Source organism: Rattus rattus, chromosome 2 (genome assembly GCF_011064425.1).
Source record: "Rattus rattus isolate New Zealand chromosome 2, Rrattus_CSIRO_v1, whole genome shotgun sequence".
In the NCBI taxonomy this organism is placed as follows: Eukaryota; Metazoa; Chordata; class Mammalia; order Rodentia; family Muridae; genus Rattus; species Rattus rattus.
The window spans coordinates 158,338,359-158,410,071 of NC_046155.1; the positions used below are offsets into that span (position 1 = coordinate 158,338,359).

General features: G+C 46.6%; 1 protein-coding gene and 1 long non-coding RNA gene across 2 annotated transcripts; one reads left to right on the forward strand and one right to left on the reverse strand.

The window, feature by feature from the left end:
• Window positions 1-10,782: 10,782 nt before the first annotated feature.
• On the reverse strand, window positions 10,783-40,333 carry Vstm2b (V-set and transmembrane domain containing 2B). Its single transcript, XM_032893811.1, has 6 exons — window positions 39,965-40,333; window positions 38,940-39,555; window positions 38,198-38,382; window positions 37,082-37,111; window positions 35,497-35,971; window positions 10,783-12,340 (listed from the first exon to the last, which is right to left on the reverse strand). The coding sequence occupies exons 2-6, from the start codon at window positions 39,019-39,021 to the stop codon at window positions 12,252-12,254; spliced, it is 861 nt and encodes a 286-aa protein (XP_032749702.1). The 5' UTR covers window positions 39,022-39,555; window positions 39,965-40,333; the 3' UTR covers window positions 10,783-12,251.
• A 21,716-nt stretch (window positions 40,334-62,049) lies between these two features.
• On the forward strand, window positions 62,050-65,197 carry LOC116892243. The gene is made up of 3 exons (XR_004386933.1): window positions 62,050-62,135; window positions 64,014-64,148; window positions 64,825-65,197. It is a non-coding gene; the product is annotated as an uncharacterized LOC116892243 (long non-coding RNA).
• Window positions 65,198-71,713: the final 6,516 nt, after the last annotated feature.

Consider the following 71,713-nt stretch of genomic DNA (forward strand, 5'->3'; position numbering starts at 1 on the left):
TGTATCATTGAACTAGAGGGTCTTCTAGAAGATTATTCTAGCTATCCCTTGATGTGTATTTTCTTCTTAGACATAAAAGTATTCCTTATTCAATATCTTCAATGTATTTTCTCAATCATGGTTTTAATGGATCATTGGTTTCACTTCATTCAAGAGCAGGAGAGAAGGGAAGCAATAGGGGACACCAGAGTGGAAATCAGGGAAGGGGCTAACATTAACAATGTAAATAAAGAAAACATCCAATTAAAAAAATTAAAAAAAAATAATGATGGCAATGGCAGTGTAGGTAAGTATAGATTTTTTGGCACACTTGGGCTTGCTATTTTAATTCTTTTGTTTGGAATATCCATTTCCACTTCTTTCTCTTTAGTGTTATTTAGGAGGTAAAATCTGGTTTTGTCCATTTTCCTGCGTTCAAATGTCTTTTTGTTGGTATCATTTTTGATTTGATTTTACTTGTTAGATTTTACTTTTTGGTTTTTTGATCTAACATTTTTTCTTAAAATTTGAGATTTTTTTTTTTTTTTCACCTTTTCATTCCTTTCTTTCCTCTCTCAAGAACCACTCTTGCTGTCTAGAATGATATGGGGGATCGTGTCCTTACCTCCTCACAGAAACTCTACATTCCGTCTCAACCTTTCATTGCTGACAAACTCACAAAGTGACATTTCCCTGAATTCACTTATCTTGTTTGTGTTTTATTAAGTCTACATTCTCCTTAAGAAAAAAATGGTGAATTTTATACTTAAATTACAGTGCAATCTGATAATATTTTTCAATTTTATAATTGTTATTACCTTCATTATTGAAAGTCTAAATTACAAATCTTCATCTGTGCCTTTCCCCCTTTGAAAAGCTTCATTTTATTTTTAAATTTGGAGCATAATTATAATAGCAAACACTTTTAAATTGAAAATAGATTCTTTTCTTATACAATACATCTTGATTACAGTTTTCCCATCCTCTCTACTTCTCCAAGTCCATTTCCTTCTCTTCTTTCTCTTCTTAGAAAAGAGCATGATTCTAGAAAATAACAAGCAATCATAGATAGATAACTAGATAGATAGATAGATAGATAGATAGATAGATAGATATAAGGTAAAATTGAAACAGTTTGCAAGGCAAACCCACAGTGAAAAGAACCCATAGAGGAGGCACAAGAAAGACCTAATTTATTCACACACTTAGGAGTCCCAACAAAAATACTTTTACTGAAGGCAATAATATATAGTCAGAGTCTTGGTGCAAGACTTGTATTTGTTCTGGGTTTTTCAATCTTTTGTGAGTTCATAACAACCGTGTCTATTGGATTGACAGCTGTTTGTAATCCTGTTCTTCATCTACTTTTTGCTCTTTTTTCTTCCTCCTCTCCCAGAGTTCCCTGAACTTCAATGTAAGCAATTTGATGGACATAGCCAACTTATAGCTATCTTTGTCTCAAGGTCTCACTCTTGCTCTCTCTAGTGTCTCTCTCTGCTCTCTGTATGTCTGTCTCTATGAATGTCTCTGTATCTGTCTCTCTGCTTCTCTGTCTGCTGTCTCTGTCTCTGTTCCTCTCTCTCTCTCTCTCTCTCTCTCCTTCCATCCATCCCACCCCTACTTACCCCTCTCTCTGAACTCTCCATTTCTCTCTATTATGCCAGCTGTGGGTCTTTTGTTTTTCATTCTATCTGCTTCAGGAGAAAGCTACTCTTATGGTGCCTGAAGAAGGCACTGAACTGTGAGTATAATGAATATCACCACCTGGACATGCATACTAAAAGATGCCCAACATATAACAAGAACACATGCTCCACTATGTTCATAGCAGCCTTATTTATAATAGTCAGAAGTTGAAACAGAAACCTCAGTATGCCCTTCAACAGAGGAATGGATGCAGAAAATGTGGTACATCTACACAATGAAGTACTACTCAGCTATTACAAACAATCACTTACATGAAAATCTTAGGCAAAATGAATGAGACTTAGAGAATATTATCCAGAGAGAGGTAACCCTTGTTCCAAATGAAACAAATGGTGGCACCCCTGATAAGGGAAATGAGTCAAAGCTTGGAATATCTAAGAAAAAACTCACCAATAATATAAAGCTCAAGAAGAAGGAAGAAACAAAATGGATGCTTCCATTCCTTCTAGAAGGAAGGGAAAAAAAATATTCACAGAAGGTAATACAGGGAGAAATAGAGGAACAGGGATCGAAGAAAAGCTCATCCTGAGACTGCCTACCTGGAGATTCTATCCCATAGGGACTCATCAAACCGTTACTAGCAGTTTATTCATGTTCTTGATCTGGTTCTGAGACTCCTACACAGTCTGCCTTTGGCTCAGACAACCCAAGATTTTCTGGGCTTTGTCTCCATATGTCAAGACACCTCAGAAAGCAATCCATACGGCTCCACTTCTGGTGACAAACACTTGTGAAAAAGCATTGGGTTTTGCCCAAGTGACAGCAGCTTTGCTTGTAGGGAAAGCTGGCTGCCTGTGTGTCTACCAGAACTCTCCAAATAGGGAGAGGAAGGTGGCTTGCCATGGCTCATCATATCAAACAACGCTTTTGCTCAGTCTCTGGGTGAGCGCTGCTATTCTTCCTCCCTGGGGACCCCATCACAGTAAATTAATTCTCCTGAGTTCCATTCTAAACTTGTTAACTATGTTGCAGTTCAACTTGAATTCTAGAAACTGTGTTTATTTCTCTTCATAGATCCCCAGCTTCTTTCATCCTGGGGTTGAGGGAGGAGGCTTGGCTCGTAGTCAGCGATGTTTCCTCTTTAGGAAGTCATCATCTGTGTGATAGATGAATGCCCGTCGCTCTGCCCCAGCTCGCCAGGGCTTTTTATGCCCACGTCCCTCATGGCTGCTATCCCTGTCATTCTTGGACAAGATTTTGAATATACAGTATGGTAAATGATCACCCGTCCCAGATAATGCCTCAGCCTTTCCACTTACAAAATTTACATGTTGACACACTGAGCCATCCAGGAGGTGAGATTGAAAGTGCTGTTTCTAGAAAGTGTCTTCCACGGAATAAAAGTGCTTCTGACAGCAGGTGGAGAGGGGTATCGTTACAAGTCATATTTCGGGTGTGTGAAAATGTTTTTAAAGTGATTTTATTGTGTTGATCTTATTACAGAAATAACAAATCTTTTTACAGAATAGGTGAACCTCAACCAGGCATACGATCCCATCTGCCTGCAAAACATAACTTTCTATTTTTCTTCGAAGTGTGGGGTTGGAAGCCAGAGAATTGTGTAAATCAGGCACCCATTCTACCATTAACCAACACTCCAGTCCAAGAAAAAAAATTTTCTCTTTTGGAATTGAGGTCTTATTTAAAATCTGTTGTGGAAGATTGCTATTAAGAACTGTGAAGTGGACCCTTTGAGAGGGGAATCAATCATTCTGTAGATTTATTTGTGCTACTGGTTCAAGTAAGACCTAGAGATCATTAACTATTTGCAAGAGTTGGGGTGTGTTGAGGTTGTCTCACAATCTGAAATTTTTCTGTCTTTATCTCTGTCTTGTAATTTTAATTTTTTAATGGTCCCCTTTAATGATGATTCTTAAATGCTTTAACCTCCCTTTTAGCCCACCACCCACCAGAGAGAGTGAAAAAGAAAGGATATGGGGAAAGTTGTCCTGTTTAGAAAGGTTCTTTGGAGCAACTCCCAACTGTGTTGTCTGGAACTCAGCAGTCCAGTTCATAGGTCAGCAGCAGCAGCTCGATCCACTCACAAACACTTCATGGATACACCAACAGTCTAGTTCAGTAGTGACAGGATAGCCAAGGTGGTAAGACCTAGCAAGAACAGCTAGGAAGAAGGGATTTGGACCAGCAGGGATGTCAGGAGAACTCGGCTCTGTGTCTTTCTAGCTGAAGTGAAGAGCAACAAAGACCTGAGACTAATCATTTAGCTATGTAAACAAGTCAAGCTTAGCCTCCATCATTGTCCCTCAAGAATTTTTTATACTCCCTCCAAATATCACATGTCCTCCACAGATCTTAATTCACCATGTGTCTTGTCTAAGCTCCTGGGTCTGTCCCAGCTGACATCACTCTTCCAATCAGCAAGAAACTGTAGCACAGCAACAGAAGTTTTTCAGTATGTTTCTATCTATGGAGTCCTGACGAACTGAAGTATGCAATGTAGGGCGGACCAATGCATGTGGTCATTAAGCAAAGACTCCTTCATCACCATCATGTCTGCTTTCATGTGATTGCTTTAGCAGCACATCCTTTCTCCTGTGTCTGCTTCATGCAAACGTTCCTTCATAAGTCTGAGTTAGCCTTTCACCTGTGTCCACTTCGGGAAAACACTCCTTCATGTGTCTTCCCCAGTGAAGCATCATCAAACATAACTGACTTTCCAAAGAACCCTTAAGTTCCCACTTCACTGTTCCTTCTTCCACTCACCCACCTAACCATCTATTCACACCAACCCACCCCCACTCATTAATCCAACTACTCACCCCACCTAGCTACCTATTCATCCATCTATCCCTCTACCCATCATCCACTGGTGCACTGTGCATCCAGCCAGCTATGCTCTCCAGCCATCAATTAATTGATCTATCAATCTACCCAAACACCTGTCAATCCATGCATTCATCCATCAGCTATCATTTATTAGCCAATCATGTCTTTCCTAATTGTATATTAAGAGATTGACATGAAAAGCCCATGGGAAAAGGCTTGCTGGTTGATTGAGAGCCTCCTTGGGGAGTCTCCTGAATGTAGTGCTACATATTTATGGCATTCCCCAAGGACGGAATTACATGGTAAAAGATTAACATCCCTGCTGCACAAATTAAAAAATGCTCTATTATTTGCCGCATGGAGCAGACCAGCTGAAGATCAGGCATTTTCTCTCTTTGAAGAGCATAATTGAATACCTCTCAGCCTGAAACCCTTGCTATATTGATTTGAATTAATTATTTGTGCATTTGTACTCTCCTGACTTCCCCCAGCCCAGGAGTGCCCCACCGTGCAACACTGCCCAGCTGCCAACTCTCCATCCACATTCCCTAGTCAGAAAGTGTTGACAGTTCAAAGCACTATCAATCAGTCCAATGGAATCAGATTTTGCTGATCAAGGAGAGACTTGCTTGGAAAATTGGCAACCTATTTAATAGGAATTAGCATTCTGAAACATGAGTCTGGACTTTTATGGTTAAAAGCACCAATTCATTAGCTTGGGGTTTGAAGAAACTGCAGGAGGTGGCAGTGGAAGAAGCTGAGGGCCGGGGAAGCCACAGCAGCTTGGATAGCCATTGCCTAGTCTTTTTGGAATTTAGAGAACAGGAAAAGTTGGACTGCCCACGGGCAGTTCACCAGCTGGGTACCTCAGGAGATTATGTTGTAAACATGCTCACTGCAGACTCTTTTTTTCCTGAAGCCAAACAGGAAAAAATTGTATACTGTAATTTACCCAAAGAATTACACAGTGGAAAAAAATTAAGTCAACATTTTCAACGAGAAAGGAAACCTAGGTCATCTGTCATCCAGATTAACTTTATGGATATCATCTTAAATGCGGAAACAGGACACATATTTTGGTCAATAACCTGGTTCAGACTAGAAGTTAACTTAAGCCTTTAGCCTCCACTTGGAGGAGCACTCTGAGAAGGCTGCTCTGTCCCTTGCACTGGAAAGCTACTAGAGGCCACAGGCAGTAATTGTGCGGGGAAAGGCGAGATGGGAACTGGTCAAACTGCAAGCTCTCATTCTCACAGGTACTGAGACCATGTGTCTTTGTGAGGCAAGTGGGTGGCCACCTGGGTGGCAGGCTTTAAGGGAAGCAGGGAGACAGTCTCTGTCACCAAGTAGGAATATAGATCCCATGTCCTTATGTATTATGAGGTAGAGTTGGGATTCTATGTGAGAGTGCCTGGTATGGTAAGACAGTTATAAAACTCCTCACAGCAAGCCAAACAAATTGTTCTGTGAACCAGACATGGAGTGAGAATGTCCAGTTAGCAGGAATAGGTGGGAGATGAAATTGGAGGTGAATTTGTCTTGGTTGTGCAGGCTTATTACTATGTGTGACTCATGGGGCAACATAGAGGTTATTTTCTTTATTTGTTTCATGTTTGTTTATAGAGACAAGATGGATCACTAGCTGCCATGTTTGTGATCTGCTGATGCTGTTGTTCTGCCTATGATCCTATTCATTCACTTTATAATTTTTGATAATTCAGTAAGTAACCCCTCTCAGTCTAAAACCTAAGGTCTTGATTTTCACCTTTATCCACCCCTGGGCCTTACATCACCCTCACTCTCTCAGGCCCAGGCGGCTGTCATCACCACTTGCTTATTGAGACAGTCTTATCTTAGTCACATGTTTTCTTGAAAAATATTTTATTATATTTAACTTGTGTGTGTGGCACACATTTATTGATCGAAGGACAACTTTTGTGAGTTTTTTTTTTCTTCTACCATGGAACTCTGGTCATCAGGCCTGGTGACAAATAACTTTATCCACTGAGCCATATAGCCAGTCCATCACCCCTCTCTTTATCTGTATCTTTCTCTATCATCCATCACTCTCTCACACACATCTATTAATTATGGACCTATCCACCCATCTTTAAATGCCTATTTTTCTATCCTTTATCTATCTATCATCTCAGTATCTGGCTTATCGATCAATTATCTATCTACTATCACTAATATATGTAGCATTATTTAACATGTATGTATGCATGTATGTATGTATATGTATGTAGTGTGTATGTGTGTGTGTGTGTTTGTGTGTGTGTGTGTGTATCATCTGTATCCATCAATCTTTTCCTTTCTTCCATTCATCACATGTCAAGTGTCTATCATCTTTGGCTCAGTTTTGACTTTTTTCCTAAGGGCATTGCACTATATGCAGTGTTTGGACTTTTCCCCTTTTTTCATGTTAACAGATGCTTGGGCTCACGGTTTGAAACCTTGTTGTTTGTGGCTTCTTCACTCTGGCCTATGTGATATTCCATCATGAGAATATTTTATAACACCTGTCCACTGTCCTGCTTACAGGAAGTTCTTTCCAGATTATATGAAGAAAGCTCTCCAAGATTCCGGTGGACATAGGCAAAGTTTGACACTCAGACATGGAATCTGGGTTAGAGTGTATCTAAACATTCAATTTTAATAATCCAAATCCACGTTCTCTCCATTATGATTGTACCAAGTCATGCCACAGTGGATCCTTGAGTGATCTTGTGGATCCATGTGCACTCTAGCAATTGGCACGGTCACAATTTTAAAATTTAGGTAAATAAATGAGCATAGACTTTGTGGTTTTGGCTTTTCAAAATCACTATTCAGAGTGAGTACTTTTATATGTTTACTGTGCATAGTTTTACTTCCATGACATGGTGGTTCATATGTTTTATCTATTTTCCCATTGGTTTTTATATTCCTTACTAAGAGTATGGTGTGGTGTGGTGTGTGTGCGCGCATGCGTGCATGCGTGCGCGCATGCGTGTGAATACAGTAGAAGAGGACAACTTGCAGGAGTATGTTTTCTCCTTTTACCATGTGGGTCCTGAGGATTGAACTTTGGCTGTTGAGTTTGGTGGAAAATACAGATAATTACTAAGCCACCTCAATGTCCTGTCCCTCCTTTTCTTCCTTATTAACTTCTAGGAATTCATTATACCTAATCCTAGTTTTTGATGGAGATGTTTACAAATCTCTTCTGAGTTTTAAAAAATTAGGTATGTTGAGACAGTATATCACAGTACAGCCTCAGCTAGAATAGAACTCTCTAGGTACATCTGATTGGTCAGGAATTGATGTTGATCATCTTGTCTCTGCCTCTGAAGTGATGAGATTACAACTATGTTCCACAGGTCCCAGCTACTCTTAACTTTCTTTGTTGTGGCTTTGGATAAACAATTTTTGATCTCATGGAGTCAAACTCTCCTTTAGCTGGACATGTAAATTCAAACCTATAATCCCAATACTCAGGAAGCTGAGTCAGAAGGACCATTTCAAGTTTGAGGCCAGCTTAGTTCTCTTTCAAAACGACAAACATCATCATCATCAACAACAACAACAACAACAAAAACAAAAACAACAACAACAACAACAACAACAAAACTATTCACTCACAAGCAAGCCCTCCTAACTCCAAAATTCTTTCTTTTCTCTTTTATGTTTCTGATGCAGGCAGAGCCCTATTATATGCCTTAGCCTTACCTAAAAATTTAGATGCCCTGCCTCACTCTCCTGAACGCCATGTGTGTTTGCTGCTAAGAGTTGTTTTTTTTTATCCAATCCTTTGAATGCGATGAGTACAGGCAACATTGAACTCATTGAGTTTTGTTGATTTGTTTGCATGTTTTTCAATAGTTGCTGGTAGATTAGTCTAGGTGCAAAGTCATGTTTTCTTTTACCTGAAGTGGTTTTGGTGCGAGCGGGACTCTGTCATTTGAAAGAGCTCACTACTACCAGTGTTTCAGTATTTTGTTTCCTGTTGTTTTTGCAGGAGCAAAATGGGCAGGTCTCTCATAAAGGTTTTATGATAAGGGAAAGAGCATTCATTCTTTTATGCTTGGTTGGATTGTCTGGACATCTAGGCTGTCTGGAATTTCCCTGTGTATATGTGTACATGAGCACAAAGTAGATACTTGCATGAACTATGTGGGTATGCTGAACCTCTTGCCATATCTTGTCCAGGTAAAGCAGTTTGTAACCAAAAATGCTGGTGGGATGCCCAGTGCTCACTGTCAGTAAATGTGATGTTCAGAGGGTTCCTAGTAAAGTCACAGGGCCTGGGCTTCATCCAGAAGCATCAGAATCTCCTTAACCCCTGAGCACAGCCAGCCCCAAGTGGCCCTGCTCATTGTACTCAAACCAAGGTCCATCTTGGGTGGATTAGGCAGATGCTGCATCCTCCTGGGGCAGAGCTGTCATGAGGAGCATGGACTTAGGATAAGATTAGAATTCAGAGTGTTACTGTATTTGATCATATCACATCTTGTGAAATGCCAAGAATATCTGTCTGTCCCCATCAAGGATATGCTGTTAAAGACTGATTACTGCCTAAGAATAGGAGTAAGTTTGCCCTTTGGAAGATACCAGCATGCCATCTTCATCAGGACTGCAGAGTTCAGGGCTTCCCCTAGGTCTGAGGCATAGAGACCTCCCCATCCGTCTCTTGTTTTCTTTCCCTCAGTGGATTATCCTGTGGCTCTCTTTCTTCCTCCAGCTCTTACTGTGAAGTAATTGTCACACTGACCTACAGAGCTCCAGTCCCATAAGCAGATTGGGTGCTGCTTACAGACTGGAACCACAGCACCCCATAACCCAGTGTGTGGTTGTTGTATAGAAATGTCCTCTTGTCCTTGAATCCTGCTGACGCCTGTCTTTGTCAAAAATCAAATATGAAAAGGAAAGGGAGTTTGGGTCGTAACTGTTACGGTTTTCCAATTTGGGTATATGCTCCCTTTCCGGGTTTGTGTGCAGAATGTCTGTTTCAGTACAGGCTGTGCTTCTGTCTTCCTGGAGAGCTACAAGAACGACACAGCCCACAGTCTGCATTGTGAATCTGCAGGTGCACACTTCTCCCTCTGTGCTCACAGTGATCCAGCAGGCATGTTACTAACCAATGCACAGGGCCCTCCTCCAGGGGCTTTACTCTTGCTTCCTGCTTGGTTCAGAGCTTCTGTGTGAGCTCCATTTGTCCTGTTGTTGGAGTAGAGTACATGCCAAGGGGTTAGACATTCACTTCCTTGATGTTCTTGCTAGTTTTTGGAACACCTGGCAATTGCTTCTGTTTTCTCCACTATAGCCTTGGCCAAGTGTCCAGTCTGTCCTCCATGCAAGGAGATGAAGTATCTGTCCCTCTGTGTTCCAGGTGCCATTTTTAGCTTTTGGGTTTGTTTGGGTTTTTGTTAGTTTGGTTGGTTGGTTGGTTGGTTTTTTGTTTTGTTTGAAACAGGGTCTCACAGGGAGATTCTGACTGGCCCAATACTCTCTATGCAGACAGACTAAGCTTGTCTTGAGCTCAGAGAGATTCTCCTTCCTCATGCCTCTTGAATTAAAATATGTGCACCACCACATACACCTGAGGTCCAGCAGAGTCTCTACAGGTCACCTACATTTCCTTCTCATTCCCATTACACAAAAGTGGAACAAGCCTACTTCACCTGTGCAGCAGGATCTGGCTTTGTTGATGGGGCAGATTTTTAGCACTTGTAGCCCCTACACTGGTCACCTGACATACCAGCCTTTCTCTAAAACGTGTCTCCCCTCAACCAGGCATCTGGGAAGTGCCTTTTGAGCAGAGTACTAAGATATATAGTAGTAGTAGCCCAGCATTTTTCTGTACAGAATCACCATTCACCAGGAAAAATGATTAAATTTACAGCTCAATTGGTACTGATCAGTAGAAATGAAACATGGAATACCCTTATGCATTCAACAGAAACAGTGGTCCTAAGAATTTTTTCATATACAACCAAGGGCATCAGCTTCATGCCGAGATCTTTGCACATGTGGGATTTTTCCAAACGTAAGATTTACTTTTTTTTTTTCTTAGCTGAGCAATTGATCATCTAACTACTGAACTAGTCAAGATGGGTAGGGTTGTGCTATTGTAACAAGCAGTCCCCCCAAAAATCACTGCATGGAGATAAGTAAGGTTCATTCCCCCTCAAGGATTGTGTCAATCAGTCCTATGAGTCACTAGTGTCCTGTAGCTGGGGGGGGGGTGGAGAGGAGCAGAAGGCTCTTGCTATTTTAAATGTTCCTTTTGTCATACTGAAGGAGAGTGATTCAGAAAGCCTTGCATCAGCAACCAAGTGTCTTTAACCTGTTCTTCCAGTGGGCCCACCAGCCCTTAGATGATAGAAAGCGTAGTCATAACACATACTTAGTCAGAGAAGAAAGGAAGCATTTGGTGAGCAGCGCTGACAACCACCCATCCTGGAAACATAGGTTAAGTCAGACACAGTGCCTCACGCTCATCCTCCCAGAATTTAGGAGACTGAGGCGGCAGAAGAGGCTTATAAATTCAGGAATGCCCTGTGCTACGTAGGAATTTCAGGGGAGCCTAGGTTATTGCATTCGATCTCATTAAAGAAAAACATGGCATTCAAATAAACCAATCCAAAACTAAAACAGAATCCCTTAAACAAACAATAGTTATAAGAGTCTGGCTATATTTTAAACAAACCACAAGTCTGGGTATTTAATGGAGTTGTCATGAAATGAAGAATAACTAGCTACTAGGGCCTATTAGTATCTCTGATATAGGCAGCCTATCCCAAACTCACATATCAGAGGCTAGAAGCCATCTGTAGGTTCAAGGTAAGAGAGTACAGGAGACTAGCCATCTATCCAAACTCCCTTTTTGAGGATCAGTAAAGGTAGGAGCAGTACAGGGTGGTCTATAAGCTCACAGCAGATAAGTGCGTGGCAGATCTACTGAAGGCCAGAGGGGAAGGCTCGCTCTTGACTCAGACAGTAGCTTTGACTGCAGTAGCAGTATTCATCCCTGCCTCTAGAAAGCCTACTATCCCTTGACAGGCTGGGCAGATGCTCTCCATGGCCCAGTCAGGTGTCCTGAGCTGCCCTCCATGCCAGGGGCCAATCAGATGCTGTCTGAGAAAAGGAGGTCACAGTGTCTGGCTGCAACAGGCACTGAAGCTCAGTCCGTCATACATGGCTGTAGAAAGTCTATTGAAAAGTTTTCTCTTTTAATCCAACTATTATTCAGCAATATACAATACAGTTTATAAACAACTGTATATCCTTGTTTCCAATTTTTATTTAAAAATAAATATTATTGACAGTGAATTTGAACTATGATGTTTCTTTTTAATCAAAGTGTCTCCAAAGAAATAATTTAATAAAAAAGGAAAAATCCCCCAAAGAAAATGTAAATTCAAAAAAAAATTTTTTTTCTAAACACAATAATCTCCTAAAAATATTTTACTTTGTCAGAAAGGCTTTGACCCAACATTTTTTACATACTATCCTCAGTACCTGCTTAACAGTTCGTGCAAAATGAAGATTCGGAGGGAATGTGGAGGAAAGAAAAATACATTGCCGTGAAGAACTTGGCGCCCCATGCACACCGCACGGCCTGCACCCCATCCTATTTGGAAACTTGATGCATAATTTTAAGTCTTCTAGATCTGTGTTACTTCCCCAAAAATATGATTTATTTAGTTTTGCATGGACTTCTTCATGCTTCCCTTAGTCCCTGTGTCCATGTGGCAAGGTGTCCTCCCAGGTTGCCTGCTGAGGTGTTACGGCTGTCAGTGCCCCAGGAGAGGGTGCAGGAACTTATGTAGTGCTAACAAGAGCAGAGAGAGCAGAGGGTCTGCACTGTAGCCTGGGCCGGTACCTGCAGGTGAAGAAAAAACAGACAGTCAACCTGAATCCTAAGAACCTGGATCCCGAAGGCAGTCCAGGACAGAGAGAGGCTTTCCTGGGCTTCTGAAAACACAGTAGGAAGCTAGAGGTTGCTTTTTTTCTGTTTCGGTTTAAAAGATGGAACAGATTGTTGTCAGACGTAAGTGCCTTTGCCCTGAGGCAGATGTGCTAAACTGTAGTTCAAAAGTCCAAGTCACAGTGCCCTATTTTACTAAAGAGAACCCGCTTCTTTGGTCCCCAGCACAATTGTTCAAAGTACCCTTGACACAAAGGCTCGCCTCCCTACTTCTTCTATGACGATGCCACATCTACACACCGTTCCAGCCTCCATGTCTCCTCTCCAACCTCCTTGCCTAAATGGCCCAGCTCAGCATCCACACAAGTCCTGTCTTAAATGGTTTGAGGCTTCCTTCCATAACCACGCTGTCAAGCCACTCCTTAAAGTATGGAGCTCAGGAATCACAGCCTGGAATGGGTTAATACTCAAGATCCTACAAACATGGCCCCATGTCCACATCTTTCTTCAATACCTAGGTCTTCCTCTGGACAATAACTCCATGCAGGTCTTCATCATTTCTCCTCTGGGCCACTTCTTGGCTCCTCACCTGTTCTCAAAGTGTCCAGATGTTGCAAAATCCTCCCTCTGTAGCCAGGGAAAGTGTCTCCAAGAGCCCCTGGTCCCTGAGCTACAAAATGCACTGCTTCTCCTGGGATTCTCTGCTCTTCTGCCTTGGTGCTGGAGATACCAATGATGGAAGCGACACAAATGCTGACTGCTACTCTATAAATTTCCCCTGGACTCCCAGCAGTCTGTTCGAGCTGCAACCTTGCACCTTAGAGGACTGTGGGAGGCTCTTCCACTGGAGAACACCAGATATACAGACAGTGGAGACTTAGCAAAGCTGCTACCTGGGCAGCTGGGTCCACTTGTCTCCATGACGTTAGAGGAGGGGCTTCCTCAGCAAGGCTGGGTCTGAGTGTGCAGTAGTACTCTTGACCTTAATGTGTAAAAGTACTGCCAATCTTTTCCTTTCTTTTTAGGTCCTGATATTAGGGTTTTTTTAATAGAAACTAATATATGAGAATTACATTTATAGCATTTCCACCCGTCCCTTCTCTCCCTCCCAATCCCCCAGGGTAGTCGAACTAGCTACCTCAAATTCATGCCTTCCTCAACTATCACTATCCCTTTCTGCATGTGGTGTGTCTGTGTGTCCTGCTGATTTTGTGTTGCTCAAATGTGATTGAACACGTGGGATTGAATAGCTGTTAAAGAACTCATCCTTGGAGAAAGTGGTTTCTCTTTATAAATTGACTATAGCTCTTCATTTAAGGGTGAGACTTTACGAGTTTCCCCCCTCTCTGTTACTATGTCATCTGGTGTTGCCACTGTGAAGGTTGTGTTTAGGTACGATTCCTTGTTACATATAGAAGACATAATCTCAGCAGGCATTCTGGTCCTCTGGTCTTTTCTGAGATGTTCCCTGAGTCTTGAATTATAGGTAGGAGGAGGAAGAGGAGGTGATGATGACATTCATTCATTTCATTATCATCCAAGATTATAGTTTTCATCCTAACTTCTCCATAAATGTTTTTCATCAGCCTTTGCTTTGATACAGCCCTATTATCCCATCCCACCCGAGTCTTCATTATTGCTGGCCTCCTCTAACTAATGCTCCTTCTATTTTCATCACAAATGGGGACACACACACACACACACACACACACACACACACACACACACAGGGGGTAGAGATTTAAAAATCTAGAAAGACATAATACTTGTTTTACTGAGTCTCGCTTATTTTGCTTAACACAATGGTGGCCAGTTCCAACTACTTTCATGAAAATATCATAGTTCCATCTGAATGAATTTGTATATATAATTCCATTTTCTTTACCTAGTCACCTCCGGAGCACTGAGGCTGATTCTGTGTCTTGGTGGTTGTGGCTAGTGTAGTAAACATGGACGTGTGTGTGTGGTAAGCTGGCCACCAGGTGCACACCTAGGCATGATTTAATTGGATCCTGTAATATTATTCTCTTGTCCAAACCATTTCCCCTACTCACTAATCCATCTTGCTCTGCGTGCACCTGAACGTGTCATCCTCCCTGTGAGAGGAGCTGAACGATTCCAGTCAGATTCTCCATGACTCTAGCTGCTCATATACAGATTGGAACTGGCTCACACTATGGAGTAAGGAGAAAGCAGTCTCTTTCTGTGTCCAGTCTCTCCAGAGCTTCTATTTCTGTGCACAACCCTGACCCCAGTTGACAAGTACAGGAAAGGACCCCATTCAGACATACTGGCCTTCAGATCTTAGTTTCTCAGACAGTTTCCATCCAGCCCTCCCACAATCTGGCCACTGCCTCTGATCATCACCAACAGAGAGAATCACAGTGCATCGATTGCTCTGAAGACTAGAGTCCTCCTCTCTACCTCCTCATTGTCACACACTGTTAGGAAGACAGATACAGTGATGGGTGAGTTGATGGATGGCTAATGGAAAACAATGGTGCAAATAGAACAACAGGGGATAGCTGTGCTTCTTGGGTGTATAGAGCTTTGGAGACCAGACATCCTGTGAGCCTTCCAATATCCAGATTTTGATCTTTACATTCTTACAAACCCTAGAGGTGACAGAAACAAACATGAGGGGTGTCTAAAAGCTGGTGCAGTTGTATACAGAATTTCAAACCATCAATGTATTCAGTAGCCAGAGAAGTAGACCATGGGTGTGTATGCCAGGCAGGGGATGGGTGGCTGGGTGGAACTCTGGGCACAGGAAGGGAAAAGAGATTTAAACTCTCTTCCAAGTACCCCATTAACTGTCACTGTCACTCTTACAGTCTTGCATGCTCAGGACAGAAAGTTTCCAGACTAAAAGCATAGCTTCATGGTCCATAGTATTCACAGAGGCCTGAGTTCAAACACCATTATGGGAAAAACAGCTTTCTACTCTGTACTGAGCCAACAATGGAAGCATCGGGGACAGGAGAATCACATGGTGGCTGCATAGGGTATAGCTTATGGAAAGTAGCAATCAAGGTCTGTAGGGTCTCCAATCTGGATATCTGCTTGGTGGCTGCAGTTGGGTTCCTAAACGTATCCTTCTTGATAACTGGTGGCGTGACCCTAGACAGCCTCCTTAACCCCTCTTGTTCTTGTATCATATACCAGAAAATTAGTATGTATGTGGCTGGCGTCACTAGACCGAGCTCTAGATTAAGCAATATTATAGAAATAAGCTGGAGAAATGGCCACTAAAAGCCTTTCCAGTCTCAAGCATGCACATCCTGTGATAGTGTCACCCCCCAATACACACACACACACACACACACACATACACACACACACACACACGTCCTGTTGTAGACAGTGGAATATCATGGGGTGAGATAAACAAAAGTGTACAGAGGGTTGTGAACCTTTGGATTGAACTGTCTAAGCCTGAGTCACCCTGCTGAAGGATGAGGCTCATGGGATGTCCTAGATGAGGTCCCCCTAGACCAATCAAGACCCAAGTGAATTGGCACCAACTGCCCAGATGAGCCCAGCAGAGACCAAGTGAGAAGTCCCTAAGCTGTGTAAATTCCTATGTTGTCACAGCAAAGTCACTGAGTTTTTAATGTCCTCTGTCACAGCAAAAAAAAAACAAAAACAAAAAACAAAAACAAAAACAAAAACAAAAAACAAAACACAAACAAACAAACAAAAAAACCCCATACGACACATAAACAAAGGAGACCCAAATAGTCACTGCCACCCAAGCAAGAGTTTCAGAAAAGGCCAGTGTAAGGCAGGAGTGTTGGACACCCCTGCAACCCTAATACTCGGGGCTCAGGGAGGAGGATCCACTTGAGCTACAGCATGGGTCCTTGTCTCCAAACAAACAAAAAACAGGATCTAGGACTATACCTCAGAGGGATAGCACTTATCCAAATGTGCAAGGCCCTAGATTTGATCCCTAGTACCACATAAATAAATATACATAACATTTTAAGGCTGGCAAGATGCCTAAGCATGCTTGAAAGCCTGGTGGCCTGAGTTCAATTCCCAGAGCCATGTAAAGGTGGAAAGGAGAGAACCAACTCCAAGAACAAACTTTGGCAGGCACAGTCTTAGCTGAAGAGAATTGAAGAACTAATTTTGTGAATGCCTTCCCCAGAGGAAACTTTTTCAACGTAAGCAAACTCTCTCCTCATCTACTTAGTTTTAAATCACCCCTGAATCTTAATGACCACGGGGTCATGTTCTTCAAGGGAGATTTCCTGTCTTGATGTCTAGCATAGGTCTACTCTGCATCTGGGGCCTGAGTCTCTACCTCCCAGACTTCCAGATGCAGCCAAAACTGTCCACTGCTGTCTGACAAATGCAACTTTGCTTGACCTTGGAGAGCACAGGTACACGATGCTGGAAAGGTGTATTTGGCTCAGCTGGGATGGACTCGCTAGTCTCTTCTAACACTCCTAGGACATGAGGCTGAAATGCTGAACCGATCAGATGCTAGCAGCCTCTTCATCTGTATCCTCCCTTTCAGAAGAGAACCAGGCACAGTGCTGGAGTACACACAAGCATATTAGTCATAATAAAGCTGGAGACTCAGGCAGCCTGGAAGGGTGAGGAAAGCCCTGGGAATCAGTCTGGCTGATTCATCTTCAACTCAAACCAGCGCTGCTACCTTGATCGTTCTTAATGAAGCTGAAGTGTCTTTGGCTTAAGATGAAGGTATCAGCTGAGAAATTAATGTTTATCACTTAGGTAGTGAGAAGGACAAGAGACACTCTGGAGCCGTTGAAAAGAGACTCTGAATCAGGGGTGGTAGCACATAATCTCAACACTTAGGCAGAAGGACTGAAAGTTCCAGGTCAGTCTGGGCTACACCCTGAGACCTGACACCACACTTGTGGCTACACACTTGTGGAAGGGGAAGAGGAGGAAGGGAAAAGAAGGAAGAGGAAGATAGAGAGGAAAAGGAAGTAAGGAGACAGAGGACGATTGGGAGGTGCAGATAATAAATAAATGTAATAAAGAAAAAAAACAAAATATGGTGAATATGGGTGAGTGCACACATGCATGCACACACACACACACATGCACACATGCACACATACACACACACATCCTCACATACACATACACACACATCCTCACACACACATACACACACTCATCCTTACACATACATACACACATCCTCACATACACACACACACATCCTCACACACACACATACACAATACAAACACATTCACACACACACACATCCTCATACACACACACACACACATATCCTCACACGCACATACATACACACATATCCTCACACACACACATACACGCACACACACATGCAAACACACGCGCGCGCGGGCGCATGCGTCTCAGTCTAAGCAGCCTTTCTATGGGAAGTTTCTCATTTCTATTTATCCAGCAACAAAAGATTTCTATAGACCTGTCAGAAAAGTGCCCAGAATTGTTGAAGTCATTTAATATCTTAATAAAGAAAAGGAGAAGGCTGTGTCGGAGCTTCCTCTTGATCCATGCTCTGCTCTCTGTGTAGAATCTAATCCTGGGAAAGAAGCTCTCCTGGTGGTGTACAGTTGTGATCTGAGGTGTCCCCGACATGGAATGAAAGCTTTGTTCGCAGGTAACCGTGTCATTTTGTAAGGTCTCGGAAACTTTTTGGTCAGGACTTAGTTGGAGGGAATCAGGTCACTTGTAGTGTGCTTGTGCTCACCCCTTTCTGCCCACCATGAGTTGAATAGTCTCACACTACCATGTGCCCCCATCATAACGCTGTGCCTCATTGTAGGCCCCAAACAACAGAGCCATGGACAGAAGACTTGGAAATGGAGCAGAGTAAAAATCCCTCCTTTTAAGTTGTTTGTATTGGCTATTTTGTCACAGTGACACAAGACTGTCTAACAGGGAACCTTGTGGGTACCCACATGTGAGCCTGGGGCATCAGGTCTGTATGGAACTAAAAAACGTCTTGGCCCAACCCCCTGTCTCTGCAGGCTGAGAGCTATGGTAAGGCCGGGGAAGGCTGATCTGCTCAACAGCTCACACACATTGTATGAGCTAGGGGCTTTTCAGAGTTGCTCGAACACTGCACTTTTCCCTTCTTTTTTTCCAGCCCTGAGAAGTATAAGCAGAGTTATGATATTTTTAGGTCAGCAAGCTGATTCTGGCTCGGGTGGCCTGAGTGGGCTGAAGCTCATTTTGCAGGCTGGAACTGCAGGCTTTGACTATTTGTGCCTCCCTCTGCAGAGCTCTGCAGAATGTGCACACATATAGTGCAGGCAGCAGGAGAGCTGGTCCAAAGGTTGGTACTGCCCAATCTCTCATAGGCAAAGTCATTCTAGCCTTCAACCTGGCTGTGATTTCCCGAGGACCCCTGGAGGGTATATTTGCAGCTGCTCCCTGCCCCCTTCTACTGAGCATACTATGGCCACCAAAGGCTGCTATGCACTTTGGGAGATCTAACCTGTCTTTGGAACAAAGATTTCTTGGCTAGAAAACTTTGGGACCCAAGCCAAGTCTGCTAGATGAGGGTCCTTAAGCGCTCATACTCAATTGGATCGCTTTCTTCTTTTGCAGCCTCTGTAGATGAAACAAAAGCCTAGCACGTGAACTTGAACCTCCATTCAATGCTAAAGAGAGATCCCTCCTTTTCTAAGACCTGCCTGAGGACCCTGTCACTCCTCGCTGTACCTCTCTCTGCTCTCTCTGAGAGCAGCAGACCAACCCCTCTACTGCCAAAGAAGAAGAAAAGGGCACGGGCAGCAGCCTGGTCAAGGTCAATGTCATGTTTCATCCAGAAACCTTGGCTGCTGCTAAGGCAGGCTGTCACTTGAGGGGGACTGGCCTTCAGTCTTCATCACAATCTCTCACTCCTACACTTCTGGCCTCTCTGGTCAAAAACCCTATTTTCTGGAGAACCTATTAACAAAGTGAGGCACATAGCCACATGAGGGCGGAGCCCGGATTGTAGAGAGATGGAGATCAATGTCCTTAGAGTCTCCAACAGAGGGTAAATTCTAATCTGACATGAAAATTAGGAGACTCCTATTATAAGCATACCAATTTTGGCAATGCCTGGGTACCAGCACCCCTGCCCCTACTTTTCCATTGAGTCTGACTGCCCTTCTCAGCAGGAATCTGCAAGTCTTTGACCTCATGACTACCAACCTGAGCCCAGGTGAGCTGCAAGCCACCAACCACCTTTGCCGCTGTGCATGGGCTGCTGTATATCCTTCCTCAGTCACAGTGCATCCTAACACCCTGCCATTCGTTAATGTCCAAGTTCACAGAGTCGGAGCCAGCTCTGGCTCAGAACCCAGAAGGAGCCTGGCTCAGATCCTACTAGGTCTGCGCTCAGCTGTGCGGTGGGCAGGTTCAGCCCCCTTCCCTGACCTGGAGCTGACCCTCCTGGCATGCCCAGTTCTCAGTTCCACTGATGGACTCTGCATGAGTCCAACTTGCTGCCGAGTGGGAAGATGGCACCATGCAAAGCGGCCTCCCCTTTTGACATTTTAATTAAAGCCTCTTCATGGATATTTATCCAAAGGGAGCCAGTGAGGAATAATTGAGCACTAAGGGAGTTTGTTTGGGTGGAATTCATTTCTGCTATAAAATTAATATATGCTGGCAAATGGCAAAAGCTAGAAGCACCTAACTAATGCTGTTGTGTCTTAAAGGAAGTACATATCTTTTAGAAAACAAAATGGCATGGGACCTGGAGACATAGACTGTGATTGAGATGTGGGCCTGTGCCCTTGGCTGGTGGCTTCCTGCTTCAGTCAGTTCCCCTAGCCCCCCACCCTACTCAGTGGATGAAGGCAAGCTGCTTCTAGAGTATTCGAGTCACTTATTATTACTGTGACAAAAATACCTGAATAAACCAACTCACAGAGGGGAGGACTTCCTTGGCTCGTGGTTTCAGAGGTGTCAGTCCACAGTCTGCTGGCTCATTGATTTGAGGCTGTAGGGAGGTAGAACACCATGGCAGAAGGGCACAATGGGGTAGGGGATGCCTCTCACCTCATAGCAGCCAGAAACAAAGAGCAAAGAAGAGTGCTGGGTGAAATGAAATATACCCTTCAATGCCACACACTCAGTGGCCGACTCCCTCCTACCATGATCTTCGTCTTCCTAACAAATCATTCAGCTATGAATTGAGCAATGGAGCTGGCAGCGATGCAGTTAGACTGGTGGAGTTGGTGGAGTTGGACTGTAGTGCAGTCACCTCCCAACAATGTCACCACCTGGGGACCAAGCCTTCAACTCATGAACATTTTTATATAGTGCCCAAACTTATCATAGGTGAGTGAAACATACCCACAGCGAAACCCCACAGTACAACTATGGGGTTGAACCATTTCTCTGCCACAGCTTAATGGTGGTCTTGGGTTTCTGAAACATTGTCCTCACTTCATTGCCACCACTGCCCTAATTGCTTCATGCATACCTGGAGAAGGCATCCTATGTTGCAGAGCCTTGATCAGATCCCCACTACAGAGGAAAAAAATACCACCTCAGTGCCACCATGAGAACCTCTTTTAATCATCCCAATATTATCATACTTCCAGCCATGTACACTGGTCCATGTACACTGGTTCATTGTCCGTGCCAGCACTCAAACTGAGCCAACCAATGAATTAACCAATTTTTCTGCTTCTCGTGGACTGATCCATACTTTGTCTTGACTGCATGCTGCCTCTGCCAGGGAGTCAGCCCCAATCATTAATGCACAGGAAGCCAAGCACCAATATCTCTACTATCTACATGGCCTGGAGCTTATTGGGTAGCTCAGATTAGTCTAATAATCCTTCTATATCAACCTTCTGAGTAGTGGGATTATAGATGTGTAACACACACACACACACACACACACACACACACATCTTAGAATGGAGAAACTAAAAATCAGTGAGGAGAAATAGCTTGCCTAAAGTTCGAGGTTTCCCGATAAATTATAGGTTACACAGTTAACTTTGAGTTTCAGGTAAACAGTGGGCAGTGCCTAGTGCCAGCTACTCCAGACAGTTCATGCGCAACCCTTACATCAAGGTACCACTAACTGTCTGCTGGAGGCCCAAGTTTAATGAAAAGTCCTCTGTCTTTATTTAATACAGATAAAGGCCTCTCAGGCTGCATATCTTCTATCTACACAGTGGACTACAGCCACCACCAAAGAACAGAATGTCATTTCCCCCACTTGTGACAAGGGGAGCCCAGCCTGACTTCCAGGACAGGAGTTGGGAGGTGTTTTCCTCCTGAATTTTAACATATTTCCATTGTTTTCTTGTTTCATGCTAATTTTACAGAATAATGGGTTTCATTTAACATTTTCTGCATTGTCGGTATTGGAACCTAGTGCTTTTCCACTAAGCTACACAGCAGCCCCTCACTTGGCGCTTCTAGGCAGGTGTTCTACCATTGAACAATACCCCCAGCCCCTCTCTGGTGCATTCTAGGTAAGTTCTTCAACACTGAGTCACACCTAAGTCCCTCACTGGGGATTTTAGGCAGCTGCTCCACCACAGAGCCACATGTAGCCCAGGCAGGTGCTCTACCAATAAACCAAACTTCCAGCCCCTGACTAGGGATTCAAGGCAGGAGTACTAGCACTGAACCATAACTGCGGCCCCTCACTGTGGCTTCTAGGCAGGTGCTCTACCCATCAATCCACACCCTAGCCCCTCTCTCACTGGTGGAGTCTATCACTGAGCCAAGCCCTCTGGCTTTATTGTGGCATCGTCACACATTCATATAACACACTTTCTCCGATGGCCGACTCAGTTGATGGGCCTTTGCCAGCGTATTTATTTCAAAGCAGTCACTTTCTTCATAGCCAGGTGGCTATGGGCAGTGGCCAACCAGCTTAGCAGCTGAGCATGCTGGGGCTGCCTTTCTGTGTGGGGGCCAGTCCTCATCTGGAGAGATCCCACACCCAATCTGTTTTGATTTGATACTGTCTGGGACCATGCAATGCTAATAGGCACCCACAATATTCTTAGTGCTTAGAAATTTACTCTGCCCTTTGTGAGAATTCTCTCCTTTGGCCCACTCACAGTGGCCTTAGTAACTGGAACCCATTTTTTTCCTTTTATGGATAAGTCCTAGAATTAGTGACTTAACTAACATTGCACAGCTGCAGGATGCCAGCAGAGGGTTATAGCCACTAGTTTCCTGGTATCTGTGAATTCCAGGCTCTCTAGCTGGCTAGAACTTCTGAATCCTCTCCAGGAGACAGTTTTTCACCTGCCCCCTCCTTCCTTTGCGTGGATCAAAGTAGATTCCCATGAGGAGACTAGTTGTGTGCACTCATTTCTTTTGGCCCCATCCAGTCTCTCAGGAATGACTTTCTCATTGTCAGATCACCCTTTAGACTCTAGAAAATACCTACCTCCTCCTGCTGAGCCCAGAGGCCCCATAAGAATATTCCAAAACTCTCTCTCCTCTGTTGGGCATTGCTGCTGTACCGCCCCCTTGCACAGCTTCTCACTGTATCAGCTCTCATCTGGAAACAGTCTCATTCTAGTTCCATCCTCTGTGCCCCACACTCACCTGTCTCCCCGCTCCCAGGACTTCCCTCTGGGTTGCAGGTTACAGACTCCCCTTGCCCCAAGGACTCTAGCACAAATTCAGTTTCCTCTAGGCTGCGAGTGGGCAGCTGTGGGTGTATTTACTTCCCGACATCTATGTCTTATGCCAGAGGCTGAGAGAGGGGAGACTATGACTCAGCTGTGTGTCTCCCTGATTCTTTGCATGCTGCCTGCAGCGTGAGATCCAGTGTTTGCAGGGCAGATGGTTAAACACTTTCGTTCTCCCCAAATGCCCACTGTGCAGAGTGGCTGGATGCCCCACACACAGCCTCCACCTAGGGCTAATAACACTTCCCACATCCTCAGGGAGGCAGTCTCAGTAACCTGACCTGAATATGGATCTGAATGGGACTCACATCTGTCTCTCACACAATTTCCTCAGACTCATTTCAACTTCTTCCACTCGTTTCTTTCTTTAATGTGTCCTATCATGCAACATGCCTTACTACAAGCTGTTCCAAGTCCCTTCAATAGAACATCATGTATTGATGTGTGTAATATATTTGTAGGTTTTGTCTACTTCCTTTTGTCTACATATATATATATAAATTATATATAATTTTAATTTGTGCACACATTTTAAATGTAATTTGGGTCATATCAGTTGTATTTAATATACTGAAGTAGTAGAATTGTTTCTCTCAAACTAATTACTACATGAAAGCAAAACACAACAACCAGAAGGCTGGCAAGAGACTGATGCATCTCAATGGTAGAGCACCCGCCTAGAAAACCCCAGTGCAAGGCTAGGGGTGGAGTTCAGTGGCACAATGCTTACCCTGAATGTAGGCTCTAGATCCCAGCACTACAGTAAACAAACATGCAAACATAAATATACTTATTAAAAATAAAACTAATGGAAGCTGGCGGTACACCACAGTTTATAGGGTTTCAGGGAACACGATCTGGGAACACCTGCTCTAGGTGACCTGAGTCTACTTCCCAATGTGAAATGTGCACTTGTGGACTCTGGTGTGCTTACGTGCTCATTTCACTGACTACAGAGTAGAGCTAGGGTGATGGAGAAGAGTGTCTAATCCTCCCTGAAGCCCATTTCCATTCAAGTTGTCTGGTGTTCTTGTCTCCTGTTTCATGGCCCTTTAGTCAGACTATCTAAGAGTCAGGCACAAAATGAGCAGGTTCTCAATGCTTGCTCAATTCAGGCTGCTAAGCAACAGCAGAGGTCCTTACCCCCAGCCTCCCTACACTTCGCCTTAGAGCCAGGACTGATAATCACCTAACGTGGTATTGGTCACAGGGTAGAGAAGAACAATCAGTGACCGGAACAATCAGCCTTACCAGGTCTGTCTTCCTATTTACAATTCCCATCTGTCTTCTGCCTCAAGGATACCTGAACACTATTTCTCACTGAGGACTTTACCTTTAGAAATGTAATTTGGCCAAAATGGCTAATGCATTTTAATTGCAGAGGGATAGTGCTTGGAAAATTGTATAACATGTGTTCATTAAATAAAATCAGTGCCAAGGAACTGCCCAGAATGTGTCATGCATTAAAATATGACTCTAGAATAGAACACCCCATGAAATATGCCCTTGTGTATTTTCTTGTTACATTAATTTTTAAAGCAAGTGCAGTTCATCCATTTGCCTAGAGACTGGATATACGTCTGAGAAGACAAACCTACAGTATCATTTGATGATCATCAAGAAGCCTGGGGCCAGGCTCTGTTCCCCAGATAACTTAGTGTCCAGTCACTGGAGGGTACATGACATCTGTTCCAGAAAGCTGGCGGCGACCTGTGGACTGGCTGTGCCTCAGCTCTATCTACTGTATTTAGTGGTTCAGAGGTGGACGCAGAACATGGACTGACATGGCATTCTGGTCCTACCACTGCCTGGGACCTCTCTTTCCAAGGCATCTCTCACGGTATGTTTGCCAGGAATTCCACACCCAGACATGTCGCCAGCCCCAACGCACCCATTGAGCAAGGTTTACCTGGTCCCCAAATCATCCATCTTCCCATCCATCATTTATTCACAGATCCACTTGCCCTTTTATCTAGCCCCTTTCAACCAGCTACACATCCTTTCCAACATCCTTCTTCCTACCTTCCCAGCAGCTACTTTTCACATCCATTTTCAGTCCACTCATCTGTCCTCGTGGAGACAACCACATCCCCTTTTTGGATTTGAAATGTTTCTGCCCCAATGGGTGAAAAGGCTTGGTCCTCAACTGGTAGATCTATTCATGGAGAGGTGACTAGATCGTGAGGGCTCTGATCTCAACTGTGGGTTACTCCATCGATGGATTCCTAATTTGATGGTATTATTGGGAGGCTATGGACATTTTTGGAGTTGGGCCCTGGCTGGAGTTAAGCTACTAGAGGGTTGTTTGGGGGGGGGACTATATATTATGCCTAGGTCTTAGTGGCCTCTTTGCTTCCTGGCTGACACGAGGTGAGCAATTGTGTTCCAACATATGCTCCCACCACAGTGTTCCGTCTCACCTTGGACCCACAAGTCCAAACTTTTGAAACTATGAGCCCTATGAAATGAAAATTTCTTTAATTAAATTGCTGTGTTCGGTATTTGGTTGAGGCAAGGAAAAATATAAATCCTCCCTCTACTCATTCACATGTTTTACTACCTACTAATTTTTCTGTCCAGTCCTGATACACTTAACCATTCATCCATTCATGTTTCCATCCATGTATCCATCCATCCACCTTCCCGCTTACCCATCTGTCTACACACACACACACACACACACACACACACACACACACACACACACACACACACACACACACCATTATCATCATCATCCCTTCCCACCAATTTCATCCTCCTAGCCATCATTCCATCCACTCACCCATCCTCATGACCACATTATCTCATGTGCACCCATTTACATATCCTTTCGTCGGCTTACCTGCCATCTGTCTGCTTTTCCATCCACTCACTCCACCTCTCGTGCAGACATCCATCTACCTATTGCTCTAACTAGTCCACACACTGTCCTCTCTCTCGGCACTGTTTTCTCTGAGCTGCATTGCCTAGCTCTGTCTCCACACTGTCTGGAGCCCCAATCTCCAAAGGACCCTGCCTTCTACTCTGTTTTCTCGACTGCATGACCTTCAGAGAAGAGCAAAAACAAACAAACAAACAAACAAACAAAACCCCAAAAATACAAAAACCTAAAATCTTACAGTTTGATCTTATTTAACCAGTGAGCTCTTTCTGACTTTTTGCTTTCCTTTCAGAGCCAAATTAACCCTTTATAAGGCTTGGTCAGGTACCCCCACCAACTCATCTTTAACTCTCCAAAGAAAGTCAAGTGTTAACTTCAAACACAGCAAGCATTAATAATGTGCTTGAAAGGAGAATGCCTGAAGAGAAAAGGGGTTGAACTTCCTTCTGGCCTAGCTTACAAAGCCCCTCCAGGCACCATCCTGAATTACTCCTCCTTGGGGGTCTTCCGAGGTCATCAGAGCTCGAGCCACCATCCCCACTCTGCTGATGACAAGAATGGATAAATGCAGAAGTCAGCTCACTGCATTCCCACAGCCCTTTGTAGGACTGAGATCCTTATTTCTGCATCTCTGAGGGCCTCTCCCTTGAACTGTCCCCTGAACATCAAGCCTTGTCTCCAACATTTTTAGCTGCTGAAGGTCTTCCTAATGATCTTTCTTTAATATGGCATTAGCTTCATGAAGTTTACCTGGTGTATAGGAGGGAAAGGAAGCTCATGAGGTAAGTCTCACATTGGGGTTCCTTTCAAGCATTTTAGGTGATCGAGATACTCACTGCCATTCTCACACAAATTTATGATGACAAAAGTCAACATCTCCTAGTATTTCCTATGTGCTGGACTTGGTGCTCTGTAAATATCCCATGTTGACTGATCTTCACTGCTGAGAGCATTTGAAAGTTTCTGAGAGACTGGTGATTCTAACCTCTGGATGTGTCTGCGAGAGCAGTTCCAAAGGGGATTGATTAGGGGAAGAAGACCCATCATAATTGTGGGTGTGCTGAAGATCTCCATGAGATAAGCAGAGAAGAATCCCAGCTGAGTAAAGAAATCCCATCTGAATACAAGAATCCCCCCTTTTCTCTGCTTCTTCACCCACCAAAAACAACTACATTAGTTATTTTTCTATGACTGTGCTAAAATACCATAACTGAAACAACTTATAAAAGAGTTTATTTGGGCTTATGGTTCTAGAGGATTATGATCCACGATGGTAAATTGGAGGCAGCAAAGCAGCAGCATCTAGATGCTGAGATCAGAAGCTGAGAGTCCATATCCCAATTCATAAGCAGGAGTCAGAACATGAACTAAGAAAGATTGGAGCACAGCTTTGGAACCACAACACCCAGTACCAGTGACATAGTTTCTCTAGCAAGACCATACCCCGAGATCTACCCAATCAGCACTACCAACTGGGGATCAAGTATTTAAATATTTGTGCCTATAGGGTTATTTTCATTCAAACCAGAACATGAAACAGTGCCTCTGAAACTGAGCTAAAAATAAATCCTTCCTTGTTTCTCATTGTGAATATTAACAGATGACTTCCTCTGATGCAGTCGGCTGCCCTCCAGCCTAGGACCTGGTTCTACACAAAGGATAACAGAGAAGAAACCTGCTCATGGCAGTGATGAAGCCATGATTCCAGTCCACAAAAGTGGGTATATCAGAAGGAAACATATTGCTGAAGAAATGGGAATGATTAAAATGTCAGGGGAACCAATGAAGTGGTCACATGTGGTAGTGGATGCCACTCCCTCCGAGCTGTCCTAGCATTTGCTGGATTTGTGCTTTGAGTCTTCCACTGGGATAAGCAAGATGAGCATCATGGACAACATGCAAAAGAACCAACTGATCCAAGTCTCTTCCCCGCCCCCACTCCCAAAGAGCATGGGATGGGAAGTCTGATGCTAGTAAGACATGTCCGGTAATAATCAGCCTTCAAAAACTCCTGAGTAGTTGGAACATTGTGGCAGTCCTCTGACTCTATGACTGGCCACTTCTGGAATGGATGGAGAAGGACCCTTGAGCATGGAGTAGGGAAGAACTTCTGAAATGTCCACTTTGGCTTCCATTATGGTTTGATGTGAAATGTTCTCAACTTGGTTATCAACTGGTGACACTGTCTGGAGGTTGAGGAATGGAACCCGTGGGATGGGCAACATAGCTGGAGGTGGTAAGCCAGCGAGATCAGGCCTTGGAGGATTATATAGCCCAGCCCTACTTCCCATCAAATCTCTTTCCTTCCTGGTGGGTACTGTGTGAGAATCCACTGCCGCCACAAATAGAGCCCCCAGCTACCACACCTTCCCTGCCTTGACTGACTGAACCCTCTAAAACTCTGAACATGAATGATGCTTCCTTTCTTTCAGATGCTGTTGTCCAATTTGGGATGGTGATGAGCAAAGTCACTGGCACAGTTTCTTATAGTGAACAGACACCTAAGAGAAAGTCCACTAGCAGAGGAGCAAACGCAGCCAATTTTAGCCTGTCTAAAGTAACTTTGATGATTCATCCTAGATGGTGATAATGACAGAACAGAAAATTCAATCATTTCAAAGATTAGTCTCCATCTGAGCATGTTGTTGGGGACAGGTCTATGTCTCAGGGGCCATTGCATGGATGGCATAGGGAGGCTTCAGCCTCATGCCACAGCAAGTTACTGAGGGCTTTCCCCTTGCTAAGTGCCTCCCTCAGTCTGCCCCATCACTTAATGCTCCACATCAGCCAAACCCTAACCTTGGAGGAGCCAAAGGGGGTGATCCACATTGGTATTTACATGATCCTCTTTCCTTACATTATGAAAGCGATCAGACTCATTTCCCAGGAAGCACCACTCTGAGGAAGGTCCTCCCTAAGAAATAGATAGGAATAGGGAGGGAGTATAGAATTTTCTCATTCTCAACTTCCCTGTAGCCATTACAGAAGACCAAGTGAAACTTCATATTTCTGTGGAAGAGTTTATTTAAGAGCTCCATGGGAAACATCATCAGAGCACCAGAGAACAGAACAGATAATACCACCACCACCACCACCACCACCACCACCACCACCACTACCACCACCACCACCAACAACAACACCACTACCATCACCACCACCACCACCACCACCACATTGTGGTGCAAAAATATCTTAAAGCCTTGCTAGCATCCCCATAAAGCTGCAGGGTTTAGACCATAAGCAAGGCCTTGCCACTGTACGAATGGAGCAGGACTAATCAATATCATATTACAGAAGCACTTGACCTCATTTATCCCTGCGGATGCTTGGGGAATCCTTAACATTCAGAGCTTTAAAAATGTGCTCCCGGTGTGTTTAATGAGAGGTTCCTTCGTGGTTTGGCTCCTGGTGACATTTAGAAAGTCTGGTGCTTGGCTCTTCTCTTGGGGGCTGCCATTACTGTGGATGAAAGGGTCTGAACTCCAGCAACAAACTGGGGGAAGAACTGTGTTCTTGGGGATGAAGGAAGACAGTCAGAGAGAGAACTGCTGCTGACAGTAGAGCAGACAGTGGCAGGCACACATGCTCAGTAAAAGACAGATATAACTGAATAATCATTACACTGCAGGAGAAGCTGCTCTTTCTTGGGATCTGTGATGTCAAGAGAGAAAGGCTGGGCTGTGAGCTGACTGGCTGCTTATGTGTGGATGTGAAGGACAACACCATTCCAATTCAAGCAGCCTACATAGTCCACCCCAGGAATCTGGGTGGGGAGCTATGGGAGAATCTAGGACACGTCAGGGCATCACCTAAGCTAAGAGGACACCATCCCTAACTGACTCAAGCCTGGAAAGAATCTGCCTACAGGGAACTTCTCCTGATTGTGTCAACAGTCCATGGCTGCCATTTCTGGTCCCCACTCAAAGGAAGCATGAGGCTGGGCTGGGAAGAATCCCAGTGGCTGAGAGAAAGAGAGTCTCCCATCACTTATAAGATGTCACCATGCTTTGGGAATATGTAGATGTCTCTTGTCAGCTGTGACTCTCCACAACTTCTTTCACAGGTTCCTTTCCTTTTTTTTCTTTTTTTTCTCCCTCAGGGTGTTCAGTGATTCCCTCCCTCTTCTGAGGACACCCTTTGCCAGGCTGATTTCCTCCTGCCCAAACTGAAGTTCTTATAGCACATCAGAGCTTTAGGGATGAGCAGATTATTTACAGCAATGGTCTAAAAGTCCTCCTCAGGCCAGGGTTTCTGGCTTTTCTCTTGTGACTGGGGATTCGGTGGCATTTTGAGTCTCTATCATGGGTCTGGCACCACTGTGTCAGCTTTGTCATCTACCCAGGGCATAGGTTGAGGCAGAGAGAGTATTTTCACATCTGAAGCCCCTTCTGGTCATGGTTTTATGGTTGCCATGGCAACACCCAAGGATTCCCCACCCCCTCCCAATAGCTCCCAGCAGAAACAACAACCTCTTCCACACAAACACCAGAGTCACAACCATGGCCTTGGCTGTTGTCTAACCATTAATTGAAATACTGGGAGCACCTAGTTCTCTGCATCCAGATACACCCAGCAGGGGTCGTGGTGCTTCTCCTTGAAACTGAAGCTCTGAGGATATCGCTCATCACAATCAGACCCCAAGGTCCCTCCAGAAGGGAACCTTGTGCGAAAACGAGTCTTTCTGTTGCAAACTATATTTGTTTTATGAGGCTGTGCTGAGTTCCATGATGCCTTTCCTCCATTAGAAGTGTTCGGAAGATACACTGATGTCTCCCCCAACCTTCAATGGCAACCAGCAACAAAGTGTTCATGACAATGGATCAGTATTCACATGCGTAATCAGGTTGCCTCACCCAGTGAGAAAGAGACACCACCTCTCCTGTCTACTCTGCTTTGCTAATCCAACTCATGATTATTAATAAAACATGAAACATGAATCAAATAAAAAATGGAAACAAATTTAGTGCAAATGCTTATAAGGCCACGCTGAGCACAGAGCAGTGAGAAAAGGTTTCCTTTCTAGGCTGAGGAGTAGGAAAGAGGCAATGGTTTGAGCAAACTGCCCTGTTACTCATTCCCGACGGTACTGAAGTAGCTCACTTCACAAGTACGGGCATCTGAAGGTCTTTTAGGATTAACTGCCTATGGGACCACGTGGAGGTGACTTGGGCCACTCTTGTAGCTGCTGATCTGAAAAGGCTGGGGTAACCCTTCCATTGCCTCTAAGTCCTCCATTTACCCTTCTTCATTTTGCTCCAAGCCCTGTAGCTGACCTCTCTGAACAGCTTCCCCAGATGTTCTTGTCATTGGCTTTCAAAGGGGTTTGGCTAATAAGAGGCCATATTATGAACATGCAAGAGGGGCATCAATTCCTTGCTGGGTCATGGTAAGTCAACTGATTCCCTGCATTGAGATTTTGCCACTACAGATTTGATCCGGGAACCTTGTCCACCAGCTACTCTGGCTTTTGCCAATCTTATCCTTCCCTTGTTCTGCATCCCAGGGACACTAGCACCTCTTGTTGCTGCTGTCCCTGGGAACTTGCAATCTTTCTCTGCTAACTGGCCTAACCCTGCCTCTACCTTCATAAACACTGTGTTCCAAAGCCCAACAGTGACTCTGTGTGACTGTGCCACCTGCTCCACCGGCCTCCCGATTGAGAAACACTACAAACATGCTTGCTCATTAACCGAGAGCAATGGGCCACTCTGGCTTAGAACTGTGCACTGGGAAGAGGCCCAGAACATGCTGTAATCCCTTGCCATTGGAGGCTCTGAGATATTCCTCAGCCTGCTGCCTCCCTGGGGAATTCATAAGACCCAGCTGGCAGTGAACTCAGGGGAGTCTTGCAGAAAGGTTAATACCCACCCTGCATACGGTCTGAATATTTCAACCGTCCCTCCTTGGGATCAAAGCTGTTAGGTGTGTTTGTAGTACACAGACCACATGTCTCACTTCTCTAGGCTCAAAATGGGATACACAGGTAGTCACGACTAAGTGGCTCTCCTAAGACTTTCGCAGAGAGGCTTTAGGGATGGGGGCAATGCTAAGCTTGATGACCCATCTGATCACCTTTCATTTTCAAGGGAGGGGTTGTTAGGGAGAAATCAGAGCTTTGTCTGAAATATGCCTCTTCTTGTCTTGTATAGGAGCTGATGAAAGTCACTAGGTATTAAAAATATCAAGAGTCCCCATATCCCATGCAATGGGGCAGCACTGTCTCCCCTTGCAGGGACCCCAGCTCCCTGTGCTTTATGAATGGCAGTAGTCACTACTGTTCCCCACAAGAAAGATAAACAGAAATTCCAACCTGGCTGCCATTCTGTCCTCTATGGCATGTATGTAGGACCCTGTGACTGACAGACATTCAAGACCCCATCTGCTGTGACAGCTCTGGTGACTGTGCTGTAAGAGTTCTGATGCCAGGACCCTATATCTTTTAAGATGTAGTACTGTTACATCTTAACAGTGAATTCTGTTATCGGGTAGAAAGTCCTGGGGCATCTTCACTTGCTCATCTAACTCCAGTGGCTAGCACAAGGACTGGAAGTTTGATTAGCCATGCTTGGTTCTCAAGTGCCCAGACATGAGCCAAAAGAAGAGGAGTTTTGACCAGGATGAGCTCATGTCCTTGGTCTCATTACAATGTCATGGGTGTAGCCTCTTCTACTCTCAGAAATCTCTGGTACATATTACTTCCTGGTTAAAGCCTCCAATAAACCCCAGTAGTACCATTCATCTATCTCTTAAGGCCCCTCCAGCTTGTCAGTTTGCTCATTTTCTCCTCCTTTCCTCTCCATTCTAAACAGCTAAGAAGACAGTGGTTGTGATGAACATGTATGCACAGAACTTCCCACACTGTGCTCTCTCTACATGTGCTCCACCATGTTGGTCTGCCTCACTGTAGTCCAGAAGCAATGAAGAGTCCAAACTGCAATGTCTGAAACCGTGAGCCAAGTTATTTCTTAAATCATTCTGTTTGCCACAGCAATCAAAATGTCAGACTAGCACAGTTTATTTTACAGAGATGCTAAATCACTTACCTAAAGTCACACACAAATTCTCAGATGGCAAAGATATAACTCTTATCTGGGCTTTCGGGTTATCTGTTTTGCCTCTGCTCTGGAGGACATTTCAGTTGGTCTACTCCAATCTGTCACACAACCTTATTTCTTACTTTCCAAGAGGAAAGGGCAAAGGGGTCTTTTCTCTATTCACCAGCCAATCATAGTATATTATGAGTTAATATTTTCCTAATATACCAACTGGGTGCTACTTAGAAACAGTTCCTTCCAAATGTGTGCCCTCTTCCATTGCAGAGAGACAGAGCTGGAAAGCAGTTGTCACGAGGACTGGTACATTCCCCCCCAAACTCCTGCATCTTTGTGGGACCATGTGGTAGTCACTGAATGAAGGTAGATATGATGTCTGCCACCTCTAGGCTTGGACCTTAGAAACCCACCTTGCCATTCCTGAGTGACTTTTCTCAGAGAAAATGCATTACAGAATGCTTTAAGTGACACCTTCTTCAGTCTCTTCAAATGTTACAGAGTCATTCTAAATACATAAGGAATAAATGAATTCACTGTGGTTTTGTACATGCTTCATAGCCTTAGGGTTCCATTCCCTCTTAAAACTGGGCCAAAAGGTCATCTCTATATATCTTTTCTTATATACTGCTCTATTTGCTTCCCAGAGACTTGGAAACACTTGCTGGAGCTGGTACAGTCCATCATCCAGAGTCTATGAATGACTGTATGAACAGAGCTATGAGGTTCCCACCCTAGGACAAGATGTTATACAAACAAGACCATAAATCTGGAATGTGCTGAGCTACTGACATTCTGCCCTTTTTTCCTCACAACACTAACATTATCTTAAGTTAATACAGATGGAATAAAGTCCCATGTTAAGTGGGAGATCTTGAGTTTGTTTAGAGCTCACCCATCTTTCTCATGGATTGGCTGGGGTGGGGTGGTGTGGTGTCTTGTAGTTCCATGGAACTATGAGGGACAAAAATCTTCCAAACCAGAGGATAGAAGCACAATTAAGTTTCTTAGGGGAGAGACACACAGTACACTCCCACAGGGAAGACACAGAGCTGGCTCCCACAGGGGAGAAACAGAATGTGCTACTGTCACAGGGTGGGGGGGCAAGGGAGGGAGAGGGAGAAGGAAAGGAGGGAGAGAAGGAGAGGGAGAGGGAGAGTGTGTGGTGTGTGTGTGTGAGAGAGAGGGAGAGAGAGAGAGAGAGAGAGAGAGAGAGAGAGAGAGAGAGAACAAACTCACAAGGGAGAGAAACAGTGCAGTTTCTTAAATAGGGGAAGTAAACACAGCACAAGTTCTCATAAGGGAGACACCCAATGCTATCTCCCAAGCAGGGGAGGATACAGTGCTATACTCCCACAGCAGGGAGTAACTAAGGAAGAAACAAGGTTGAAATGATGCTCAGAATCGACCAGCTACTTCCAAATGTTCAAAAGTTTAAGGGTCAGCAAGAGGTTAAGATACATGATGATGTGAGGCCTGTCACCTTGGACTTAGTGAGGACAGTCCAAGAACCGTTTTTCTTAGCAGCAGTGGATGCACTTTGAGAACAGCCAAGCGGGCGCCATGACAGTATACCCAATCCCATCAGTGCCATGCGTGACTCCCCTAGACTTCCAGGTTGTAATCCCAGTAGAGAATTCTTTCATAGGAAATATGCATCATACAATATTGAGGAGGGGGTTTGGGGAAGGGGGTGAATTATTTAAAATCAGACACTAGGCGTGAACGTTGAAGATAGTGTTCCTCTGAGTTGGGTCTAAGAGTGGGAGTATCCTGAGAAAAAGCTATTTGGCACAGAAGTTTCTACTTTTTCTGGGCATCCTAAACCCCTTGTTACTGCTATGTAAACACCCCCAGGGTCTTGTTACCAGGGTAGCAATTCACTTTTCTGGTCTTGTATTCTAATAATCCCCTCCTCTCTTTGCCTCCCCAGTCTTTTGCTTCCTAGGTAAATAGGTATCAGCCTCCATGTGCGTTCATAACTGTGTTACAGGGCTCCATTCCCCAACTCTTTCCCCCTCCGGAACCAAGGAGCACTGGAACTCTGAGGTACACACAAAATTTACAGCTTGTGTAAAGCCACACCTAGAAACCACATAGCAAAGGCTAAGTCCGACCACACAGCCAAACTTCCTGAACCTTATATGACAGTTCAAAGTCACCAATCAGCAAAGAGGGACAACAGCCTGTTGTCACTGTTTTCATCCTCTTTCAAAAGGAGTACCCCACCTGGGGAATATCTGTCCAAACTTGAGTATCCGGGAGTTCAGCTCAAGGCTGTCCAAGAGAGGATGCCTCACAACCCAGTCTCGGCGCCAAGCAGGGCAGCCTGCTGAGTTACGAATACACTTAGTAGGTTGCTCCAACCCCTTAAGAATCACAATTGGGAAAAAGCCCACAAGAAAGGAGCAGCAGAAAAGGTACTCCTGGTGCACACAACCGCAGGGACAATGAGATTTGCTGGCTGATGCACTAGGCTGCTCCCCTCCCTCTCCCTTGCACTCAAGACCCCTCAGGGACTGCTCTTACCTGAGCCGTGCCTCTGGCGCAGAAGGACAGCCTGCCCGGATGGCGGGGACGCTGACGAGGAAGCAGCAGCTGCAGAAGCCGTTGTGGTGGCTTTGTGGGTCGCGGAGGCGGCAGCGGCGGCGGCGGCCTCGGGAACTCCTGATCCAGAGGGAGGACTCGCAGGAAGTGGGTTCTTGTCGTCGTGGCTGGTTTCGGAGGTGGTGAGGAGAGCAGCGCCTGCGTTGTTAGAGCTGACAGCACTGGAGGCTCCGTGGCGACGCGGGCCGCTGCTCTGAATGTGGGACACGGCCTCTGCCGCTTGCATGTTGGGCGGCGTGAAGCGCGATAGCACACGCAGCAATGCCTGGGCCTTGTGCTCCTGAGTGTCATCGTCGCTGTAGTCCGAAACACGACACTCATAAACACCTTCGTCCTGCAATCGTACGGCGGACAGCCGAAGCCGGTGTGAGATGTCATTGCCCTGGACACGCACGGTCTGCAAGACAGCCCTGTTAGAGGTCTGACCATTGAGCAGCACACCTTTGGTAACTGGGCTTTTAGCTCCACTATCACTGTACCAATTTGCCATTCCATCCCAACATTTCCTAGCATTTCCTAAACACCAATGCCTCTTGATAGAGGCGCGTGGCTCTCAGTTCTGCCTGGACGCCTTGTTGTAGAGTGCACTGTGTTGGGTCCCAATTTCTCAGCCATCTCAGCTCACATTTACTCTTGCTTATTGCCCCTACAGAATGTAACTTTCCACTACTGGCAAGAAATGTCAGATTGGGGCTATATGAGGCTAATTATCCACATCCTTCCTATACCTCAAAGCCTAAGCTAACTGCTCTGTGGTTATCCTACATATACCAGAAATCACACTCACGTTTATTTAGAGCCCAGAGCACCTGGGATATGTCCATCTTCCCTACAACATGCACAACTACACATGTCCTGCCCTGTCCTTTAGAACTGACCATTTGTTAATAGCCCCAACAACCTCAGGCATGGTGCAAATCTTAAGCAAACTCTCGCCAAACACCAGGGCAAGCGTTCGCCCCTAAACAGGACCCTCGAAGAGGCTTTGCTTGTTTTCAGGCCCTGCCATTATCACGCTCCAGCCTTCCAAACCCATACCCCTTGACTGCAAAAGACAACCACCCCAGAAGCATATAACAATGTCACCGGAGGAGGAGGAGATGGCTGAGTGGAGAGGGCTCCTGGCAAGCCTAGCACGTGTGCGGGGTGGGGCGGAAGGGGGTGGGAAGCCGGAGTGCCACGCAGCCTGAGCAAGAAGCCACGGGCTCTCTAGAGCCGAGAAGGTAAGGGCGGATGTGCTCCAGGGCCCTAAGCGCTGGTGCAGAGGAAGTTGAGTTTTACTGGTGAGTATCCTGCCGGTTGTGGGACCCTTCTTTTACACAAAAGACAACCTAATCCCTCTACCAGCGACAGATGGCGCCCAGATACACCAAGGAGCCCACAATACACCCCAGTGGTGGTAGAGCCACCATGGCTCATCAGTCGAAGCTTTCTAAGGGGAGGGAGCTGCGGGGAGCGAAGCGGCCAGAAGGGGTCTCCCGCGGCCCACGCTGGTCTCCACACTTACGCTGATTTTAGTTGCATCCTTATTTGTTACCTAAAATGAAGAGAGAGAGAGAAGGGGGGAAAGGAGGGGGAGGAAGAGGGAGGAATAGAGGGAGGGAATGATGGAGAGAGGAAGGAGCAAGGAGAAAGGGAGGGAGGGACGGAGAGGGAGAGGGAGAGAGGAGAGAGAGAGAGAGAGAGAGAGAGAGAGAGAGAGAGAGAGAGAGAGAGAGAATTAATTGATTGATTTTGAAACCAAGCTGTTGACATTTTTGTACACGGTAAACTCTGACCTGTGTTTGACAAAGATACTTTCTGCAGGTGGGCTGGGAGTTGAACTGCCTGGGCTGTGGCATGGTGAAGGGCACCAAATACATTAGGATTCCTGCAGTGCACCAAGAGAGAAGTAGGTTTCCTGGCTAAAACCATTGACTAAGGAGTGGCTGCCCTGATACACACCTGTCTGCTTGGGAGAGTGGGGATGCTGGACGGCCACGGGGATGCATAGGGAACCGCTTTTCCCACTCACTTCCTCTAAATTCTCCACTTGGAACGGAAACACTGGATAGAGGGTCCAACATCGTGGAGGCCCTGACAGCCGGGTATGTGGATATGCGCCAGAGGAGGACGAGAATAGGAACTCCGAGTGGGATTCTGGGGACAATGTAGGTAGGTAAGTGTGTAATTGCTGGTGTGCGCTATGGGTCAGACTGTAAGGTTTTCCAGCCACCGAGGGTGGGGCAGTCCCTCAAACCCTATGGAAGCTAGAGGTGGGTGTGACCTGCTGGCTACCACGTAAATGCAATCTGAAGGAACTGAACTACTTGGCCTTAAGACCTCAGAGTGGCAGAAGAAAGCCTGCCAGACCAAATGATCCTTTTTCTCAAGCCAGCACCCATCAGGGTATAGTCCCAAAACTAGTAAGCATGAGAAGGAAAATTGGACCAAGTGTGGGTTTTCAGGGGCTGGGTGAGAAGGAAAAACCGTGGAAAAGAACCTATAGGATTTGGGGCCATCCGGTTACTTTAACAATGCTATGGAGATGCAGAGGATGGGAGGTGGCTGAACAACAGTGTAATGTCCTGTGAAGGTACCCCTCACTGGAAGAAGTAGGGTGCAGCGAAGGGCAGCGGATTACCTTGCTCCGGGCACCTGGCACGCTGAGCGCCAGCTCGTGTAACAGCTCCCGGGGTGGCTCCTTGAGGTACCACCACTGAATCTCCAGTGAGTACGAGGTGGCTCCGCTTGCCCTGAACGCGCAGGGCATTTCGATATCGTCACCTTCCCGCACGGTTACATCTTTGGGGACTTCCGTGAATGTGGCTGGGGGCGGGAGAGAGAGGCGTGACCAGCTGATAGGCGGGGGGCAGAGGGGGGTGTTGGAAGGGCTTGGGACAACCCGAGGCTGAGGTGGTAGGTCTCCTGCTATCTGGCCTTGGGATCACCCCCACTCCTGTCCCCAGCTCCTAAGCGACCCTGGACGGGAGGCATCAGCAAAGTTCAGGGAGCAGCTGCAAAGGTGGCAGCGGGGACCCGCCACTTGCTGCAGGCTGCTCCCCTTCAGGTTGCACAGTGTGCAGGGGAGGTAGGGCCGCAGCACTGGAGTCGGGCTGGGACGCGCCAACTCTCGCTTGCTGCAGGCCTCCCCTGTTTAGCGGGGACAAGGCGGAAGGACTCCCTAAGCAGATGCCACAGCTGAGGCGACCCTTATCTGCGCTGGTGCTCCTACCCACTCCCAGCCTGGCTTGTACACCCAGATCACTTGCGACCGTAAAGCTTGCTGCTTCCTTTCCTCCTCCGCTGTGGCCAACTGGCAGACTTCCGTGGCCTTAGCAAAGGGTCCCCTGAGCCCATCGCGGCTGCGAAGTTCCCGCGCTCACCGTCGGCGACGGAGAGCAGCAGGCTGTGCAGTAGCAGAGGTAGCAGGTATCCGAGGGCGCCGAGCCGGTTCCGCTGTTCCATCTCCCGCAGGGTTGCGGCGGCGGCGGGGGCCCGGCGCGGAGAGGCGGCGGCGGCAGCAGCTTGGGCTTGGCTCCGGCTCGAGCTCCGGCTAGGACGCCTCGGAGCCTGCCATGGCCCCGCACGGCGCCCCCTCCCTTGGCCGCCGGCGGCCGCCAATCAGCCCGGCTTCCTTGCCGGCTGGCCCGGCGCGGCTCCGGCGGGGGGCGCTACGCGGGGGACGCAGGAGACCTGGTCCCTCCAGAAGGATCCTTCGGTCGGTACCTCCTTCAGTCCGGTGGTCCACAGGAGAATGGGGATCTGCAGTTCAGTCTCTGGCCCGCGGGCCGGGCAACGGCCGGACTGTGCCACTACCCATCCTTGGAGAAGGAAGTGAGCGCCTGAGAGGCACCAGCGTCTGCCTCCTGGTCTCCTTCTGGCTGGGCTCCCGACTGCCACCTCCTCCGACTCCCGCGGAGCTCTCCCGCCGCCGCCCCCACCGGTTTCTCCGCCGCTCACTCCGCAAGGCGAGTGGGCGCTCAGCCGCGGCGCGCAGACCTGGCGTCCGACCGTAGCGCAGCGCAGGGAGAGCGGGTCCGGCGTGGCCGACCCGCAGCCCAAGAGAGGCGGGGAGAGGGGGGAGGGGAGAGGAATGAAGGGGGCGGTCAGTGGCTGGGTGGCGAGCAGCCTCCTCCACGGCATCACCCCCGCCCTTCCCTCCGAATCCTCCCCGCCCCTACCTCGTCTTTCCCCCAGCCCCCACCGCCGCGGGGTCACTCTGAGCGACCACCGTCTCTCTGGCTGCAGCGCAGCCCCACCCCGCGTCTGCTTTGCTTAGGGGGGGTCCTCCCACCCAAACTCCTGGCTTCTTCCCAGTGTCGATCTCTCGAGTCAGCTGCTCCACCCTGCTTTCTGTGTGTCCCACCCCCCCATCCTCTCCGCAGACCCCAGTGCCTAAACTCCTTACCCAGGTTTGGGCCACGAGCCACAGCACTCTTTGGTCCAGACCCGGGCCATGGCGGGTGGGTGGGCTCCTGGGAACTGCGAGAAGGGCGGAGTGCTGTGTCCGGCCAGCAGCAAGGCCAAGTGACAGTGAAGACTAGGAGTCCGCAGTGTGGGAGCAAGAACTGAGCGTCCAGCGCCCGGCGAGCAGGTGCCTGTGGCGCGGAGCGCACCAGGGAGCCAGCAGGCAGTGGCCGTGAGTGACAGCAGAGGCGGTGCGGGTGGGGTGAAATGGGGAGCTCCTGGCACGACTCAGGGCTCCGGAGGTTTCTGGGTGGGGACCATCTTCCTGCTCTGAGAGAGCTGGTCCCTGTGTCCTTGCAAGCAAGCTCTTCCTGGCCACTTTCCATTCTGTACCCTTAGCAAAAGCCGCCCCCCCCCCCCGCCCGGTGCCCCGGAGGTGGAAGCATGCAGAGATGGAGTACACAGTCACACATTCCAGAGCCCATCCCCCACGCTTGCATCCTCCGTGACCCTGAACCTTCCCTGGCCTTCACCTAGAATGGGTCACATCGTTAGCCACCTAGAGAGTGCAGTCTGCCTTCCTAAGGGGTGTGTGGGTGGATGAAATAATTCAGTCCAAGCACAAGGGCTTGGGAGAGCCCTAGAGCTCTCCTTGGGTCTCTCTCTCTCTCTCTCTCTCTCTCTCTCTCTCTCTCTCTCTCTCTCTCTCTCTCTCTCTCTCTCTCTTTTCCTCAAGGGATTTCCCAGCTAGTGGTCTGGTCTGGTCTCATTACTTGGCTTTATCTTAAGTTATGGTAGCACATCCCAGTGAACTTCCCCTGAGTGCTGGGACTCTCCTAGTATCTCTGCCAGTGAGCTAGTGGCGAGTGAAGAGGGAAGATCAAAAGGGAAATAATTTTCCCGTGGCCACCCTTGTCTAAGACTGCAGGGACACAGTTCCATAGAAGAGGCACGTAGCCCTTAAGAAGCTCTGCCCTCACCAGTGAGGACCACAGGCACTGCATCCTTCTGTCCCCTCTGTCTCCTTAGGTGGCCAGTGGATCATTTTCAGTGAGTAGCCTCTGGTCTCTCACTGATGCTCTACGAATAGAAGGCCTGTAGCCCCTTCATTCAGGGTCCTCGTTGCCTGTTCCCTCTACATATCATCACCATTGGCCTGCCTCCCACTGGACATTCCACCACTCCTCAGAAACCACTGTAGGTTGGGGAATGCAAGACCTTCCAGGCCTCTTGCCGTCCTCAGCTTTTGAAGGGAGGGGGCAGACTTGCATCATGCTACACGGAAGGACCATAGCAGGTTTCTAAGGGAACAGTTGAAGAATTGATTCCAGGCAGGGATATGATGACATGTGTGGAGAGGCAGTGAGCTTCTCTCCCAGTACTAGATCCCATCAAGTACTTATAGCCAGTGACCAGGCTTGCTGGAGGGATGCCTGCAGCTAAGAGGGAGGTACACCTTGGTCATTCTGTCGGTCTGTGGATTCTTTCCACCCATTCTTTCTGGTGGGAATTCTTGGCCTGTGTCCTAAGTTGGTGTTACTATAATAGGAGAATAATAGTAATAGCTGCCTGCCATTGTGTGCCTGTCACACAGCAGACACTGGCTGCACACATTCTGTGCATCAGTTCTCAGCATGACAACCAAGAGTTCCTTATCAAATCTAAACAAGATCACTCTCCCCTACTCAGAAGCCTACAGTGGCTCCCGCTCCAGTCAGGACAAATACCAGTAGCCTCCCAAGGCCACCTGATTGTCTTCTACATCTTTACCTTCTCCTCCATTCTGTCCTTCCCTGGCTCCTCTCTGGACAAGGTCCTCCCTCATGTCATGCAACACACTAGGCCCACCCTAGGGCCTTTGCCACCCCTGTGCTATCTGACTAGAATGTTCCACTTCCTAATGTGCATGCTCTGATTTCCCTCAGGAAGGCATTGTCGTAGCTAGACCCACCTACCTCTAATTCATGTTTTACTCTGCAGTCTGGAGCTCCCCTTCCCCAGCACTCCTGGTTTGTCTTTATGTTCTTTTCCTTGGAAATAACCACCTTCCCTTATATGATTCAATGTCTTATTGCCTTCCTTGGTTAATGTCTGTAAAGCTTTCGCCCACATTGGTCACTGGGGCATCTCTGGCTTTAGCACAGGGATAGCTAGACAATGTGGTTTTGGTGCATGCATGTTTTAGGTGAGGTAGTTGAGGCTTAGAGAACTTGTGGAACTTCCCTGAGATCACACAACTAGTAGGTGGACAAGTGAGGCTTCACCCTAGGTCTGTCTTACTTTGGGTTCCTTTTTCTTTTCCTTTTCCTTTTCTTCTTTTTTTTCTTTCCAATATATACAACTCTCTTCCACGTCAAGGAAACCTGGAGCTCCTGAGAAGGAACAGAGTTACCTATTCAGCTCATTCAGCTCTGTGTTGAAAGAAGCCACTTGCCTGCCCGTGTAGGTGGAAGGCAGAGCAGGACCTTCCTCACTCCCCTGAACATGCAGGAGTGCTAGGGTCAGTAATGAACACCTTCAGGAGCCAAGGATTGCACTTGGCCTCCTTTGCTGGAGTTTCCTGGTGATAGGCAGTGTCTCTGGATTTCCTACCTTGTTCTGGTTTGGCTACTACCTCTGAAAAGAGAGCCCGATTCTTCCTCTCCTGTCCTTGGTGAGCCAAAGTACTAAAGCCGGCACCGGTGTGTTCTCTAAGGGCTTGCTTCTCTCTGGCAACACAGAGACTTAGCCCTATCCACTGGAAATGTCCCTCCAGCACCTGCAGAGATGCCTTGCTTGCATGCATACTGTTTGTATGAGAGAAGTGCTTTCCCGTTACAGATGATGGATCTGTGAGAACATTTCATGAACGCTCAGTTCCCCACCATGATTTTTCACCAGTCGAGAAGAGAATTGCAGATTCCTTCCCCACCCTTCCACAGATCTGAACTGTCTGTGGGGGCCACAGTATTGGGGCCTCCTGTAATGTTCTTGGTGACCTTTGAACTGACTGTGTCCTTGGGCTTGTTCCTGCCAGATCCGCCTGCTCTGCCCTGGGTGCCCTTTATACCTGCCTCCATTATTTCTGCTACAGCTAAGCTGTGAGCTGGGCACGAAGCCTTTGCCAGTTCCGTTCTAGGGACCATGATCTGTTCCAGCTGCTTGTGAAAATATCTTTAATACAGCTTTAGCAACGGTGCCTCCTAGAGTCACTCGCAATGTTTATTTATTTTAATGCTCCATCTTGGAGTTGAGGCTTCGATATTCTTGTCCTGGCTGACCTTTCCTGTCCTTTTACTGCCACGTGCAGCAACATTGATTTTGGGTAATGTGTTTTGATTTTAAGATGCAGCCCATCCATAAACTTTCCTATCAATAACCCCAGCATACTCTGGGTACCAGACAGATTAAAGCATGATATCAGATTTATGGGGAATTTTATTTTTGGGCAATGTAGTCATTTATTTGCCATCAGTGTCAGGGGATAAAGGCTTGGAGTCTGGCCTCGAGGGGTGCCCACTGCAAGGACACACATCAGGTTAGTATCCACAAGGATTGCTGGAAAGTGAAAGGGTGGGTGGGTGAGTGAACATTGCTTCTGAGCCAGGAGGAAGGCAAGTGAAAATGCTTTCATTTTGTGTTCCTTTTGCTCTCTTCAGTCCAGCCTCATGACCAACTTGGAGTGTCAGATTCCAGGAGGAGGACACCCCCAGCCTTGCATGGGGACAAGAGAGGTTCTTGTATGCTCGTCAGACCATGGGCTGTCACAGAGGCTGCCTGGCACTGTCCTAGTATCTTCTGCAAATCAGGAATAGCTTTCAGTCTGAGCTCAGCTGGTTTACAGAAGGGATCCACACCTGTCAGGCCCCAGGGTCTGGCCTGCTATTGCCCTCTTCAGTAACAGTGGCCCTCCACAGGTCTACAGAACTGGGGATCTCTGTGAGTCTGTCAGAGCCACAGTTTACTGGGCTTAGCAACCTTCTAGAGAAGGGGTATGTAAAGAAGAAGTCCTGGGCAGAATCTACTTCACTACTTTCCAGTATTGGGAACATTTCAGAAAACAAGACATAGAGATGTCTTGCACAAGGCCTCTACACTTGAGTGATGGGTGGTGGTGACGTAGGAGTGGGCAGAGGCAGTTGGCCCAATTTTTAAAAAGTCAAGAGTCTCATAGCTAAGGCTGGCCTCAACCTTGCCATCTTCTGCCTCAGCTTCCTGAGTTTGGAGATCATAGGCTTTGCACACCAATATCTGGTGAGGATTTTTATGCCTAGAAAAGAGAGGTCAAGAGCTGTATAGTCTAGGTCCTGGTGGCAGGGGTGAGAGTCTGGCAAGGAACAGGTCAGCATGTGATGGAATCACGCCCCTGTCTGGCAGTAGTCATGAGAGGAAAGTTGAAGGTCCTTAGGTGGGCTTCCTGACAGAGCTGAGCCTGCATGCTGAGTGTGAGTGAAATATGCTCTTGTGGGCCTGGTTAAGGTATATCATCATCTTAAGTGAATGGCTGCCCAAGAAAGCATGCTGGGCCAAGAGACTTGGTGATGTAAGTGAGACAGAAAGAAGTCCAGAGTAAGAAAGTCATGAGTAGAGTTAAGAAACAGGGCAGGCTTTGGACTTGTGACAAGGAGGTAGCAGGGACCCTGGAGATAGGAGCGGGAACATTAGCAGATCTATTCACAGTTGGGGGCGGAGGCAAGGTCATTGCTGGAGACAGCTCTTCCTGGACTGATCTCTCAGGAGAGTCCCCAGCTTGCCATCTTTCTCAGCTTCAAACTCCTCTTACTTTTGAGAACAGGTCCTAGCAAGCAGCAGTACCTACAGCAGACTTAGATGTAAAAGCCCACAGTGCCCAAGTTGGAAGGGGGAGGGAGTAACTATGAGGGCTCATGACTCAGCTGCTGGAATAGAAGTGACAGCACAGTCTACATTGTAAAGCTGCACTTGATGGCTTTTGGTAATGTGGGGATGTAGGATGGGGCATTGCAGTCATTGCCGGGTGGATCTTGAACCTGGGTGCTCGGGAGAGGCAGAATCAGAACAAGAAGTGACCAGGAGATCTGAGCATCCATGGATGGATTGTAGCCACCCCACCTGTGTGTGTGTGTGTGTGTGTGTGTGTGTGTGTGTGTGTGTGTGTGTGTGTGTGTTATTTAAGCATTTGCCAAAATAAATAAATCCTTAGACCTGCAGAGAGTTATTTTTTTATTTTTAATATTCTCAATGCACTTGGGATTTTATTTCCCGCTAGATCTATTAGTTTAATTTAGTAGGGGACAGAATGTGTACTTAACCAAAAATTGCTTTGACATTATGGAGAATTAAGAGGCTCTAGCCAGATAGATGGAGCTGATCGATCTGCTTGAGATAAACTCTATTATTTTCCCACAAGCTTTCTTCACCTTAATGCTGAAGACACTGATTGGAAAACACAGTACTGTCTGATCAAGACCAGGCTAGAGGGTCAGAACTCTCACTCCCATGCATTTTCCTCCATGGGAAGACATTGTTGAAACATGGCACTGGAGATGTTTTAGGAGGCTAGAGTGACTTGTAGCACCTCCCAGTGCCCACTCCTAGCAGCTGTGGTCTCCAGGTGAGTGACCAGCCTTCTGAAGAATTGACCTCTTATCAGTGAACCAGAGTGAGTACAGGGCTCAAGTCATAGAACTGGGGATCCAAGAATGGGCAAGTCCAAGCCTGAGAGCAGAACAGCCAAAAACTTTTTCCTCAGGGGCGATGGCTGAATCTCTCCTCTTGTTAGAAGATACACAAATCTTGCCTCAGCTGCTGTGGGATGGATGAACTGACATCTGGGCAGTAACTGTGTGAATGACCAGGATAGATGCATACTGCAAGACTCTGGTCTGGTATCCCCAGCATGTGGACCTCAGGAACATCTCTGAATGTGCCAGTCCCATTAAAGGACGGCCCCTAGGACCCAAACTTGTAGCATCCTTCTAGAATTGTCTGAATCTCCACCTAGAAGTCTGTAACTGGAGCATCTCCATAGGGTCCTAGGCCAGTAAGAGATAGTTAATTCTGTCTATCCTAGGCAGTCAACTCCAACTTTGCCTTGAAGAGCCCATGTCTACACTTGGGTATATCTTACTGTCTCTCTGAGTAGATCTTGTTCATTTGACCCTCAGTCTAGGATACTTAGTAACTTACCTCCATGTCCCAGAGGTAATAAAGGAGAAGATCCCGCTATCCCATCAATACTGTCCTTGGCTGTGTGGCCTCTGCAGTTCCAGCAGAAGGCTTAGATCTGGCCCTTATATAGGAATTCCAAGACTGAGCCTGGAAGCCAACTGTAGGCCTTCATATGGACTGCCTACTCCAGTCCTGGACAGCCCTTCTGTTTAGAGTCTGTTCAGCTGGCTGGAATCTTTTGCCAGCAAGCCTTCCAGATTATTTCTTCTCCCTTTATGTTTGTCTATTCTTGTTCGTTCCCATGCCTGGAAAGGTCTTCCTGTATGGTTCAGCTCATCTCTCTCAAGGGGCTGGTGATTTCTAAGACTCTGCCTTGAGTGCTCTGAGGCCTCATCTGGATATGGTGGTTAGTGGTCTGCTGTTGGCATGGAAGATGGATAACATGGCAGAGTTTCCCACATCTGGGGTGGATTCCTTGACTGTTCTGACCGATGCGCAGAGCTGTCTTCTCTCACGTTCCTCAGACCAGATAGGGGCAGCTCAGTTCCACCTGCCTGTATGGGTCTCTGCCTAGAGCTGGCAGACCTGAGGAAACTTACCGCCCACCTATCTAGTAGCGAACAGCTGTTATTAAAAGACCTGTGTCTGGCCTGAACCTTTTGAGAATGGGAGCTGTGCCCAGTCCATCCTTAAAGCTACCCAGACACATTGTTCGCCATGTGGCAGGTGTTCAATGGGTGATGGGTGGCAGGAAGCCAAATCCTTTGTGTGGCCCCTGCTGAGTTCCCAGGATGCTCAAAGGAACATGGGCTTTCACAGTCTCATCTTGGGAGCTGGCCTCTCTATCGTGTGAGACTATAGCACGGGGGATGGGAGATAGTCTCAGGCTCTGATTGATATCATCTCCTGCTTCACTCAGGGCCATGCCAGGTCTGGCTGTGTCAGCTTACGTCCATACTGGACTAGTTGCAGGAAAAGGCACAGAGTCCAAGAGGGACAGGAGAATTGCATGAGAGCTTGTGCCCTGGTCTGAGTGGCTAGACTAGCCATCTTGACTGCTCAGTCAGTGCTTCTACCCAGGTCTTGGAGGAGCTCCGTGGCACTGCTGTGACCTTCATGCCTGAATCACTCCCTCAGACTTCGTCCTGCTGGTAGACTGGCAGCTGCCAATGCTGTGCGGTTTGTGAAATGTCAGTGGTTTAATATCAATTCTGGAGGTTTTATTGCCTCCCCCCCCCATTTTCCAATGGGATTTGATCCAATCAAGGCTGATCCAGATGATGGTAGATTTGTGTTCCCATCTGAAGATGACAAAAGGTCACCCTGCCTGGAGAGAGAAGCTGCTTTGACCCAGTGCTCCTGACTTTGCTTTTCCTCTAGGCTCTTCCCTGCAGCATGGTCAGGTGGACACAGTACTTGATCATGTGCAGTCGTTTTCAGGTCCAAGGTACCTGAAGAAAATAAGATCTGTAGTTGTGAGCAACAGAAGACCCTGGCTTCAGCTGCAGAATGGTTTGAGACTTCCGATCTGACTTAATTTTTCCCAACAATGTTTTAAAATACAATTTTCCTCTTTCTGGGAAAAAACCAAGGTGCCATGAGATTCTCTTTGTAAGGAAAGCCCCCCCCCCCCAGCAATGCTGGCTTGTGCCTCTGTTCTCTCTCTCTCTCTCTCTGGCTCAGTGCTGGGGCAGCAGGAACAACATACAGATCTGATCAAATGGGTCAGTGGGCTCAGAATTTACTGTTCCTTGCCAGGGAGAGGCTGGCTCACAGAACTGCAGTGGCTTCTCCTGGCTGGCCTAGCGGCAGAGGGTAATAGATATGGCATGACTTTCAGAGTATATCTGGGCTGGCTATGACCACAGAGAGGAAAGAAGGGGAACTAAAGCACGACAGAAAAGTGAGGGATATTATGGGACACAGGGATGGTGGAGGGCCCTTAGCCAAAGAATCTGGCTGTTCTCACTAGCACTGTAGGAAGACTTCCAGCTCGATTAACAATTCTGCTTAAGGGCTTTTTCTTTTTCCAAATATACATCTACAGTTCAGTAGGAATTTCACCAAAAACCCCTACTTCCCGAGAAGGAACATGTACTAAACCCTTAGTGGACCCTGGTCTCCTCAGATTATAATTCTGCCCAAGGCACCTTCGGAGTTACACTATAATTTTACTTATCAAAAGAGAGAGAGAGGGCTGGGTGAGGTTTTTTAACCTTTAAGGAGGTGTAATGTGGGAGCCTCCGAACTGGTCTATATGGCAATTTTGTAGAGAGTTAATTGCCACTCTCCCTCTACACTTGGGTATCTCTTTCTTTCTAAGCACTTCTGTATGTTAACGCTCATGCTTAACGTCTATACTAAAATTTCTTCAATAAAATATTCACCTCTGCTTCATACTGGCTTGTCCTGACATTATTTTCTTTGCTAAAGCCACAAATCCTGGTTTGGTCTGAGTAGAGGGAAAGATTAGAGGAACTTCTCAGGCTGCTAAAGTTAACATCATGGAGCTGCATATCTGACAGGCTGAAGGAAGTCAGAGCTGGAAGAGGAGTGAGAAGGATGCCTGTGGACTCAACGCAGAGGTTTAACAGGGATCCCAGATTCTTCCTGGGGAGGCCTGAGCAGTGATTGTGCTAGGGTTCCAGTCACCAGCATCGGCAGCTCTTCACTCTGCATTCTCTTACTTGTGGCCTCCCCACTCAAAGGCAATCAGAGACAAGGAGGCTCTCGAAATGGATTGCCTGCTTTATACCATTAACTTATCCTCAGAGGACCAAGCTCCTAGAGGTTCAGTCTTGGGGCTGTATGTGGTGGGTACATGGGCAGAGCAGTAAGGAGCTGTGTGTGCACCTATGTAGATGGATGGCGTGTCTAGTGAATGTGGGCACATTCTTGTGCTCAGACAGGTACTCTTTATGTGCATGTGTGTGCACAGGCCACATTTGCTAACAGAGTGATAGCTCTGTGAACCGAAACCATGGTATATATAAAAGGTGTATGAATACACAGACAGCATGTGTGTAGATGGGGTGTGTGCATATGGGGGCGGATAGCAGTTCCTAGCTAGGGAGCTGGCATGGATTAGCCTCAGCAGAGGCCCAAAGAGAAGAAGAAGTTGGAAACTGTTCTAAGAAACGGCTCTTACCCTGTCTTCGTCATCATCCCTTTCTCCTTACTCCTTGCTCTGTCTCCCTCCTTCTGTCTTTGCTCCCCTCTGCTTCCTCTTTTTCCCACTGGTGTAAGTTCCCTCTTGAGGTCACAGACCGGGGCTTGCTTCCCTCTTTGCCCCCTTTCCTCAGATCCATGCTGGGATAACTCTAGGGATGACTGGGATAACCCTAGGCTCAAGTGACCTAATGATCTGTACTAGGTCCTTTCCCTAAGCCACAGAAGAGGGCTCAACCTCCCCAGACTGTTTGGAGGCTATGTCCTCTTCAGATGCTGGAAAGCCATTGGAGATATCCCAGAAGCCTATGGCACACTGTGGATTCCAAGACCAGCGAAGACCAGATAGATACGTAAAGGGGTGAGGCTCATTGAGAAAATACTGGGAGTGCAGAGAAATCAGAAGTGTTTGTCTGTAGATAACCCCTGGCCTCTGAGAAAAAAACACCAGAAGAATCTACCCGTCAGAACACGGAGTTGTGTCACAACCACTGTTTTCTTTGGAAGTGGGAGGAGGCATTTTATTCCTTACTTATTTTCTTTGAGACAGAGTCTTGCTCTGTAGTCCAGGCTGAACTCTATGTCATGAATCCTAAATGCTGGGATTGCAGGCACGTGCCACCACACCTGGCAAGCCTGGCTCTCTTCCAAACCTGATCCACTGCCAACCTGACTGTTTTCTGTCTCACTAGGTTGCTTGAGAGACACGAGGCCAGCAGGAGGAATGCTGCCCCTCCCTTTAACCCATTGCTGTAAGTTATGCTTAACCTTTGGGATGTCCACTCCTCTGCCCTTTCTTCTTTACTGCTCAGCCACCACCACCCAATTGCCAGCCTCCGTCATCTGCTGAATGATGCCCAGGGATCCCACTGACCTGGCACTGGGTGCTGTACCACATTTGCAAGGAGCTCCAGTGGTCTGTTGGAGTAGAGATCTGTAGTAAAAGGTAGAGCTTTGTAGCATTTTCCCTCTGGGATTGGGATGTGACTACAGATGGACTCTGATTTCTCTGCCTCTGTGTCGCAGTGTCATTCAGTTCCTAGATATTTTGTCACTTGGAGCCAGGGTGACTCGCTGACCAGATGCATTAGAAATTCTCTTGCATTTTCTCCTCCTTGTCCCTCAGAATAATCAGTCATGGAACATCTACAGTGTTGTCCTGACAGAGTGAGATCAAAAAATGCAGATAAACAGGTGTTCTTGTGTGCCAGTGACTTTTCTTGTTACTGGGACAGAGTAGCTAACAGAAGCAGCTTGAGGGCGGAGGGGTTTATTGGGGGCTCACAGTTTGGCATGTTGGCTGAAGCTGAACAGACCACAGTGGCAGTAGCTTTTGGTATGGTTTGTTCACATCTTGGTAGGAAAACACAGAATAGACAATGCCTTCTAGGTCAGCCCTCAGTGACTCACTTCATCTAGTTGGGCTGTAGTCCCAAAGGTTTTACATTCTCCCCAGAGAGTCCATGACTGGGGACCATGTGTTCCAACACTTGAACTCTTTAGGGTACATTTTCTTTTTAAACCATATTTCTTGCTTGTAAGAGAGTCACAACAACTCCCAGCTCACAGATAGAACGCGTGAGCTCCAAATCCATGTAGTAAGGTCTTTAGAGGACACAGGAATGGTGTAGAGCAAAGACTAAGCCTGTCCCGCTGAGTAACAGAGGTTGCCCCAGACCTGCCTCTGTGCGCGGTGTACTTGCTGTCTCTTCTTTCCTTTCTTCCAAAGGAAGCATTTTCTCTTTCAGCATCTCCAGTTGACGACTATGTAGACACAGTCATTGGGTTAGTCAGTGCCATCTCTGGTGAGCAACTGGGTAATTATTTCCAAAAATATTGACTTGTAATGTGAAGAAAGCTCTTCTCCGGGCCACCCGTCAGCAGAAAATTGCCTCTGGTATTAACATTTCATCAACCACATAATGTGAATTGATGTAAATGCATAATTAGAAATAATAGCCTGGGAAAATTCACTCTTATTTATAAAATTGGGCTTGTTAAATTAAAATGGGAGCTAACGACTTCCATTTCCCTGGTAAAACATGGCCTGGGTTCTGCTTGCCCGGCTTTGCAGAGGTCCTGACTCATGTCTTTGGGGCATTCTGTGAATCTACAACTGAAAAAGAGGAGAGAGAGAGAGAGAGAGAGAGAGAGAGAGAGAGAGAGAGAGAGAGAGAGAGAGGCACTCTGATCAGGCACAGTCATCACCTGTCCAAAAGGTGGCTCTGTAGTCACACGAATGGGCCTCTCAGAAACACCTCAATCAAAATGCAACAAATAACTGTCCTTGAGAAAAGAAGGCTAGAGATAAAATCCTTGGCTTTCATTGTCCTGGGGAGTAAGGGACTCATGTGAGTTCCAGAGATGACAAGGTACTATATGGATTTGAAAATCCTTGCTTCCACCTTGTTCTTATGGGGCAAGTGTGTCTGATGTCCATGCCCCAGCTTGTGACACAGGAAGGTGACCTGGTCTTCAACCAGGACCTATCATGCATGGTATGGAAGAGTCTGATATGCATTTCTAGGACAGCAGACATTGAGACCAGGAGAACAAGGCGAATGTGCAGATGACTGGAGTCATCTTTGTTTTATGATCCCTGGTCATCATTTCTGGGTCTACACTCTAGTTTAGCTGTGGTTTCTCATCAGTTACAATCTGTCCAAGTTTTAAGCCTTGATTTTTAAATGGCCATTAAATAGTAGCTATTGTTATTACCATTGCTATTGTCATCTGGTGGTAGGGATTAAACCTGGGGCCTCACCTTGCTCATGTCTATTTGTCTGTCTGTCTGTCTGTCTGTCTGTCTGTCTCTCTGTCTTGTTTTGTTTTAGTTCGAGATAAGGACTCAGTATAGTAACGCAGGCTGGACTTGAATTTGTTGGGGAGTTCAGGCAAGTGTTGAACTTAGGATCCTTCTGCTCATCCGTGCTACCATGCTCAGATGAGTTCTGCACACTGGATGCTAAAGGAAACCCAGGGCCTTGTGTATGCTAGACAAGCACTTGCTCACTGATCTTTATCCTAGCCCAAACTAGAATTGGTACTCTGAATATGTTGTAGCTTAAATGGGTCCTGACCCATTCTAGAAGCCCTGGCTCCCCTACAGATAGCTTTTACATGGCTTGTGGTCTGTCCCTCTGCAGCCATGAAGTCAGACATCTTAGGAAGCAGGTCCTATGTGCTCTGAGGCTGGGTTTCCAGGGGCCTGATGTTCAAGAGGGTCTTAAAGAGGCTAAGGTGAAGGTGAAGCCAGCTGAAAGAAGACTGTGCTATGAGATATTCTCTCTTTCTCTTTCTCTTTGTCTGACTATGTCTGTCTGTCTGTCTGTCTCTCTCTCTCTTATACACACACACACACACACACACACACACACACACACACACACTATGTTACAGAAACAGGTGAGTAAGCAGATGCCTTCTCTATAAAGACAGGTATATAACTATAGATGAAGAGGAAACATGAACAAGGAGGTCCTTTTAATTAGTTTGTGGTCCTGGTAGCCATGGGAGGAGAGGTTCCTGTGGTAATCTACTTACCCTTCATAGAGTAGAGGTGGTGTTCTCCCTGGGTTAGTCAGGGAGTGATGCCTACAAGGGTCAGTGGCTGGGCCTACTGTGTCCTGCTTCCTTGTATTAGTAACAGTCTGGCCTTCCTAGGAAATGGCCTATCTCTTTTCTTGAAGCTGATCTTCTGTGAGAATAAGAGGAAAATTCCCCACCTGTCATTTATGCATTGGAAAAGCCTTGTGCCACATTACCAGGGTCACACAGGGGTCAGGGGCAGAAACCTGGTTTCAGACTCCCAACAGACTGAGTTCTTGGTGTGTTGGTGCCCAGCTGAGGCTGAGTGCTTTACTCCGGTAACCAGATCACCCTGCTGGCCCTCAGCCCCACCTGGCTACCCAGGGCATTGTCTTTTGAGGTAGATGACAGGGAGGGATGCTTACAGCCCTGCATGCAGCTTCCCTGGCCTTTCCAGCTTCCTCCCACTCTTCTAGGCCACACAGGTTTCCTTTTCATGTGGGAGGAAAGCTGAGCACTTGTCTCCAGGAACAGCTAGGCCTTGTCTGCTCAGCTGTGACTCTGTGGCCCAGACAATCCCGGCTATGTCCTAAATGCCCAGAGGCTGACGGAAGCGCCTTGGCTGGGACCCAGGAACTGCAGGGGGTGGTAAGCTTCGAAGCTTGGGCTTGCAAGATGCCTATCCTGCAGGGCTTCTGAGTTTCTCTCACAGCCTACCAGAGGGTGTGAGGGTGCAGGCTGTCTGTTAGTGGCTCCTGAGTTCCAGGCCTGGCTTTGTTCTCACTGGCTTCCAGGCTGTGAGAGGCCAAAGGACACATACAAGCAATTACAATGGGGCAGGTTTGCATAGGCCTGTAGTCCCAGAACTCCAGAGACTAAGGCAGAAGCATCACTGAGCTACTTAGTGAAAGCCTGTATCTCCTCCTTAGTCAGCCCTGTTTCCCTCCAGGAAGGTTAAGGTTTGTCCTTAGCCTGACCTCATTCCTAGTACCCTGCAAATCCCATTGATATCAAGACCAGCTGGCAGCACGATTGTGCGAGCTTTACATCTGAGCCTCAGGGTGGTCAAGTAACTGGCCCAGGGCTGCACAGCTGGGCCATCTGAATCTGTAACTTCAAGGCCTGTCCTCAAAGCCAGCAGGCTCCATTTTTTTTCAGGGCACCTTGACTTCTGCTGCTGTTTCCTCTACCGGAAAAAAATATTTTCTTTATTAAGATAGCAAAATTTTATTGGGTCCCTAGCATGCATCTAATCTTGGCTTTACGTTGCTGAAAGGGAAATAGTTCGTGAACAAGCAGATTAAAAGGAAACCGGTGCTAATGTCTACACAGAACGTTGAGTGTGCTGTGGAGTTTGGGGTACTTTAGCAGCAATACCAGGGAAGACTACCCTGAGAACCTTGCATCTGGATGGCAAAGAGGAGGTACAGCGTATAGAAAACAGAGAAGAGCATCCCAGGCAGAGAGGAGGGTCATCAGAAGGTCTTAGGGATCTGATGAGTACAGCATTCAGAGAATGGTAAGCAATGTGTCTGGGAACTGCAGGAGTGGGACAAGTTGGGAGGTGTGTGGTCATCAGAGCTGCTGCCACAAATGAGCCTCCAATGTAGCTGAATGTCACCACATCGGGTTGTTCCATAGCCCCCTACTCTTCAGGAACCAAGGCTGGAAGAAGAGCTGTGGGGGAGGCAAGTATGTGAAGGACTTTCACAGGTAAAAGTTGACCAGCATGTGGCCCAGAGGTTGTGGTGTGGAAGGAATGTTGGAAGGGCTGAGCACTCACAGATATTCAGGATCCAGAGTTGCTTAGAGCAGTAGAAGGCTCTATGAATAAATACTACAGAAAGAATAAAGATGTTAGTTTCAGTCCATGCTAGCTAGCTTGGCCCCATGCTGGTGGGCAAAACACCTTGGAGATGGGAGGTTGTGGTAGAGAGCTGGAAGAGAACTGGGAAGTTTAGAGAGAGAGGGAGAAAGGGTGGGAGGGAGTCCAGAGAGTGGAGGAAGGGAAAAGGAGGCTGGGGAAAACCGCTAAGGAATACCCAATGGTTTAATTCCTCCTGTGGGTTTCCTTCCCTAGAACTTCTACCTATGCAAACAATCCTGTGAGCGTGCTTTTTGGTTGGTTGGTTGGTTGGTTTTGTTTTGCTTTGTTTTGTCAACTTGATACAAGTTAGTCATCTGGGAAGGGGGCATCGGAGTTGAGGGATTTCCTTCATCATACTGCCTGTAGGCAAGCCTGTGGGACAGAGTATTGATTAATGATTGACATGGGAGGGCTCAGCTCATCATGGATGATACTACTCCTGGGCAGATGGTCCTGGGTTATATGAAAAAGAAAGCTAAGCAAGCCTATGATCCCTGTGTCCGTTTCCTGTCTCCACGATCCTGTCCTGAATTACTGCATTGACATTCTGCAGTTATTGCCTGGGACCTGGGAGTTATCCGATGAAATAAACTCTTTCCTTCCCCCTGTAGGTCTTGGTCAGTGTTTATCAAAGCAGCAGAAAAGGAAATAGGGCAAAGTACTACCAGTTAGGGACGAAGCACTCAGTACAGAAGCCTTTGGGAATAGTTAATATTGAAACTATAGCAGGGTCTGAGTGAGCTGTGCTTGGAAACAGAGCTGGGGATAGACCACAGGCAGCTGAACCAGGCTGGTGTTTGGATCTCTCCAGGGTGTCTGATCTCTAAAATGTAGAAGGAGGTCTGTCCTGAGAAACAGTATACATTTCCTTTGGCCTGGCTCTTACTGAACTTGGGATGGACTCCAGAACTGGCTCTGACCTTGGGGTAGAAATATGCTGAGCCGGGATACATCTTGTGGCTTGATTAATTTTATCCTGGCTCTGAGGGAAGGAAAGAGCAACTTTCTTGATTTGAAGACCGTGTGTCCTTCGCAAGCTACCAACAGACGTTGGGGAATAATGGATTTTGAGTTTAAGGTCTTCATATCTGCCTGGCTACACTGTCTCTTTGGCTGTCCCATAGTGAGGGGTGCTGGCCATAGCCTCATGTGCAGGAGTGACATGACTCTCTTATGGTTTTGGCAGACTGTGATCAAGCTTGACAAATGGACCTTCTTCAATGACTGTTTCCTATGAGGGCCCCAGGATACCCTGTGACTCTGACAATAGCTGCAGCCAGGGTCCTGTTTCTGAGAAGCCTGTGGAACATACTAACAGGTTCAAGTCACCTTTTAATTCTTCAGTACTGAAGTCTGTAGCTGAGCTTTTAGGTAAATGAATATAAACCACCCACAGAAGCTCCTCACAACATCGGCAGTATTATTCACCCCACAAGTGTTGAAACTTAAAATTGCCCATAGGTGGTTGTGTGTACTTTCTCCCTTCATTGCAATTTAAGAACTAACACTATTTAGCTCATCAAAAATAATACTTGTGAGGAAAATGGCTTTTTGTTTTAACCCCCCCTTCACACACACACACACACACACACACACACACACACACACACACACACACACACACACACATTTTGCCTTAATGTGTTTCTTAGAAGAAAGTAATTTACAGTGCAGCAAAAAACAATTATCTGACTTGTTTTACCATGGCAGATTTTGCTGGAATGCCCCACACCAGTGCCTGTGGGAACAAGGAGAATTCTATTCTGGGCTAGTTACTTGAAACAGCCAACTTGGACCCGTAGCTTCTCACACTTACAGCAGGTTGGCAAGAGCCTGGCAGGAGTTTCCTGGTGACTTTTGGTCATTTTGGAGTTGGGTCTTAGGCTTCTCCATGGGGACAAAAACTTCTCCTGTCAACTGAGAGCTCATGTTCCCGCCCATAGATCTTATCGGATCCTGAAGCCTGAATCTCGTCATTCATAAGTTACTTCACCCAGGATTACCTCTTAGCCCCAGTGTCTACACCATGCTCTCCTGTGTGCTCTCTAGTTAGGGAACATTGACCTGGAGATTTGTGGGAATCCTTCTGCCCAAGAACAACCCCGAGCTGGACTAGTTAAACTGAGACTGAATACTTAGTTTCCTTCTCTCTTGGGTAGGCAGTTCCCAGGCCTGTTTTGTATAGTGTCTCAGAGCTGCCCGTGAACTGGGACCCTATTTATCCCAGCAATGGCTCAGGACCATGTTCTATATTGTTCTTTCCCTATGCTGGTTCCTATTACCTAGAAAAACTAAAGAACAGGTGTGGTGGCACGCACCTGTAATCCCAGGGCTTGGAAGGCTGTGGCACGATCGCTAGTTCTAGGTTAGCCTGGGCTACAGAACAAGATCCTGTCTCAAAAAACCAAAGAACCTACAACAACCAGAAGAGGGAGGGGGAAGGCAGAGACAAAAAGATAGAGACAGGCACTCGGAGACACAGAGAGACAGAGAGAGATGAGAGAGAGACAGAGACAGAGAGACAGCCCATGAAGGTTGCCCAAACCAGCCTTTCTTCCCTTCAGCTGCCTCTGTCAGCTATTTTGTCCATGGTTTCTCAAAAGGAACAAATACAGTTTTCTTTATGTGGGTCCCAACCTGGCTTCTAATGAGGCTAAGCCCATCTGTTAAGACCTCCCCCTCCCGGCCTGTAAGAGACTTTCAGGGCTGTATTATTATCCACCCTTACGTTGGGACAATTGGATGATCTACATGGACATTCACGTAAACCAGGGTCAGCCTCCTTTTGAGCTCTAAATCTCTTATGGAAGAAGCTCCTAATACTATCCCATCTCAGACTATGTTCTGCCAAGTATAGATGACAGAATTATAAACTTATGTTTAGCCGAGTGTTTCAAAGATGGAATGATCATTCAGAAATGACCCAATCACTGATTTGGGTTTTTGACAATCAAAAATGGATTTCTTCAGACCAGTAATGGATTTTTGCATTTCCCCTTTCTCTCTACCTCTGTGAGGGTTGTCACTCCCAAATCTGCTGGCATCAGGGCTCAGTGATGTTTGGAATCCAGAGTAGTTTTCTGAAGACAGATGGCATTGATTTCGCATTTGTTCCACTGTGGCTGCCTCTCACAATGTATTAGCATCAGCTCTTGACATGCAACTCTAGAAGACATCAGAAACAATTTGATCTGTCACTTAAAAAAATTGTGCTGGACCTAGTGGTCCAGGCATATAATCCCAGCTACTTCGCAGGCTCAAGCAGGACAATTATAAGTTTAAGGCCTGGTTGGGCTATAGAGTGAGTTTAAGATCAGCCTGGGTAATACAGTGAGACCCTGTGTCAAAATAGGCAAAAGAGAGTGGTGGGTGTCTTGCCTGAAACATACAACCCTGAATTTTATTCTAGATGCATCCTCTGCATGAGGAGTTAGGGGAAATGGACCTTCATGGACTTCAGAGGGTCCATCTCTGCTCCTTTCTGCACATGATCTTCTCTCTCTTGTCCCTAGTGTTTCTGACAGTTGTGTTAAGTAGCTTCAGGGCAATGGGGGAGATATTGAGTGACTGTGTATCTTGGTGTGATGGGAAAAAATTGCTGTCTGGGAGGTCCCAGGGTAATTGCCACAGGTCCCGGTAACCTTGAGTAAGTCATTGCTCCTCTTTGAGCCTCAGTTTTTCCATTGGTAAAACAGGAGAGCCATTCTAGCTCTTTCTCATGTTCCACGAGAGGGTAGAAGAGTATCTGGTACTCAGGTGGACACGAAGCAGGCTTTTCTGTAGGAAGAGGTAGGCATTAAATCTCCTGTATGCACACATGTACTCTACCACTGAGCCACACTCCCAGCCTTACGAACCCTACTTGACTCTTTTTTTCTCCAATGCTGGAAATGGGTCCCTGGACCTTGTGTATGCAAAACAAATGTTCTCTTGCTGAGCTACGCCTCTGGTTCAGAGTCTCACTATAGTTCCCAGGCTGGCCTTAAAGTTCACTATAGTCAAGACTGGCCTAGAAGCTGCTCTCCGCTTTTTGTAGTTTCCCTAGTATCTTACCATGCCCAGCTCCTGTAACTTCACTGAAGTCAGCCAGAATAGGAAGTTGCTTGGAGTCATGTGACCTCGAGGACCTGAATAGTCAAAGTTACAGAAATCAAGGTGATCCAAAGCTAGTAGAAGGTCCTTCCTGATCAGGTACATGCAGTTTCAGCATTGATGGTAGGGTAGGAAGGAACTTATTTTCATATCATACCCTTACTCTCTCCCCAGGCCCTGAGTTGTCATACCAAACCTATCCATAATAATAGGGCCAGGGTTCTTATAGAGTGACTCATGCCACTACACTGCACAAGCACAACTGGGAATGCCCACTGAAGAGAAGAAGAACTGGGGGCCAAGCTGAATCCAGTCACTGCATGAACTCAGGAGAGGGGTGCTCCTTCTCCTGGCCTCATCATCTGGGTGGCCTCATGCTGTTCCTCTGTCCGTTCTGCTCAGGGAAATCTGCAAATGCCATGCCAAGCAGACACTGGAGGAAATGAGTGCAGACAGCAGATACTTAGTCCTGCTTAGAAGGTCATGCAGTTCTAGCTGGCAGGCTTGCCTTAGATGCAGGATGCTGCTGAGGGCACAGCCCCTACTATGGTGGCATCTTTTTTTCCGCAACTAAAGACTGGTTTGGAATAATGAGCACCGCCAAGTGAGAATTCCACCTGTCCTGGGCTCGCTCCCAGGGCCCCAGAGCTGAGACCCATGCAAAGCATACAACAGGGGCTTCATTCATCCACTCAGGCGTCTGCTTTTTGGTACATACCACTGGGCCTGCACGAACACGTAGAGCCCACCTCCCTGAACTTGCAGAGGATGCTGATATTGGACTAATAATTTGCCAGGCTGGAAGCAACTCTTATCCTCTTTGTCGTCTCACTTCCCAGTGCCCTTGAGAACCTCTAGTGTCATCTAGTTTGCTGCCATGCATCTTCACCAAGAGTAGCCTTCAGACTGAGCTCACAGCTCCACACTGAACCAGTTCTGTTAATCGATGCCTGAATCAAATTAACCCCTCCTGTTTTCCACTAAAAAGCATCCTACCAGGAGATTAGGGGCAAGCCAACACCCTCTCTTCTAAAGTTCCAGAAATTGCCTTGGTCTCCAGGGCAGGGGTAGCTTCTCCAAAAGATGAAGCTAGAGATTGGTACCTGAGACCTGGCCCCCACTGTCACAAAACCTCCCTATAGTCCATCCTTTTGACTTCCTCAACATGCTACCTGCTGTACCCAACTGTCACCTGTCAGAATAGGGATATGGGCTTAGCCAAAAAAGAAAATCCCCTAGGATGAAAGTGTCCCAAAGCCCCAGCTGGAAGGCCATGGAGGCTGCTTAGCTGGGATGGTGCCATGGGTAGAGAAGTAAGATCAAGCCATAGGGTCTGACTCAGTGACCAAAAGGTCAAGGATTCTGCTCCTGGAAAGCTTTCTATGTGTCATTCCTCTGGGCTTAATTCCCCTGTAGTCTTTACTATATGGACGCCATCTTTGTCCACAGACGATTACTCAATCAGCTCAGTTGTAAAGTTGGAGCGTTCCCTTCACCAGTGTTTGACAAAAAATACCTTAGCTGTGAAAGCCATCAGTCAAATGAAGTCATGTTTCTATGCCCGAACCTCACTTAGGCAATGCGGTGATTTGAATAAGGACTGTCCCCCCACAGGATCATGTACTTGAACACTTAGTCTCCAGTTGGCAGTTCTGTTTGGAGAGGATACAGAACCTTTAGGCATTTATGTGGGTGCTGAGAATACAAACTCTAGTCCCCCCAACACATGAACAGCAAGTGCTTTACACACTGGGACACGCCCCAGCCCCAAGCACTCATTGTTCTTAAAAGACGCTTTAGATTAAGAGAAAGGGGTGACGAGAAGCTGAAATCCATCATGTATCACTAACCATTTGACTTCAGCCCATTTCTGGGGTGTAGTTTCAGCATACTGGGCAGTGATTGGGTTCTTGCTGAAGGGTCCTCACCAGGTTTTATTTGCTGGGTAAGCAGTTGTTCTTACAGGATGCTTGGGTTCTCTTCTACAGGGCCTCCTTTAATTTCGTATTTTGTTATAGTCAATGTTTATCTCCCCTTTTCTTTTCAAACGTTCCTACTTTGATGTTTGACTTTATTATGCAGTAGTTTTCTTTTTAAGAATCAGGGACACTACATTGCCTGAAATTTTTGTGATGAAGAATACTAGTTTCTTAATTTTTCTAATTTAAGGACTATTGAACCATATGTGGTTTTTCCCTTTTTAGCTGATTTCCACAGGCTTTACACGAAACATTCTTCGACCCTTCTTCTTGACCCTTCTCCTGATTTCTCTCTTTCTCCTTACTTTCCCCTCCCTTTATTCTATCCCCATCTCTTCCTCATCTTTCCCACTCTCTTCTCTCTCCCTCTCAGCTTTCCCCTTTACTCTACTCTGAACTTTATATTTCCCTTTCCCCTTCGATATTTCATCACTTCCCCTTCCTCCTCTCTCCTCTTCCTTACCTCCATCGTCCATCTTTCTTTCACCATGTGCCCCACCCACCAGTGTCTTTCCTCTGCACCCCACCCCTATTTCTTCTCCCATTTTCTTTTTCTCTTGTCTATACTTCTGAGGGACACTAGCTATCAGATTGTCTTTAAAACACACAGGACTTGGGTGCTTCTCGTGTTCCCTGAGTTCGTCTACAGTCTAACACTGTCTGCCTGTTCTTTGCTCAAATGTGGAAGTGGGGGTTCCAAATTTTAGCTTTCCATTTTCAGTGCCTTTAATGGCTCAGTGATTCCCTGAACTGAAGCAGGCTGAGGAGGAGTCTGCATCCAGGTAAGTCATGAGTCCTCCCTGCTTTCCTCTAGGAGTGTGTGGAGTGATTTTCCTGCAGGTCGGAGGACACATGTATAGGGCAGAGGGTATCCAGGGCAAAGAATGGATGGAGGGAGAGATTCTTCAGAAGGAATGAGTTCCTGTTGTTGTGGCTCTCCCAGAGTCAGAGGGAAGACTGAGGTAAGGGGCAGAGAATATAAAAAGAGAAGAGCCAAGAATTCAAGATGGGGCCAAGGAAGGGCACTGTGAGGTGCTAGCCAAGGACATTCTGGGAACAAGGGTGCAGGATGCTGAGGATGAGGTTGAATTTTTCCACGGAAACTTTGGAACATTCCTTCCCTATGGGATGTCTTGGCCATACCCTCTGCTGCAGACTATATGCCCAGTGTTACCCAGAATGTTTGCTGCAACCTCTCTCCTGGGGCATTGCCTGAAGCTAATAACATCTCCTATTTCCCACACACCAAGACCGGCTCAGGAAGGGATCAAAAGTCAAGGAAAGTTTAGGAAGCACAGGAAGAGAAAAGAGCTACTCATTCTGGCTGCCTGACAGTCTGGAACATCCAGACTACCCTTGTGGCACAGGCCTGTAATCACATGTGGAAGCTGAAGCAAGAGGATCACAAGGTCAAGCCCCGCCTAGCCAGACCTTGTCTTAAAACTGGGGGGAAAAAGACAAAAAGAGGGGGGACACTGCTCAGTGGTAGTACCTTTGTGTAGCTTGCGCTGGGTCCTAAGTTCAAGCCCCAGGACAGAAAATACAAAACACCTAAGAACTTCAGCACAACTTACAAAAACAACAAAAACCACTATGGAGATTTTTTAAAAATTCTCTTTGAGAGCCACTTCAAGAAAAGAAATGTTAAACTGTCAACAAACCATGTAAAGTCACAGTGCATGATGACCTTTTGAGTTTGACCTTGCACAATTTTTGTCTATAAACTTGTCTTTTCCGAGAGGATAGTAAACAAAATGAGGAACCAAGATTACAGTCAAAGCATGCCTTGACCTCCTACTGACCTACGGATAGCAAGAATTCCCTTGACCCTTGAGTATTTTTAATATTTACTTTTAAATTTTTATTTACATGCATGTGACTGCAATATTATATGACAGGTACCCACAGAGGTTAGAAGAGGGTATCCCCAATGTTAGCATTCTGTCTAAGCTCCATCCCACAGTTACCTAGCAACAGCCAGGTATGCCTGACTCTATAAAAGAGGCTGCTTGCCTCCTCTTGCTCTCTCTCTTGTCTTCCTCTCTCCTGCTCTGTTCTGTTCCTGCTCCTTCATCTGTCCTCTAGTCCCTTCTTCCTCTTTTCTCCATCTGCTCATCTTCTTCCTCTACTTCTCTCTTCTTTTTTCTCTCTCTCTCTCTCTCTCTCTCTCTCTCTCTCTCTCTCTCTCTCTCTCTCTCTCTCTCTCTCTCCCTTTTGACTCCCTTCCCCATACTCTGAATAAACTCTATTCTATACTATAGCAATGTGTGGCTGGTCCCTCAGGGGAAAGGGATGCCTCAGCATGGGTCCATGGAGGTACCCCCTTCCCCCATACCTGACTCTACCTCTATAGAACATATCCCCCACTCTCTTTTTCTTTTTATAAGCACATCACCCATCCCACAACCCAGACTGGGGTCACAGGAGTTGTAAGCCAGCTGATGTGGGTGCTGGCAACCAAACTTCATTCCTCTGGAAGAGCTGTAAGTACTCTTAACCACTGAGCCATGTCTCCAGCCCTGACCTGTTTCTTACTTATCTTGTCAGTTCATAAACCTGTATAATGTACCTCTCATTTACTAAAGAAAAGTTTCTTAGATAAAAGTACATCAAAATAGTTTATGTAATCTTTTATGTCCTTTGAAACAATAACTTCAAAAGCAACCCAAAGTCTTAGAGTTCTATGAGGTTACTCACACTTAACTGAGATTCTCTCTCTTTTTTTTTAAGTTTTCTTTTTTTAAGATTTATTTTATGTATATGAGTCCACTGTAGGTTTCTTCAGACATAGCAGAAGAGGGTATCAGATCCGATTACAGATGGTTGAGTCACCATGTGGTTGCTGGGAATTGAACTCAGGACCTCTAGAAGAGCAGTCAGTGTTCTTAACTGCTGAGCCATCTCTCCAGCCCCATGAAGCTTATTCCTGCCCTTCAATATGTACACCATCCTTTTGTTAGCCTTCATAGGTCTCATGTCCACTTTCTTTTCTGAAGGATTTGGCAATGAATATAGGCTCTCATGCATGCTAGCAAGTGCTCTGCTACTGAGCTGTGTATCAAGACACGCATGTGCACACATGTACACACACACACACACACACACATACGTGTGCAAGCATGCACAATTTTTAAAAATGTTGACATAGAGTCTCACTCCGTTGCCTCAGCTGGATTTGCACTTGGGGTCCTTCTGCCTCACTACCCTCATTGTTATATGGCATTACAGGCCTGGGTTACCAGGACCAGCCCAACCTTTTCTTAATAAATTCCAACTTTGCTTCACAGTGATTCATCCTGAAATTCTCTGTGTGTTTTAAGAGCCAGGATATTCCTGAATGAGTTCTCAGTAGCGCATCTCCAGGCTGCCAAGGAAGACTGATCACATTCCTGAGAACTGACTTTCTGCAAAGCCTCCCAGAGGTAAGTGTGCAAGGTGAGAGGGGTTGGTGTCTCATCTTAGCCCGTGTAGTGAGGATTAGGCGGGAGGATGCTCACAACGATTTGCAAGGAGAAGCACTGGACACAGCCAGAGTACAGAGTGGGACCTCTTCTGGCCAGTCTTATGTGAGAGTGCATGAGAAACCACAGACTTCTGCTCCCCCATCAATCATCTTTTCTAAAGTTTCCCAGAAAGAGGCAAACCTAGACCTCCAGGGAGCAAGACTGGATAGTAAGTCGGCGATCGAATCACCAGGCCTGGCTGCTGACTCCTTCCTTTCTCCAGGCTTCAGGCTACAGTCCCAGTTGTTGGACTGAGGGAGGGCCTCCAAACGCACACTTTGTTCACAGTTTGGTTGGTGGCTGAGGCACAGGGTGAGCAGGGGATTAGGACACTCCAGCAGGGATATCTTATTGAGCAGGCTTTCTTTAAAAAACTACCTCTGCTTCTGAGGATGTCACACTTCCTATGACTTGTCACAGCACCCTCCTTTGCTTAGGAAGCAAACTTATTCTTCAAAGCTAAGCTTTCTCCTAGGCCTATGGGATTAGCACAAGATTCAGATTAATGGGGTCTACATTAATGTGATTTATCGTCATAGCTTTCACAAGCCGTGCTCTACTTCTTCAGCTGCTTTTATTTTATTTTATTTTTCAGAGCCCAAATTTAGGACACTTGAAGTAAGAGAAGATGCCTTCTCTGTTATGCCTGTAAACATAAGAAACGCTTTACAAAGTTCTGGAAAGAAGAGAAAGCAGCTTTCCGTTAGAGCGACAGCTCCAGGTAGGAGATTGTTGCCACGTGTTGATTTCAGGTGTCAAAGAGTGCACATGAGCAAAACTCAAGCATTTCAGTGCTTCCAGTGGATGGTACTTAGAAATCCTCCGAAAGCTGAGTGTCCCTTGGGTTTTGAACGAAGAAGACAGCAGGCTGTCTGTGTGTTTCTGGTGTGACTGGCTCACAGAGTTTTCCACCATGTTTGTGCCACCAGCAAGATTTCCGCACAACAAGCGGGAGTAGCCAACGGATCCTAAAGTCACCATATCCTTTCTAGAGGGTTTGTGGATACTGGTGACGTTCCAGTACAGATCATCTTTCAGCTTCCACATTATGAGGAAATGTGGGAACAAGCCCACGGAAGAATTAAGGACCTTTTTTGCAGTTGGCTTTAACTACCTCTGGGCTAATCCGGCTTCAAAAAGAAATCTCCGCATTCTTCGATCCACAGGAGGGCCTGGTGCCTCCCCTCCCCCACTCCCCAGGAAACAATGTTTTTCACAGTGCCATTTAGTTCTAAACGATTATGTAATTACATTTGTGAATGTAATCCTGCGGGGCATTATTCTAATTATAGCCCACAATCCCTTTCAGCCACATTCAGAGAAATAATTTGTGCAATGAAATGGGGCTCCTCCAGCTGCTGCAGTGTCTAAAACCTGGGCACACAGACAGCTCTCGTTCTTGGATTCCTAGGCCTTCATTCTTTCTTAGGAAGAGATCCAAGAGTCAAGTCCCCAGAGCCACTCCTCAGCAACAGTTCTCAAACACGACAGAGTCCTTTGCTCCTGAAACCTTTATTTAACAACAAATTGCTCATTCTGCACCTTGTAACAGAAAATTTAAGTGGATTTTGGATTGTGTAAATTACACCTCTATAAAACTGTTTAAAAACAAAATAGTTACTAAGCTAATTATCATCAAAGGCAGAAATGTAGGTGGCTTACAGGTTATTATCGTGGGCCAAGGAAGGGCATGTGAAATGACAGTGACTCAGAGGGACTTGAAGTAGATGGTGAATGAATTGGACACTTAATTAGCAGGTATGTCCAATTTAAAAGGCGGTGGGATTTTATATGATTAATTAAACTGCTTCCTTTGCTTTCAACATTTATTTCCTCTTCCCTCTGTCCCCTCTTTCCTTCTTCCCTCTCCATCTTTCTCTCCCCTTCTTCCTTTTCCTCCTCTCCTACTTCCTCAGCATCTGTTATTATCTTGGTCCTACTTCTCGATGTGTGTGGAATCATTCTCGTCTTCTCCCAGGTGTAGTTCTTGGAGTTCATCAGTTGGCAAGCAGCATGAGAGGTCTAACATAATATCAGGTCTCCTGGACTGCCCCGTGAACCTCACTTTCTGACATCTGAGCATTGAGAGTTTGTGAGGTCCTCTAAAATTATGAAAGGTGAATCTCATCTTCAGTGATGCAGCCCACAGCCAGGGGTGTGAGAGAGAAGTTTGTCCCCAGGGCCTAAGGGCAAGAAAACCAAGTCACAGGTCTGTTCTATGCTGGGACACACAGTAACCTCTGAGCCTCTTACCAGCTGAAGTCTCACTACACGGTGTCTCCAAACCTGATGTGAGATCTCTGATTCAGATTATTCTGCCTTAATTACTATCTCCGGTTTATTGGTGCCTTTGTAAAATAAAATTAATATTTAGTTATGTATTAGGCTTCTCCGAGAAGCAGAACTAATAGAATAAAATATGGACTTAGGAAAGAGCAATTGGCTGATGTGATCCTGGGTGCTAAGTCCCCAGCAGACTGTCTGAAAGCTGGACACCCTGTGGGGTAGGATGCGTGGTTCAGTCTGAGGTGTCTTCCCAATTCAGGAAGCCAGGAGGGTAACTCTTAGTCTGAGGCTGCAGGTTGGGAACCCCAGGGAGATGTAATTTAAAGAGTCCAAAGGCTGGAAAGCTTGCAGCTCTGAAGTGCAGTGTCAGGAGAAGAATGTCCTGTTTGAGGACAGACTCCACTTCATTTTTCTGTGCTTTCAATTCGGGGTCTCCACCATTGGATGGTGCCTGCCCACATCAAAGGCCCATTTCCTCATGGCCACTCAGCCACTCAGAAGGAGCTCTCAAACACTCCCAACTGTGTTCCTGAGTTTTATGAACATAGTCAGGGCGGCATGTAAACTGTCAGGAGTTACTACTGTGAATTCCTCTTCGTATTATAATTGCTTCACATTCTCAGGTAACTGATTTGACTCAGGGATGTTAGCTTTTGAAACAGAGAGCAAAGCTGGAGAGGAAGTGAGAGGAGATATACACATATATGATATGTTATACTTATATATGTTATATATACTTGAATATGTTAAATATATTTCTGACTGTCTTGGTTTCCTGTTACTAGGTCACTCTCAGAAAGAAGGTCAGGGATATTTAAAATCCTTCTGCTTCTCACATTGCTGACAGGCTGTAGCTATGTAATGTTTTACATAGAAAGCACATGTACTCGTTTTCCTGTGGAAGGGTGCCTGCCCAGTGGTAGGTTCCATGTTCTAGGGAACGGCCCCACCCCTGTGAGCATAAAGACAACACTGACTGGATTCAGTGGATTATGAAAGACGAAGGAAAGAATGAAAAGACATGAGAATGATTTTTTTTCCTAAGAAAATTCCCTAAAATGTGCACTTTAGTAAATTTCTAAAAGTTAGTAGGTAGTAACACTTGTAAAAAAAAGTTCTGAACAAGTAGCGCCAGGCTACGCCACGCTACGCCACGCCACACCACGCTACGCCACGCCAGGCTACGCCATGCCACGGTACGCCACGCCACGCTACGCCACGCCACGCTACGCCATGCCACGCCACGCCACGGTACGCCACGCACTTTTTCCTTGCAAACTGTTTGCATGAAGATGAAGTGAGGTCCTGGAAGTTCCTCCTTAAAGATTAAGATGCAGGCCCAGTGTAGCGGCACGGACCTCATCACGGCACCCACAAGGCTCAAGAGGAGTAAACTTGAAGCCCAGGTCAGTCCGAGACACATGAGGAGTGTGAGGCCAACCTGAGCTACTTTGAAAGACCCTATCTCAGGAACCAGAAACAAACAAATCCCCTAGAGAGACAAAAATAAGATGAAGGGCTGCAGCCTTTTCCTGCCTCCCGTTTTCCTACCATTCATCTGCTTTTCAGAAGTACTGAGTTATTTCATTTTATTTCTGCCTCAGAATGACATAAACTAAGGTTATTGATTCTCCCCCAACACCTGCCTTTGAAGGGATGAAGCCATGCATTTGGGTACAGATTCACACAGTCGCTCCTATGCCAGGCCTATGGGAGTCTCGCCAGCGTCTATCTGCTGAGCCTTTCTGTGGCCAGATTTGAGGGCACTGGTGGGGTGTCAGTTCTGATGTGAGGCTTTGGCCAAGTGATCTCCTCTCACCTCAGTTTTGTGGACTGTAAAATGGGCCGGAGTATATCTTCCCTTCCTCCTCAAGATCAAGTATGATGGTGGCTGAAAAGTACGATGGTTACTGGAAAGAGCTATGGCAACATCAGGCGACTGAGCAGTGGCAGAGAAAGCACTTCATGGCACTGGCTAGATAGCTTTGTGCGTACTGTGCATTCTTTGTGCCCTGCAGAGACTCCAGTTATCTCCAAATGGCTCCTGCCAGGCTCTGTCTGCTGTGAGATCTCTGTCAGCGACCAGGCAGTATTTCAAAGGATCTGTGTGTAGTGTCAGATTGACCTGGCCTTCTGATGTGCAGGGAGTTCAATCACCCGTGTTAGTTTCAGGTTCGTCACCTGGGAACTGGGTCACCTTTTAGAGGGGGGATGGATGTGGACTGTGAGCTATGGATAGTAGGGTATGGTGGTGTGAGAGCTGGTAGGGGTATGCAGGACTCTGCTGTGATGTCAGCTGACTGGTTTTTTGGTCAGTTTCCAAGCAGTGAGTGTTGGCTAACAGATGATTCCACTCGGCTCCTCTCAGGGACCTAGCTAGGGCTGACTTAGGTCATCATCTGCCTCCATCGCCTGCCACAGTCAGACGCAGATGGCACATAAAAGAACTGCTCGCCACCCCATTTCTGTCTGTCTGTCTGTCTGTCTCTCTCTCTCCCTCTCCCTCTCTCTCTCTCTTTCTCTCTGTCTCCCTGTGTTCCCAGCCAGTCTCTCTTTCCTCCTTCCTGTCCTTCTCTGCCCCCCCTTCTCTGCCTCATGGCTTTGCTTTTGTCTGTCCCTACCCCTTCTCCAGGTCTTCACTCCCTTTCCTTCTTCCAAATAAACCTCCTTTATATCAGGTCTATTGAATGGTGTGATTTCTCAGGAGACACCTTGGCATGGGGACAGGTTCACTCTCCCACCCTCCACCTTCATTTCCACCCCCAGACCCCGCTCCCCCTCCACCACCACATTGTATTTCATAACAACGAGTAGTCTCACCAGGGGATAGGAACCCCCAGACTATCTTTCCCAGGAGTTTGTGATGCCCAGTGGTCTTGTTCTAGGGAGCACTGTGGAAAAGCAATGGGCTACTGGGAATGATTTTAGTGTATTTTAAACTAGTTTTTCCTTTTTGAGGCATTTCCAAAATCTCCCCTGAGAAGATTTTTCCACTTTTTCCCAGTCACCTGCAGCCCTTGGTTTATCGCGGCCCTTGTTCAGGTCCTTCCTAGGGCAGTAAATCCAGCTGCAGGAGTTCAGTCTGTGAAACACCCTGATAGTTAATCGTTTCCCCTACTCTCCTCTGGGAAGTCCTCCAGGCCTCCCTAGCCCTAGAAATAAATCTATCTATCTATCTCCCACTCACATGGAGGCAACTGTTATTTTCCTTGGGATTGGCCTTTGCAAAATGGGGCAGAGAATAGTGGGAAGATGAGCTGCGAGTTGAGCCTTGTAGCGAAGGTCTAGATGTTTTCAGTACAGCCTTTCAACCCTTACCAGAAGAATTTCCAGATTGCTCACTCTGGCCTCCCTATGAACACTTTAAAAATTGCCCAACCAGAATCCTCCTGCTTAGAATCACTAGTGAGGGGTTGGGTATGTGGCTCAGTGGTAAGGCACTTGCCTAGTCTACAAATGAGGAGATGGGGTGTGGTAGAGAAGAGTTGGTATAGCACCTATTTAACATGGGTAATGTTCCATCCACCCTCAGCACTGCAAACCCCAACAAAAGTACTATTGAGACGTGAGCTCAGTCTTGCTGGGACCCTTTGAGACAGTTTGCTGAATGCTCCAGAGATATGTTCTTCCAAAGGTCACGGGAGGGGGCTTTGTCCATAGGGAAACGTTGTCCCCTCTTTCCTGCTTCTAGGTTTCCCTCCCCGCTGCTGTCACATGTTCGCTGTGCTCTAGCTCCTGCTTTAGAAGCTGTGTTTTCTGTCCATACAAGAAAGCCCTAGACTTTCATGGTGAGCCTGGGCAGTCTCTTAGGGCGAGTTGCTGTCTGCTTACAATCGTAAGAATATAACTTTAGGATCCAGCCTCTGCTCAGGCTGTAGTATTTGCAGTAGTCTCTTCCCAGGAATCCCAACAGGCACCCTTCTGAGACATTGTCTGTCAGTTCTCCAGCTGACCAACTCCTAGGTTCTAGGATCTCTCACCTGAGAGTAGACTTTACATCATAGGGGGCTTGGTGGTCATGGATAATGTTCTGTTGCTGTTCTGTCTAAACTCCGCCCCCACATCTACCTGGGAACAGCCAGGTATGCTCCGCCCCATAGTTGCCTAGCAACAGACAACTCTGCCTGATTATTAAGGGGGCTGCTTAGCCCACTCCTCGCTCTCCTGCTCTTTGCTCTTCTTTGCTCTAACCCCCTTCCCTGTCTCTTCTTTCTATCCATCCCCCTCCCCTCCATGTGCCTATGGCTGGCCTCCTTTCTTCTCCTCTCCTCTTCTTCTCTCATTAAACCTCTCCACGTGGAACCAATGTTAGCTTGGTGTGCTTTATGCGAGCACGGGCTGAGATTTAAACAACAGCATTGGTGCTGTTTTTCTGCCTCCTGCCTGGATTTGATTTCACAGCACGAGGCTGAAGCTAGGTTCTCTGGCTTCTCAAAAGATATAAAAAAATAGACTCAACTTCTGTCTCATGGGCTCTGTCTCTGTGGTGCTGGGGTCTAAATTCTCCTCAGAGGCCCCACTGTGCTGTTGCCTGTTTGTCTGTCTATGGCATTTACACATCTTATAATGAACTCCTTACTCCGTGGCGGTAATCCTTCTCTCTGTCCCTCTTGGACTCCCCCTCCTGAAATTTTCATTCATCCTACAGTGGATGCCAGGCTTCAGGCTAAGTCAGGAGGGACTCAAAGTGCCTGATCATGGTAGTCTCATGGAGGTGCAAACCAATGCCTTTGGCTTTATCACAAGTGTCTGCCATGCAGAAAAGATATGACAAATGACTCACCCTGTTTTATTGCTACAGCTGTGATTGCTTGATTTTAGCACTCAGACACCCAGGTATCTCAGAGACCAAATGACGTCCCTGAGGCTAAGTGCCATCTGTAAACATATTTACTCTTATCCAGGGAGTATTTAAACCTTAAACAGTTGGAACTATAAAAGGATTTAGACACGTGTATTTGAAAACCTAAGACATTGAAGCTTTTCTTGGAACTGTCCAGTGGAATGGGAGGTGAAATTGATCAGTATGGGGGCTGGGCTAAGGTATGGGATTGGTCAGTCTTGGGGTGCTTGGGTCAAAGTTGGATGCTGGCCAGAAACTTTCCACCTTCCTTTCGGTGCACCTCAGTTTTGTTTGTGTTCAGAGATTCGGTTTCCAGGAACCTTTTCCCACTTGCTGGAGTAGTTGCCTGGGGCTG

Coding starts and splice junctions, on each gene's coding strand:
- Vstm2b (XM_032893811.1), bottom strand. CDS start 39,021: ATGGAACAGCGGAACCGGCTCGGCGCCCTCGGATACCTGCTACCTCTG. Junction 38,383..38,939: donor GCTGCTCTCCGTCGCCGACG/GTGAGCGCGGGA, acceptor TCCCGCCCCCAG/CCACATTCACGGAAGTCCCC. Junction 35,972..37,081: donor AGGATGCAACTAAAATCAGC/GTAAGTGTGGAG, acceptor GCTGTCTTGCAG/ACCGTGCGTGTCCAGGGCAA.